The sequence below is a fragment of the Bos javanicus genome, chromosome 16 (assembly GCF_032452875.1).
Source record: "Bos javanicus breed banteng chromosome 16, ARS-OSU_banteng_1.0, whole genome shotgun sequence".
NCBI lineage: Eukaryota > Metazoa > Chordata > Mammalia > Artiodactyla > Bovidae > Bos > Bos javanicus.
This window is the reverse complement of record NC_083883.1, coordinates 41,752,933-41,821,787: the sequence shown is the minus strand read 5'-3', so window position 1 is coordinate 41,821,787 and position 68,855 is coordinate 41,752,933. Positions and strand designations below refer to the sequence as shown.

Below are 68,855 nucleotides of genomic sequence, written 5' to 3'. Positions count from 1 at the left end.
ACCTTTTTGGGTGTTTTTTTTTTTTTTTCCTAGAAGGTCTTATAGGTCTTCATAGAACTGTTCAACTTCAGCTTCTTCAGCATTACTGGTTGAGGCATAGACTTGGATTATTGTGATATTGAATGGTTTGCCTTGGAAATGAAGAAAGATCATTCTGTCGTTTTTGAGATCGCACCAAAGTAACGCATTTCAGACTCTTTTGTTGACTATGAGGGCTACTCCGTTTCTTCTAAGGGATTCTTGCCCACAATAGTAGATACAATGGTCATCTGAGTTAAATTCATCCATTCCAGTCCATTTTAGTTCACTGATCCCTAAAATGTCAATGTTCACTCTTGCCATCTCCTGTTTCACCACTTCCAATTTACCTTGATTCATAGACCTAACATTCCAGATTCCTATGCAATACTGTCTTTACGGCATTGGACTTTACTTCCATCACCTGTCACATCCACAGCTGGGCGTTGTTTTTGCTTTGACTTCATCTCTTCATTCTTTTTGGAGTTATTTCTCCACTGTTCTCCAATAGCATATTGGGCACCTATTGACCTGGGGAGTTCATCTTTCAGTGTCCTATATTTTTGCCTTTTCATACTGTTCATGGGGTTCTCAAGGCAAGAATAGTGAAGTGGTTTGACATTCCCTTCTCCAGTGGGCCACTTTTTGCAGAACTCTCTACTATGACCCATTCATCTTGGGTGGCCCTACATGGCATGGGTCATGGTTTCATTGAGTTAGACAAGGCTGTAGTCCATGTAATCAGTTTGATTAGCTTTCTGTGATTGTGGTTTTTATTCTGTCTGCCCTCTGATGGATAAGGATAACAGGCTTATGGAAGCTTCCTGATGGGAGAGACTGACTGAGGGGGAAACTGGGTCCTGTTCTGATGGGCAGGGCTATGCTCAGTAAATATTTAATCCAATTTTCTGTTGACAGACTGGGCTGTGTTCCCTCCCCGTTTTTTGACCTGAGGCCAAACTATGGTGGAGGTAATGAAGATAATGGTGACCTCCTTCCCCCGACCCTGCACCAGGCCACTGCCGACCTCTGCCTCCCCTGCAGACTCCTGGACACTCAAGGGCAAGTCTGGGTCAGTCTCTTGTGGGGTCACTGGTCCTTTCTCCTGGGTCCTGATGTGCACAAGGTTTTGTTTGTGCCTTCTAAGAGTCTGTTTCCCCAGTCCTGTGCAAGTTCTGGTGTCTCTACTGCTGCTGCTGCTAAGTCACTTCAGCCGTGTCCGACTCTGTGTGACTCCAGACAGCAGCCCATCAGGCTCCCCCGTCCCTGGGATTCTCCAGGCAAGAACACTGGAGTGGGTTGCCATTTCCTTCTCCATCTGGTGTCTCTATGGTGGGGTTAATGGAGACCTCCTCCAAGAGGGCTTATGCCACACCCAGGTCTGCTGCACCCAGAGCCCCTGCCCCTGCGGCAGGCCACTGCTGGCCCATACCTCCTCAGAAGACACTCAAACACTCAAGAGCAGGTCTAGCTCAGTCTCTTGGAGTCTCCTGGTGTGAACAAGGTTTTGTTTGAGCCCTCTGAGCACCTCTGGTGAGTATGGGGTTTGATTCTTAACAAGATTTCGTCCCTCCTACTGTCTTGCTGTGGGGCTTCCCAGGTGGCACTAGTAGTAAAGAACCTGGCTACCAATGAAGGAGAACTAAGAGACACTGGTTTGATCTCTGGGTTGGGAAGATCCCCTGGAGGAGGAAGTGGCTACCCACTCCAGTATTCTTGCCTGGAAAACCCATGGACAGAGAAGCCTGACCAGCTACAGTCCATGGGTTCACAAAGAGCTGGACACGACTAAAGTGACTTAGCACAGCACCATCTTGCTGGGGCTTCTCCTTTGCTCTTGGGCATGGGGTACCTTCTTTTGGTGGGATCCAACATTCTCCTGTCAATGGTTGTTCAGCAGCGAGTTGTAAGTTTGGACTTGTTGCAGGAGAAGATGAGTGCACACCCTTCTACTCTGCCATCTTAAATGTCCTTTACTTTGGAGCCAATTTCCATTCATGGAGCTGCGGGGAGTGCTTCACATGAGAAGTGCCCCTGCCACTGAAGGCCAGGAGGTGGTGCAGGGGGTGACACGGCGCGACAGGAACCCTGACTCGGCCCCGAGGCGGCATAGTGATGGCTTCTCCTCAGCCACCGCACTCCAAAAGCTCTGGTCAGGAGGAGTGCCTGAAGAGGGCCAGCCTCCTGGTGTGTCAAGCTTGGACCTGTGGATTATGTCTCTCAAATGTAAGAAACTTATAATATGTATTATCATTTTAACTTTTGCTGAACACTTAGTAGGCACCAGGTCTCCTGCCTCATGTAGATTCCTTGGTGTAGCTGTCACAGCCACCTGCTCTCTGTGTGTGTGTGTGATCATTGCATCCCCATTTAACATATGAGAAAACAGAGGCCCAGAGGAGTAATTTGTCCATATCATGTGGTTTTAAGTGTTGCTGGGACATAGACTAAATAATCTAATCTTCTGAATGTTGAGAATCTGTGGCCTCAGTCAGATGCTTGCTCAGCATGTGCTGAATGGTCAGTTAGAAGGAAAAGATAAAAAATAAAGCCCGCAAAGCAGGATTTCCCTGGTGGTCCAGTGGTTAAGACTGTATTTCCAAGGCAGGATTTGAGGGTGTGATCACTGGTCAGGGAACTACGATCCCGCATACCTTGGGTATTGCCAAAAGAAATTTTAAAATCCTCCAAAACATGTGCACAATATTGACTCTGTGTGTGTGTGTGTGCAAGCGCACATGTGCACACTAAGTCCCTCAGTTGTGTCCAACTCTTTGTGACCCTATGGGCTGTAGCCCACCAGGCTCCTCTGTCTGTGGGATTCTCCAGGCAAGAATACTGGAGTGGGTTGCCTGCCCAAGCCCTCCTCCAGGGGATTTCCCATCCCAGGGATCGAACTCACATCTCTTATGTCTCCTGCATCGGCAGGCTGATTCTTTACCACTAGTGCCACCTGGGAAGCCCAATATTGACAATATACCACATCATGAAAAATTTGGCCTAGGGACCTCCCTGGTGGTCCAACAGTTAAGAATCTGCCTGCCAACGCAGGAGACATGGGTTCGATCCCTGGTCAGGAAAGATCCCACATGCTGCGAAGCAACCAAGCCTGTGTCCCACAACTACTAAGCCTGAGTGCTGAGGCAAGAGAAGCCACTGTATGGGAAGCCTGTGCATCACAACTATAGAGTAGCTCCTGCTCAACACAATGAGAGACAGCTCGCACAGCAGTGAAGACCCAGGGCAGCCATAATACATAAATAAATAAAATTGTTAAAAAAAAAATTAGCCTGAAGAGCAGGGTGTGACTGGGGAGTTTATACTTTTTTGGTATTGGTTTTTTTTTTTTTGGCTCGATGGGAACAGAAGTCTGTTTTCCCACAGTTATATTTAAAAAAAAAAAAAAACTTAAAAGTGTTAGGATACAAATTTGTGTTGCCAGGATGATTCCACTTTTGGAAAGAAAAACCCTGAAGTCCATGTTCATATTTATTTAGTTACCATTCAGTCGGGATTTACTGTGTGTCAGGCAAAATATTAAATGCTTTGTATTCATTTAATTTAATCTCATTTAATCAAAACAGTTCCCTTGAGGTAGGATCTATATTCCCCATGTACATCTGTGGAATTGAACATCAAGCAGCTTGGCCAAGGTCAGGGGACCCGTGAGTGGCAGGTATGGAATTCAAATTTAGCTCAGTTTTACTTCAAAGCCATTCTCTTTGCTTATTTCTCTTTCTGCTCTGGACATTTGTCTTTCTTTCTCTAAACACACACAGACACACACAGACACGCACGCATGTGGACACACGTGCAAGTATGCACACACAGAAAGAAGGCAGAAAGGGAACACAGAAGAGTCACAGTGACTGTCTCTGACTCATAGCAGCACATGTCATTTTATCTTCTTTTATGTCTTTCTACATATTCTCAATGTTCTAGAATGAGTTTATATTAAGAAAACTCTATCCAGTGATCTTTTTTTGTACAAATACGCATGTTTTCGAGTCAGCAGGATATTCAAGTTCTGGTGTCAGGCTTCAGAGCCTCTGGCTGTGGGCCTCTTTTAAAAAATCTGTTAAAAAATAAGACAGAGGAGCCAGTACCTTTGCTTCTTGGAGCTCTCTAATCCGTCCTATAATACCGGGCTTTGTAGGAAAGTTCTGCACATAAATCCCATAAAATCCCATAATGTGGAGCTGACACTGAGCCTACCCAGAACAAAATCTGCTAATGATCACAGCTTGCCAGGAGCCTGCAGAAGGATCAGACCTGTCACAGCCCCCATGCCTGCCTCCCACCTAAGCCCTTTCTAATAAGGACTCTTTTCATGAGTTTATAAAAAACACTTTGTTTGGATCACGTTGGGCTTCTATTTCATCTTACTTGAATGGTGAATGGCTGGAGGCTGGAAGGGGCTGAGGCTGGTCCTGGAGTTTTGGGACCCAGAGAAAACCACAGGTTTGTAAATCCAGCAATGGTGACCTACCTCCCAGCTCCAGCCCTCTGCCTCCCTGAGAGACTGGACCTTTGCTGCAACTGCTCTGGGTGATGCGGGTGACAAGAGTGGGCTGGAGTGGAGTAAACATTGGCTGCCCCCTGGTAGTGGTACTGGAGAGAGGGTTCTCCCCTATAAAACTGACACAGCTTTGGGCCAGATAGATGAGCACTCTGTGCCTCCACTTCCTCAGATTGAAAGGGAGGGTTGTATAAACCACCTTTCTGGGCTGTTGTAAAACCACTGAGGCTGCCTGACACTTGATTGGTGACCTTCTTTCCCTCTCTTGTCCCCCCCACCCCTGCCAGACCATAAAGAAGGCTGAGCGCCAAAGAATTGACGCTTTTGAACTAGAGTTGAAGAAGACTCTTGAGAGTGCCTTGGACTGCAAGAAGTTCAAACCAGTCAATCCTAAAGGAATTCCACTCTGAGTATTCATTGGAAGGACTTATGCTGAAGCTGAAGCTCCAATACTTTGGCCACCTGATGCGAAGAGCTGACTCATTTGAAAAGCCCCTGATGCTGGGAAAGATTGAAGGCAGGAGGAGAAGGGGATGACAGAGGATGAGATGGTTGGATGGCATCGCTGACTCAATGGACATGAGGTTGAGGGAACTCCGGGAGATAGTGAAGGACAGGAGAGCCTGGCGTGCTGAATCCATGGGTTTGCAAAGTGTTGGACGTGACTTAGTGACTGAATAACAGCAACAGCAATGGTTGCTTTACAACCTTGTGTTAGTTTCTGCCGTATAGCGAAGTGAATCAGCTCTGTGCTTACGTTTATCCCCTCTTTTTTGGAGTTTCTTCCCATTTAGGTCACTAAAGAGCACTGAATAGAGTTCCCTGTGCTATACAGTAGGTTCTCATTAGTTATCTGTCTTATACATAGTATAAATAGTGTACACATGTCAATCCCAATCTCCCAGTTCAGCCCTCCGCCCCCTTGGTATCCTTAACGTTTGTTCTCTACATCTGTGTCTCTATTTCCGCTTTGCAAATAAGATAATCTTTACCATTTTTCTACATTTCACATATTAAAAGCTTTTAAACTGTAAGTCTGAAAAGACTTACAGGAAAGTTGCAAAAATGGAACCAAGAATCCCTGTGTAGCCTTTACTATATGTTAACATTGGAAAAGAGTCAGACACGGCTGAGCGACTGAACTGAACTGGACATTTTATATTTGCATTATCTGTAAGTCCATCTGTCCGTTCATCCATCTATCTATCCATTCTCTATACTTGTTTCAGGAGAATATGCTGTGAACCTGATTGCCTAAGAGTCTCAAATATTTTAGCATATACGTCTTAAAAACAAGACGTTGCTATTACATAACTACAGTTCTTTTAAATCAAAATCAGGAAGTGGACGTGGATACAATACGATTATGTAATCTACAAGACTTATTCAGATTTTGCCAGTTGTGTCACTAACATCCTTTATAACAAAAGAAAAACAATCTTTCTGGTCTGGGATCCAGTCCAGCGGCACACATGGTACTTCCTTGCCATGTCTATTTGGGCTCCTTCAGTTTCTGGTCTTCTGCTTCTCTTTGTCTGTCATGACCTTGACATTTTTGAAAAGTACAGGTTCTTCTGGACTGACTTGCGTCTTCCCTAAATAGATACATTGGAGCCCTAATAACCAGGAACTCAGGATGTGAACTGCGTTTGGAAGCAGAGCCTTTCATGAGGTGATTACGTTGCAATGAGGCCGTGAGGTGAGCTCTGATCCAGTCTGGCTGGTGTCTAGAAGAGGAAATCTGGACAGAAAAAGGGACTGTAGGGATGTATTTGCATGGGGGAAAGACCACACGAAGACCCAGGGAGTAGGTGGTCATCTGCAAGCCAGGGAGAGAGGTTTTGAGAGAAACCACACCTTGATCTAGGACTTCTAGACCCCAGAATTTTGAGAAAATACATTTCTGTTGTTTAAGCTGCCCAGTCTGTGGTGTTCTATTATGGCGGCCGGAGCAAAGTATTTTGTAAACATAAATACTTAATATGGCGGCCGGGTCAGTTATTTTGTAAACATCCCTCCACTTGGTTGTGCCTCATTCTTAGTCATTTCTTCTTGTCGTCAGGGATATCCCTAGATGGTTTTCACTCATTTTGACTCATTCTGCCATATTCAGGCAAATAAGGTAGAAACTGGGCTTCCCTGCTGGCTCAGTGGTAAGGAGCCTGCCTGCAAAGCAGGAGCTGCAGGTTCAATCCCTGATCAGGAGGATCCCCTGGAGGAGGGCATGGCAACCCACTCCAGTATTCTTGCCTGGAGAATCCCATGGACAGAGGAGCCTGGTGGGCTACAGTCCAAGGAGTTGCAAACAGTCAGACACTGAAGCGACTCAGCAGGCACACACGTGCAAAGTAGAAACTATGCCTGTATGTGCCATCTTCTTAAGGAGATACTTTTTTTTTTTGTAGAAAGTGCTGAAATACATGTTTCATATTTTTTGTATTAATAACTTTTCTTTCCTTTGTACATGAAGAAGTCCTACTTATTGGAGCTAAATCACCCAATGAAAGTACCAGCATTCACACAGAAGTAGCAGGCAAACAGTGTAAAGATGAATGGCCTCGTCTGATGGTACCAGCCTGATACCTCCTACTCACTCCAGGGACATACTTCATACAGCAATATGGGGACTTTGTATTTTAGCTATAAGCAAAACCCTGAAAATACTGCTATTTCATTAAATTTGGAGTGCTGTTAATAAATTATTTATATCTGGAAAAAGAAGCTCTTCCTATATGCCAGGCTGTGCTGAGGGCTTTACTTTCACGGCCCTCAGAACAACTCACTGAGGTGTGGGTTGTATTGTACCCACTTTACAGATAAGGAAAATTGAGCATGGAAGAGTTACAGCCACATGTTACAGCCACATAGCTAAGAGGTGGAGGAGCCAGGCAATTTGGCCCCAGAGCCTGTGGGTCAGAAAAAATGAGTCCAGGAAATGTAAGACTAATTCAACTACATGAAGCACAACCAAGAAGGTGAATTCACAACCACCAGAGTCCTGTAGGTCAAGGGCAGAAGCCATGGAGTCTGCCTCTGTTTGTAGGGAACTCATATTTAGGTGTGTGTATCTCAAGGCTCAATTGACCCAACATCACTTCCAATGAAGCTCTTATGGCAGTTTCGCCCCTTCCACCCACCAACTGACCCTTCTCCCCTTTTTGAACCTATAGGAACAATAATAGCTGTTATTTATTAGGTATATATCATACGCTGTTTTTTTCCCCCTAGTACATTTATCAATAGAACTCATTTGTCAAAGAGAAAACCACAGGCCTCAAGTTTCATCACTTGTGCTAAAACCTGTGATGCTAAACCTAGACTTAAAATCTGACTTAGTTGCAGTTCTGACCTTCTCCAGAGATGTAACCTTAATCGGTCAGCTTGAAATCCTCTGGACAGGGCCAATGAATCTGTCATGTGGGCCGTCTCTACTCCCCGCCCCCACCAAGATCAGACAATCAATATGATAAAAACCCTGCTTCCCCAAAAGAAGATGTCTTGACCCCAAATATAGCTTTTTTTCCTCTTTAAAAATATATTTTGAAAACATTCATTTATTTGTTTTTGGCTGTACTGGGTCTTTGTTGCTACGCGGGCTTTTCTCTAGTTGCAGAGAGCCTGGGCTCCGCTCTAGATTTGGTGTGCGGGCTTCTCATTATGGTGGCTTCTCTTGTTGCGGAGCCAGGCTCTAGGGCACATGGTCCAGGGATTGAACCCATGTCTTCTTCATTGAAAGGCAGATTTTTTACCACTGAGCATCCAGGGAAGCCCCTTTTTATTTCCTTTTGCTAATGACTTCCTTGCCCCAGCCTTCTCTCTATAAAAGCCTTCCACTTTGTACCACTCCTCAGGACCCCCTTATAATTTTTATTTTATATTTTAAAACACCTAGTCTTTTTCTTTTGGCTGCACAGTGTGGCATGTGGGATCTTAGTTCCCTGACCAGAGATCGAACCCATGCCACCTGCATTGGAAGTGTGGAGTCTTAACCACTGGACCACCAGGGAAGTCCCCCTTCTAGTTTTTAGATGCCTGAATCATGAATTGGTGAATTAAGTCAATTAGATCTTCAAATTTACCAGTTACAGTTTGTTTTCATAATAATTTAATGCTCACAGCAACCCAATGACAGAGGTGGGCACAAACCCAATTTACAGATATAGAAATGGATGACAGGTGAAATAACTTGTCTAAATCTTCTGTCAAATTGAGAGCTCTTTGAGGGTCTGGGTTGGGCTGGCTTTGTGGGCCTGTGACCTGTGCAAGTCACACGAGGTCCCACACTTGGTTGAATGCTTGACCCTGGTGGCTCAGAGGTTAAAGCGTCTGCCCGTGATGCGGGAGACCCGGGTTCAATCCCTGGGTCGGGAAGATCCCCTGCAGAAGGAAATGGCAACCCACTCCAGTATTCTTGCCTGGAGAATCCCATGGACAGAGGAGCCTGGTGGGCTACAGTCCACGGGGTCGCAAAGAGTCGGACACGACTGAGCGACTTCATCACTTTCATTACCATCTTTAAATTCTTAATAGTTTTTGAACAAGGAAAATAAACTTTACATTTTGCACTTAGCCCTCTAAATGATGCAGCCAGTCCTGTGTCTGGCTCTGGACACCTTGCACAGCTTCTCTGTGCCCATTGAAGACAGCTATCAGAATACCAGAGACAATTTCCTGCATGTGTTCACCTACACATTGGTCTCCATCCCCAGCCTGGGGACCACGAGGGGCCTGGGTGGTGTCTTAAGCACCCAGCACAGAACCTAGCACAGTGGATAAGTGAAGGAAATGTTTGTTGTGCAAACTGACTAATAGTCTAACAGGCTATAGATTCAGCTCTAGAAAAGGAATATACAGAAACTTCAGTTGCATAGAGCCAAGAGACCAGAAGGGGGAGCGCTCACGCCCTGTAAAGATAGCAGAACGCAATAGGAAGAAGACTCTTCTTTCCTGGGGCCAAATCAGCTGATGAAAAGCCATGACTCTTCATTTATAATGCATGTGTGTTAAGTCACTTCAGAGGCCTCTGACTCTTTGTGACCCCATGGACTGTCCGTGGGGATTCTCCAGGCAAGAATACTGGAGTGGGTTGCCATGCCCTCCTCCAGAGGATCTTCGCAACCCAGGGATCGAACCCATCTCTTACATCTCCTGAATTGGCAGGCAGGGTCTTTACCACCAGCGCCACCTGGAAAGCCCCCCTCCCAGCTTCCTCTTCCCTTCAATGAAAGCATCTCCTTCCCTTGAAGTGAGGGGACTTGTATGTCGCCCAGCGAGCTTGCAGACCTTGACTTGCTGTTCTCTGCTCATCCCGAATAAACCATCTTTGCTGGAGGAATAGCTGATAGTCTGTTTTGGGTCAACACAACTGAGATGAAAGAGGGCCAGGTGCCCAAGATGGAGGTTTCCCCCAGGGCGGTCCTGGCAGCTGAGCAGCAGCTCATCACGTTCTGCCTCCTTCCTGCCCCCAGATTCAGACTTTCAAATTAGCCCCTTGTCTGTGACTGTGGCAGGCTGGGGAGGAGGGGGAGGAGAACCAGCTGGAAAGAAAGACTTCACCCCTGAAGGAAACAAAGACCTCTGTTGTAGACAGGGGAAGGTGTGGGGTAGGGAAGTGCCTGTTGCTTTGCATAAAAACTCAGTTCACCTAAACCGCAGTCACTCTCCAAAGGCTGCCTGGATTCAGAAAGCCCAGTCATTCACCAAGGACTCACACAGATGGTCCTTTCAGAAGGTGCAGAAGCCACCTGGAGAGTTCCTGGAGAGCCGCCAGTCCCTCATTTCTACCCACCCCTCAAGCCCCAGTTGAATGCCACCTCTTCCCAAAGTCCCCCCTCCACACACCCCCCCCAACACCCCGCCGCCCCAGATTGTCCCTGGGCGGAGTAGTTCATCCCAAACTGTGTGTTCACACGTTGGGTTTCTAATGAATTTTAAATTATGGTTTGGGGTTCCCTTTATAGGAACTGATCCCCAAGACTGTGAGAACATAAGGATTATTAATCAACATACTCTATCTGTATCCTCCATCTTTGAAACCTCAGTCCCTCATTCCCTCTGGATTTTTACTCAATGTCACCTCCTCAGTGAGGCCTTCCTGGAAGCCCCTTGACCCTGTGACATCAACTCACTCTCATTTTACACCCCCCTTCACCCTCTATCTCCCTCTCTTCCTCGTTTTCCTCACTAACAATTCTCATCTGGCCTGTTTAGCATCTGTGTCCCTCCTTTGGGTATCAGCTCCCTGACCACAGGAATTTGTCTGCTCATCTCTGTTGTGTCCCAGGACCAGAACAGGGCCCAGCCCCTAGTAAGTTTCAATAAATGTTTATGGGGTGGGCTGATTCCCGTTTTACCAGTAAGAAAACTAAGGCTTGGGAAAGTCAAGTCACCAGGCCATGTGGCTGGTGAGGGGCAGTCAGTCTTTCATTAGAAACCCACAGGGCTTCAAAATGTTAAAAATGGCATTCCCTTATGACCAGCAATTCCACTCTGGGCATATACCCAAGATAAATGAAAACATACACACTAAGTCGCTTCAGTCCTGTCCGACTCTTTGGGACCCCATGGACCGTAGCCCACCAGACTCCTCTGTCCCTGGGATTCTCCAGGCAAGAATACTGGAGTGGGTTGCTGTGCCCTCCTCCAGGGGATCTTCCTGACCCAGGGATCAAACCCACATCGCTTATGTCTCCTGCACTGGCAGGTGGGTTCTTTACCACCAGTGCCACCTATGTTGGCACAAAAACTTTTATATGAATGTATGTAGCAGCACTATTGACAATAGCCAAAAACTAGTGTCTATCAACTAACTGATAAGTGGATAACACAAATGTGGGGTGTCCATACAATATAATGGTATGCAGCTATAAAAAGAAATCAAGTACTGATACATAACGCTACAACATCAGTTCAGTTCAGTTCAGTCGCTCAGTCGTGTCCGACTCTTTGCGACCCCATGAATCGCAGCAAGCCAGGCCGAGATGCTTTGCGACCCCATGAATCGCAGCAAGCCAGGCCGAGATGAATCTTAAAAACATTATGCCAGAGTGAAAGAATCCAGACACTCTTCAAAAGTGACAGTTGGGTTTTTTGGTCTCTTTGTATCTTTTTGTCCAGAATTTGCCCCAGCCACACCTGTTGGAAGTTATTTTCAGTCCTATACAGTTTCTTTGTATTTTGTTGCTCAAGGAGAGGTGTGTCCAAGTGCAAGCACTGCAGCAAAGGGTCCCAGGGTCCCAGGTTCCCAACCTGTCTCATTCCCTGCTGAGAGACTCTACATCCTTATTCTTAGGGGATAAGGCGCTGAAGGTCTCTTCTTCTGAGACTTCTTCCTGCTGATCAGGGGCCACAGACTTAGCCTACCCTAGATGTGTAGAAGTCCCTTGCTGACTCTTCCAAGGACCTATAGTGACCAGGGTCACTTTCTGCTGGGATGCTCTGAATTCCTTGAGCCACTGTGAGCCTTACTTCAAACTGTTGAAACTGGCCTGATCCCTGGACATACCCTTACTCTCACCTGATATAAAGAACAAACTTGCCCCCTGACCACAGGAAGTGAGCAAGCAAGGGCACCTGTTGTTTACTCTCATTGCCACCTCCCCCAGTAAAGGCTTGTCTGGAAAAAAAAAAGAAGAAGTCAGACACTAAAGACCACATATTATACGATTTCATTTGTATGAAGTGTCCCAAGTAGGCAAAACCATACTGATAGAAAGTAGATTAGTGGTTGCTGGAGATGGGGAGGAGATTGAGTGAAGTGGCTGCTACTGGCACAGGATTTTTGGCAGCGGTGGGTGATGAAAATATTCTATGAAGTTGAGTGTGTTGATGGTCGCACAACTCTGTGAATATGCTAAACACCACTGAATCTTATATTCTAGGTCACGTATGGATGTGAGAGTTAGACCATGAAGAAAGCTGAGCACTGAAGAATTGATGCTCTCGAACTGTGGTGCTGGAGAATACTCTTGAGAGTCCCTTGGACTGCAAGGAGATCAAACCAGACAATCCTAAAGGAAATCAACCCTGACCATTTGTTGGAAGGACTGATGCCTTCAGCATGTACTTTGGCCATCTGATGTGATGAGCCAACTCACTGGAAAAGACCCCGATGCTGGGAAAGATTGTGGGTAGGAGGAGAACAGGGAGACAGAGGATGAGATGGTTGGATGGCATCACTGACTCAGTGAACATAATTCTGAGCAAACTCTGGGAGACAGTGAAGGACAGAGGAGCCTGACGTCCTGCAGTCTATGGGGTCACAAAGAGTTGGACATGACTTAGCAGCTCAACAACAACAACAACAAAATGAATTGTACGGCATGTGAATTATATCTCAGTAAGTGAAAGTTGCTCAGTCGTGTCCAAGTCTGTGTGACCCCATGAACTATACATTCCATTGAATTTTCCAGGCCAGAATACTGGAGTGGGTAGCCTTTCCCTTCTCCAGGGGATCTTCCTAATCCAGGGATAGAACCCAGGTCTCCTGCATTGCAGACAGATTCTTTACCAGCTGAGCCACCAGGAAAGCCCAAGAATACTGGAATGGGTAGCCTATCCCTTCTCCAGCAGATCTTTCCAATCCAGGAATTGAACTGGGGTCTCCTGCATTGAAGGTGGATTCTTTACCAACTGAGTTATCCGGGAAGCCCATGTCTCAATAAAGCTGTTATTTAAAAAAGAAAAACCCCATGGGGGCTCCATACCGGGTGTTGGAGGGATAAGATGTCCAGTGAAAGTAGGCATGGATCCTGCCTCTCTCATCATTAGCAATGGGGAGGCAGAAAGAAGTCATTGGTCACAGAAACAAATTCACATTTGTGGAGATGTCCCAAAGGAGGAGGAGATGCAGGGTGCAGAGTGCAGGGCAGGTAAGTGGGAATTTGCCCAGGGCAAAGTCAGAGCTCCTATACCTTGGCCACCTGATGCAAAGAGCCGACCATTGGAAAAGCCCTTGATGCTGGGAAAGATTGAGGGCATGAAGAGAACGGGGGAACAGAGGAGGAGATGGCTGGATGGCATCACTGACTCAATGGACATGAGTTTGAGCAAACTCTGGGAGACAGTGAAGGACAGGGAAGCCTGGTGTGCTACAGCCCATGGGGTCACAGAGTCAGACACGACTGAACAACTGATCAACAACAAAGTAGATGAGGTTGGGGAAAGTTTACTGGAGGAGAGAAGACCACCCAGGCTCCCTGTCCCAAACACTTGGAAGGCCTAGGCCGTACTGTTGCCAGGCATACTGTGTACTTGAAGCTCCACCTGGGGCAGGCAGGAGCCCCTCCATAGGGGATGGCACTTGTGAGGATGTTTTATTGTATTGTATTGCCTTGTCACTAAGTCGTGTCTGACTCTTTGCGACACTATGGACTGTAGTCTTCCAGCCTTCTCTGTCTGCGGGATTTTCCAGGAATAATACTGGAATGAGCTGCCATTTCCTTCTCCAGGGGGTCTTCCTGACCCAGGGATGGAACCTGGGTCTCCTGTATTGGCAGGAGGATTCTTTACCACAGGGCCACCTGAGGATGCCTTATGCTTTTTAAAACCCTGGGTGGTAGCCAGACTGGTTCAAATTCTGCTGTAGTGAGTTGATAGGTGGCTCCCTCAAAAGACACGCTGGACTTCCATGGTGGTCCAGGAGATAAGGCTCTGCCTGCCAATGCAGGGCACACGGGTTTGATCTCTGGTCCAGGAAGATTCCACACGCCATGGAGCAACTAAGCCCATATGTCACAACCCCTCAACCCACGAGCCTATTGAGCCATTTGCTGCAACTACTGAAGCTCAAGTGCCTAGAGCCTGTGCTCCACAACAAGAGAAGCCATCACAACGAGAAGCCCCCGGACCGTGACTAGAGAGTATCCCCGCTTTCCACATCATGCTACTGAAGTGAAGTCGCTCAGTCATGTCCGGCTTTTTGTGACCCATGGACTGTAGCCTACCAGGCTCCTCAGTCCATGGAATTTTCCAGGCAAGAGTACTGGAGTGGGTTGGCATTTCCTTCTTCAGGGCATCTTCCCAAACCAGGGATTGAACCCGGGTCTCCTGCACTGTAGGCAGACGCTTTACCATCTCAGCCACCCTTCAGAATTTGTAAATGCATAGACTGGTGCTAGAAGATGTTGAGTGCTGGTTAACTAAAGGACAGACTCAATTAGGAGGACATTCCTTTGGATCTGAAAACTAACCAAGTTTCTACTTGAGGCAAAACTGCCTCTTTGCTGCTTGCCCCGACCCTGCCTCCAAGTGGAGGCTCGCCCCCAGGAGAGCTCTCAGGCAGCACGTTACTCAGGATTTTCCCAGGTAACACTTCTGAAGGCTGGGAGGGTGGATGCGTGCCTTGGCTCTTGGCCCTGTGTGTCTGGGTTTCTCTCTGGAAGACGTATCCAGCTTCGCACTGTGAGCCCTCTCAGGCCACGAAAGAAATGCTGCTGCAGCTGCTGCTAAGTTGCTTCAGTCGTGTCCGACTCTGTGCAACCGAAATGCCGCATCAACCCAAATAACACATCACAGGGCCTGTTTCCTCAAGGGCCCTGCCCTCCGAATTCTTGGAATTCTTGGCTAATGGGAGTATCTTCCAAGGGCTCTGGGTCAGCTGGGCTGATTCACCCAGCAGGGAGCTCGGGCTGCAGTCTGATGGGATGTGGACTTTCCCACTGTCCCGTGAGGCTAGGTGCATCCTGGTGAGGCTCAGGCCCCACCTCACCTTCCCCAGCCAGCTAGCATCCCAGAATTTTGTCCTTTGCAGAGGGTGGAGGGGCTGGCAGTACCGCATTGCATGCCCCAGAAAATGTAGCATCCCTCTCCAGGTACTCAGCCTGAGATGGGAGGGACCCTGAGCCCTTCAGGGGGGCACCTAATGCCTCTCACACGATCTGGGTAGGTTTCAGTCTCCCTGAACTCATTTTCTCACTGGTAAAATGGGGTTCCTAGCATTTACCTAACAGCGTGGGGTAGAATTCGGGGCTACCGCCTTGCCGTGCTTGGTGTCCCCAAGAGACGGAGGGTGATCCGAGCCCAGTCTGGATGCCATGTCCTCACGGCTCATGGGAACCTCAGGTGGCTGAATACAGGAGCCACTAGTTTGCCACCCAGAGTGCCCTCAGTTGTTTTTCCTCACTGGAGTCCTGTTTCAGAAACTTGGTTCAAAACTCTGCTGTGACCAGTGATGCTCCACATGCCTCCAGATTTCAAATTCCAGAAAGGCACCCATCCATCAGTTCAGGTGTGTTGAGCAAACCTCTGAGCACACACTGGCCTTGGGAGGCACGAGGGCCCTGGAGGGTGAGCCTTCTTCTACATGTCTGTCCATCAGTCCATTTGTCTGCCAGTCTGTCTATCCATGGTGGATTAGATGGGCTGAGTCCTCCTGCTTCCTGGCTCTGTAAACACAGGCAAGTTAGGTAATCTTGTGCTCATCTATATGGGGATGATCCCAGTACCTATCTCTTAGGTGGTGACTGGCATTAATAAAATTTGCACAGGTAAGGGACTTAACAGGCTTCTCTGGTGGCTCAGATGATAAAGAATCCTCCTGCAATGTGGAAGACCTGGCTTCGATCCCTGGGTTGGGAAGATCCCCTGGAGAAGGGAATGGCAACCCACTCCAGTATGCTTGCCTGGAGAATCCCATGGACAGAGGAGCTTGATGGGGTACAGTCCATGGGGTTGCAAAGAGTCAGACACGACTGAGCAACTAAGCACAGCACAGCAAGGGACTTAACAGCTGTGCCAGCTCACGGTAGGCACTAAACCAGTGTTGCTGCTGTTGCTGCTAAGTCGCTTCAGTCGTGTCCGACTCTGCGCGACCCCATAGACAGCAGCCCACCAGGCTCCCCCATCCCTGGGATGCTCCAGGCAAGAACACTGGAGTGGGTTGCCATTTCCTTTTCCAGTGCATGAGAGTGAAAAGCGAAAGTGAAGTTGCTCAGTTGTGTCTGACTCTTAGCGACCCCACGGGGCTCCTCCGTCCATGGGATTTTCCAGGCAAGAGTACTGGAGTGGGGTGCCATTGCTTTCTCCAAAACCAGGGTTGGACCATATTTGGACCATATTTATTACTGTTTTTGGTATCGCTGTTCTTATTAGGACGTTATTGGAATTTGCATGAAATTAACACCCAGCCTCACACGATTGGCAGAAACTCCTTCACCTTTGGCAGTGATCTTGGGAAGATGTTGAAGTCTTGCACCAGAGTCTGTTTCATGTTTGTGCACTTATTTCAGTTGGCTTTTCGTAGGGCACCGGTTTGGCAGGTCTCAGTAAGTGGCAACTATTTCACAGCTGCATTATTGCCTTGAGCACCTAGAGTTTCAGCCACAAGCAGCTCCACGGAATATGCCCAACAGCATTTGCTTTTTAATCTCCTCTGCCTTTGGAATTTCAGGATGACTTCAAATACTCACAACATTGTCCTCACAGCTCCCCAGGGTCTGCAGCCCCATTTCTGCCAAGATAAATCCATAGTCTCATTGAAGTCACCTGGGGGTGAAGGGCTTGGGAACAGAATGGTCTGGGAGTTAAAACCCCAAAGCTCTGAGCTCTTCTTGTCCTGTTTGTGCCCCAGAGATCCTCCATCAGGAAGAAGGAATGATACTGGTTAAGATTGTGGACTCAGGATTAAACTGCTTAAATCAAACCCCTGCTCCAGTGCTTGTTAGTCTAGGGCTTCCCCTTTATGAGTCTCAGTTTCCTGGTCTGTGAAATGGGGATAATGATACTACATTACTTATGGGCTTCGGTTAAAGAGTGAATGTGACAATATTCCTAAAGCACCTGGTGTCTGGCACATAGTAGGGGTGCAGCAAATATGATTATTCTCCAGTAAGTTTGACCCCTCCCCTTTCCCCTCTGGGGGGATGACCTGGCTGAGGTTTTGCAGTCTGCTGGTCCCTCCGGATCTAGTTTCTTGCCTTTTCTACTTCCTGACTTCTCTTCTCTGCCAGATGAGAATTAATACCTGTGCCAGTGTTGCCAAGAGTGGACTCCAGTACCATGCCCCTCCCGGGCCTTTCACCACCCACAACTGCTAAATCCCTCTGCTTGCATGTTGGAGGTTATTTGTTCATCTAGTTAACTACATGCAAACTCAAGTGGTTGGTACAGGAGCTCAGAGAAGTAGGAGTGTAAGTACAGTGTTTCCCATTGTCTTTTGCCTTATTTGATACAAGGCACCTTTATCCCCACTTAACAGATGAAGAAATTAGGCACAGAGGGATCCAGCAGCTTGCTCAAAGGCTCAAATAGGGTCAGAGGAGGAGTCTGACACAAACCCCATGCTCTATCCCCAGACCTCTCCTTCTTCATAAACACCAGGTTACGCTGAGTGGCCTCTGCTCTCTGACAGCAGAACTGTGGGCCGTTGTGAGGATTTGCTGGGAGAACCCATGTCCACTTGTGCTTCAGTTCTCGTCACATGAATACATGCTCAGTAGAACTTAACCCTATAATGACAATAATACTGCTTTTGTCTCTTTCCTCACCCACCAACTTGCAATAATGTAGGAGCATCAGTCACAGGACCTGTATATTTTAGATGTTTACTCTTCCTCTCCAACCCACTGCAGCTGATAGTAAAACCCAAGAGAAATGGGCAGGTGTTGGAAGCCTGATTGTAATGCAGAGCTGGAGAGTCCCACTGAGTATAAGAAAATCATAAAATTCTTCTCTTTTTTAAAAAATTATTTACTTATTTGTTTTTGGCCGTGCTGGGCCTTTGTTGCTGTGTGGACTTTCTCTAGTTGCGGTGCATGGGCTTCTCTTTGTGGCGGCTACTCTCTAGGTGTGAAGCACGTGCTCTAGGGTGAGAGGCCTTCAGTAACTGCAGCACATGGCTCAGTAGTCAGCAGCTCCTGGGCTCTAGAGCACAGACCCAATAGTTGTGGCACATGGGCTTAGTTGCTCTATAGCATGTGGAATTCTCCTGGACCAGAGATCGAACCCGTGTCTTCTGCACTGACAGGTAGAATCTTTACCACTGAGCCACCCGGGAAGCCCCATAAAATTCTTTCATGATGATAAGTTATAATCCTGTGGTTATTGTAGTACAGTCAGAAAAACAAAAACATGCCATCAGATGGAGTCAGTTTAGGTCCCAGGGTTTCAGGGTGGGACTGAGAGGTCAGGTCCACCTGGTCATTCAGGTCAGAGTGAGGGTTGGAGGCTGGGCATGGGGAGGGTGCATATAGGGGAATGGAAGGGGCCACAGACTGTGGGAGGCCACAGATGGGGTGGGAGCGGCAGGACCCTCCTTCTCATCTGCTGTACTCCATGAAGTTTCTGAACTCAAAAGATGCTGATAGTGACTGGGTTTCATGTGGCAGAAATCACTGGAGGCTGAGGCAGAGCTAAGTCTGGACAACATGATCCAACACATGCAGGAGGACTAGAAAGAAGAAGAAGGAAAAGTCAAGGTTTTAGGAAGTAGGGGTTTTACCCTGAATTGGGTGCTGGCTCTCAGGAAGCTGGGCGATTCTTAATAAACCTTATTAAGAGGCAGAGAGGCTAGACAGAAACTGAAGCTATACTTGCCTAAGCAGCAGCAGTCACTCATGTGAGCCATTATTGGTCATTACTGTGCCTTGGACACTCCTCTAGGCCCAGCTCCTGAGGAGTGCTTGGCTTCCCCAGAGCTCAGATCATGCTACATGTGTGGCTTTATCAGCTCCAACTCCTGCTGTTCAGATGGCTTCTCCTGCAGTAGCTTTGCCTTTCAGGCCCTTGGGTGGTTTCATTGCAGAGTGCCTTCTGCCAGACACCTCCCTGTGAACAAAGGCCTTTCCCTGGCACCCAGGAGGATAGATTTCCAGCAAGATTTTTGGGTGAGGGTTGGGGTAGACGCCAGCCAGTCCTGCTGGTATAGCAGCAGAGCAACTATTAGCCAATTCAACAAGGCCCTCTTGCTAGCAATTTCTGGACCTCAAGCCAAAGCGGTGAGAGGTGGGTTTTTCATTGGGTGTGCTATCTCAGCCCTTGGGTAAGAGCTGATCCTTATATCTGCAACTGTTTTGAGCTTTATTTCTTGCCCGTCAATCTCGTATGACTCCTATATCCTGTTATGGTTAACGTACCTACGTGCTAATTCGCTTCAGTCCTGTCTGACTCTTTGTGACCTGTTGGACTGCAGGACCCTGGGCTCCTCTGTACATAGGATTCTTCAGGCAAGTATACTGAAGTGGGTTGCCATTTCCTTCTCCAGGGGAATCTTCCCAACCCAGGGATTGAACCGCCAGGCAGTCTGCAGGATACTGCAGTGTGAGTACCTAGAACTAGGAAGCAGAGTCCTTCTTATCTGAGATGTCTCACAGTACTCTTTCTTGACAGTGCTTTGCTGCCAGTGGACAAAGGAAAGATGTTGAAAGGTTCCATCCCATTTTCAAAGAGCAGGCGAAAATTGTGAGTTTGGAGTTATGAGGCAATGCACCGACAACTGGCAAAAATCCAAATGTCATTTAGCAGCAGAAAAGGTAAACAATTGTGGTATATTCATACAATGGAATGCTATACCAGAATGAGAATGAATGAACTGATACATACAACACAAAGATTACATACAACATGGTGTTCAAAGAAAGAAGCTGCATATAAAGGAACACTCATGATTCCATGTATACAAAATTCAGAAACCAGACAAATGAGTCTTGGCTGTTAAAGAAGGATCGTAGTTACCTCTATTGGGTGTAGTAACTGGGGGAGGGGGCATGGTGATGGGGAGAAGAGGCTCTTTATCCCCGTTTGGGTGCTGGTTACCTGGGTGTGTTAAGTCTTGTGAGAATTCCTCAAACTGATCCTTATGAATGAAGCACATTTTTGTATGCCTATGTATGCATATATTTATTCATTATAGCTCAGCAAAATTGACTTGACAAATGAGAGGATGTTTACACACCCATGTTCACTGCAGCACTACTCACAGTTCCTCAGTTAGGTTCTCTAATTACCCCTCCTTACAGGAGAAGAAGGGTTTCCCTGATAGCTCAGATGGTAAAACATCTGCCTGTAATGCAGGAGACCAGGGTTCAATATCTGGGTCAGGAAGTTCCTCTGGAGGACGGCATGGCAACCCACTCCAGTATTCTTGCCCGGAGAATCCCCATGGACGGAGGAGCCTGGAGGGCTACAGTCTATAGGGTCACACAGAATCAGGCATGACTGAAGTGACTTAGCATGCATGCATGAGCAGGAAAGGAAATGGACATGCAGAGAACAGACTTAAGTGACCTAAGACAGAACCAGTAAGTGGAAAAGTCAGGATTCAACCCAGGAGGGCTGGCCTCTGAGTGGGTCTTTTTAATTTTGGGCTGTGCTGCTTCTCCTAAGGTAAACTGGAACATCCAAGTGGGGTCAGGGCAACCACCTGGTGTACGATGCATTTTGCCCACCCTGACCAGATGCCCATGAGGAAGATTGGCCACATGTGTCCTGTTTGACAGTGAAAAGTTCAGGCCACAGACTCCTATGCAGCCTGTAGGCAACCCCTCCCTTGGGGCCCAGATGCAGGTGCTGTTTGAGCCTGATCTTTACTGAGCATTTGGGAAGCCCCTCTCCTGAGACTCCCCGCTGCCCCGACAAGCGGAATTAGTTTTCCTGGTCCCTGTATTCCCTGAGGAGGTGGGTCACTCTTGCTCCCATTGGTCATGCCGTGAGTGTCTCAAGTCACAAGTGAAAGTTAATCCAAGAGTGGGAGGAAGGACAGAGCCCGTGTGACTGGCTCAGGTCCTGCTGAGCGCCAGACCCAAGCTCCTCACAACCTTGGGAACATGGTTGTCCTGTGGCTGGTGCTTCCAGCTGCGCTAGGCACCTTTTTCCTGGGGGTCTTTGTCTGGGCTGTCTTTGAGCACTTCCTCACCACTGATGTCCCCTCTGCTTTACGACATCCTGCCAAGTTCCGATTTCTGCACTGCATATTCGTCTACGTGGTCACTTTGGTGAGTTGGCACTCAGTACCCTCACGAGTTGGAGTGAGCTTTCTCTCTCTCTCTCTGTTCCTCTCTCTAGGTCCCTTGGAGGGACAGGAGGGCCTGTTCTTCTTTCATTTGCTTTCTCTCTCTGTCTTCAGACCCTCCCAAGAAAGACAGACTTTGCTACGCAGTGGGCTCTCCCTGTCTGCAAGTCCTGCATCCGTGGAGGAGGGGGGTCGACTACAAGAGATTGAGCATCTAAAGATGTTGGTATCGTGGGGGTCCTGGAACCAAGCCTTCGTGGACATTGAAGGACAGATGGGAGACAGCCCTCTCTTTTGTGTCTGCTATTCTGTTTCTCTCCCTCCTCCCTTCCCATCCTTCCTCTCACCACCCCCCCCCCACCTCTTTTTCCTTCCTTCAACAGCATTTACTGAATGCCAATCAGCGGGCTCATTTCTGAGGCTTCCCAAACTATCCCAGTCCCAGCCCCTCCCCTGAAATGGCTCGGAGCCCGACAGAACGAACCTGCTTCACCTACAGCATCTTCCACTTCATAGCACACAGGTGTCCCCCACCCCCAGCAAAGATTGCAAGCACCTGGAAGGCATGGCCCACCTTATCTATCCCAGGACCTGGCACCTAGCACATGCTTACTTACCATGTGCTGATCAATCCAGGGAATTCACCCAACATTTAAGAGTGGCCACCCCAGCTGGGCTCACTCTGAGCAGGGGTTTGAGATTTGGGATGAAATGGCACATGCCTAGAGCAGCAGATTTGGGAATAATTTGGCATCTAGTAAGAGGCAGGAAACTTGATTTAATTACAATGTCCCAACCATGGGTGGAGATCAACCAGTTCACACTGATGACCTGCGGGGAGAACAACTGTTGAAGGAAGTGAGAGCTACTCCCTGGCTGTGTGATTTTGGGCAATTAACTTCACCCCTCTGTGCCTTAGTTTCATTATCTCTGAAGCGGGAATAATTGTGTTTCTTCCATCAGGTTGGTAAGAAGATTAAGGTACCAGGTGACAAGGGTTTGGTGATATTTGGCAAATAATGGGCTTCCCAAGTGGCCCAATGGTAAAGAATATGCCTGCCAACCAGGAGACGTGGGTTTGATCCCTGGGTTGGGAAGATCCTCTGGAGTAGGAAATGGCAACCCACTCTGGTATTCTTGCCTGGGAAATTCCCTGGACAGAGGATCCTAGTGGGCTCTAGTCCATGGGGTTGTAAGAAGTCAGACGTGACTGAGCACTGAGCGCATTTGGTAAATAAGTCAAATGTGTTTCTTGGGCTGTTGGGCTGTTTCACCAAGGATACAGATGACTTTCAGAGAAATGAACAAGTCTAGTTTATAATTAGGTGAATGCTACTGCCCCAAGGAGACAGGCTGAGGAAGTGGTATGCACATCTCTCGTATTAATCTTGGCCATGCACTTTGCTGGAGGTCAGGTTGTCTCAAGCCAGCAGCTGCAATCTGCATGAAATTCCAGGCTAGTCTGAGGCCCTTGGACTGAAAACGATGTCCAAGTGGCCCAGAAAACCTGCGATCTTTCCAGCCTTTGGTGATTCTCCTCAGGCGTAGTCCACAAGCCAAACATCTCCTGATGACATCTGCTCCTGGGAGGTTCTGAGATGGGTCTGAGCTTGGCTGTGGAGGCTGAATCCAGCTTGTGAAGTTCCATCCTGGTCCCCCCAGCCCTGAGCCCTCCTAGAACAGACTGCTCACCGCAGGTGACAGGGATAAGCATGGTGATATCCAAGTGGTTCATTTTGTTCCAGAAGACAGATAGATACAGAAGGCAAACAAATTTTAAGGAGAAGGAGGCAAAAACCTAAAAGACTCTACAGCCCAGAAATCAGGTGCATAGTTTTGTAGTCAGACAACTTTGGGTCTGAGCACTGAATCTCCACTTGCTAGTTTTGTGGACTGATGTCTTTGAGACTCTATTTTCTCCTCTAAAATGGTGAGGGTAGCTGGAGATGCTTTTTATAGGGGTGAGGTGGGGAGTGAGTGAGAAATGCATTTAAGGTGCAGGGTATAGTGCTGGGTGCTTAGAAAGGACTCCATAAAAATAGATTATTAGCATATATATATATATAAAATCTTTGAAGGCAAAGACACAGCAATTGCTAAAATCATTATCGATTTGAAGGCTATAATGATGACTTCATAATATGAATGGAGAAGGAAATGGCAGCCCACTCCAGTATTCTTGCCTGGAAAATCCATGGATGAATTTTCCATGGTTGGAGGAGCCTGGTGGGCTACAGTCCATGGGGTTGCAAAGAGTCGGACCCAACCCAGTGACTAAACCGCCACCATGAGTGACTTCGGGCTTCCCTGGAGGCTCAGGCAGAAAAGAACCCACCTGCAGTGCGGGAGACCTGGGTTCGATCCCTGGGTCAGGAAGATCCCTGGAGAAGAGAATGGCAAACTGCTCCGATATTCTTGCCTGGAGAATTCCATGGTCAGAGGAAACCAGTGGGCTACGGTCTATGCAGTTGCAAAGAGTTGGACACAACTGAGCGACTAACACACACACACACACACACACAAATGACTTCGGCCTTCCTATAAGATATGAGGATTAATATAGAAAATGCTATAGGGTTCATTTTAAAAGTTAAGCTCTGCTAGAATATTTTGTAAAAGAATCTTAATATTCATCTGAAGTTCTAGACCTCAGGTGTTCCTAAACTGCTGATGGTCCCATTTGCAATACTACTAACACATTCCATTTATTTACTTATTTATTTGTGGCTGCACTGGGTTTTCGCTGCTATGTGTGGGCTTTCTCTAGCTTCAGGGAGTGGGAACTACTCTCTGGTTTGTGATGCTCGGGCTTCTCATTGTGGTGCCTTTTCTTGCTGGGGAGCATGGGCTCTGCAGGGCTCTCGGGCTTCATGGTTGCAGTGTGCAGGCTTAGCTGCCCCGAGGCATGTGGAATCTTCCTGGACCAGGGATTGATCCCGTGTCTCCTGCATTGGCAGGTGGATTTCTATCCACCACACTACCAGGGAAGTTCTGATACATTCTTATAAATAGTATTAGATGGGCCAAAAAGTTTGTTTGTGTTTTTCCAGACAATGTTACAGAAATAATATATTATACTTATAGTATTTATATATACATATAACATTTATGCAAACAATATAATATAGATATATAATATTTGTGTACTTATGTTTATATTATATGTATTATATACTTATATAAATATAAAGCCTATTATAAATATTATATATTTATAATGTTATAAATAATAATAGACAGTAATCAATCTTCCTAAATTGCCTCTGTCCTAAATGACTAGCTCTGGCAAATGTGAACTCATTTCTGGGAAAAACAAACCAAACCAGACTTCCCTGGTGGTCCAGTGGGTTAAGTGTCCACCTTGCAATGCAGGGGACCTGGTTTTGTCCCTGGTGCGGGAAGATCCCACATGCCACAGAGCATCGAAGCCCATGTGCCACAACTACTGAGCCCGTGCCCCACCACAGGAGAAGCCACCACAATGAGAAGCCCTCACCGCAACTAGAAAATAGCCACTGCTCTCTGCAGCTAGAGAAAGTTCATGCACAGCAATGAAGACCCAGCACAGCCAAATAAATATTAAACAAAAACAAAAACAAATCTAACTTCCTGGCCGTATCTAGTGACCTTTCAGAATGTGGTGCTAAGAAATGTTTATCACCACTTTGCATTGTTCAAAATCCCTGAACCATTTACGCTTCAAGATGCTGGGATGGGCTCCTTGGATGTGGGCCAAGTGGTGGGAAAGGAGGTCATCTTCATGGCCCTGGGAACCTTGCTCTCCTCCAACTTAAGCAGAAAAGTAGTGGTTTTGTTGGGAGTTCCCTTTTGAGAAACCTTAGCCTTGGCAGTGGGGCAGCTGGCGTAGGGGTGGGGTTGTCTCCATGGAGGGAATGCACTGGGGCATCCCACAGACCTTGGGCAAGGTCACACCAATGGGTGTGAGCTCACACTTGCCAGAACCCACCAGTGACACACTCCCCATGGGTGGTCACATCTGATTCCCAAGCTTCATCCTCTGGGACTGTAGACCCAATTCTTTTATTTTACAAACGAGGAACACTGAAGCTCAGAGAAGGGAACGCTTGAGGTCTTTCAGTGAGATAGCGGTAGGTACAGCTAAGTCTCAGAGAAAGCAATGGCACCCCACTCCAGTACTCTTGCCTGGAAAATCCCATAAATGGAGGAGCCTGGTAGGCTGTGGTCCATGGGGTTGCTAAGAGTCAGACATGACTGAGCAACTTCACTTTCACTTTTCACTTTCATGCATTGGAGAAGGAAATGGCAATCCACTCCAGTGTTCTTGCCTGGAGAATTCCAGGGATGGGGGAGCCTGGTGGGCTGCCATCTATGGGGTTGCACAGAGTTGGACATGACTGAAGCGACTTAGCAGCAGCAGCAGCAGAGCTAAGTCTTGAATTCGAATCTGCTTGATTCCAGAACCCAAGCTGTTTCTAGTTTAGTGATTGAGAACATAAATTCTGTATCTTACTCATTGATGGGCAAGGCACTTGACCTTGGTATGCCTCACTTGCCCCATCTGCAAAATGGAACTGATAATTGTGCTTGACTTAGAAGGGTTGCTGAACAGTTTGAGCCAGTTAATAACCTAAAGCCCTTGGACCAGGATTGGCATGTCGCAGGTGACAGGTGAGTGTCAGCTGTTCTTACTGTGTTCAGTGTTATCATCCCTTGCTATTTTCTTTCTGACACAGACACATACATATTCCATGTGAGGTCCATAGAAGAGATGATCTGACATGGTTGAAATGCATTTATTACATGTGATACAATACCATGTAACTACATCTCATGAAATATTTCACTATTTGTTTGCTTATAACCAGAGTGACCATAAGTTTAAAAACAATGGACTTCTTTTCACATTTGGCAGATAGATGGCCCTGGTACCATTGATCCCTCCTCCTGAGCCCATGGACTTCTCTGATAGGTCAGTTGGTAAAGAATCCACCTGCAATGCAGGGGACCCCAGTTTGATTCCTGGGTTGAGAAGATCTGCTGGAGAAGGAATAGGCTACCCGCTTCAGTATTCTTGGGCTTTCCTTGTGGTTCAGCTGGTAAAGAATCTGTCTGCAATGTGGGAGACCTGGGTTTGATCCCTAGGTTGGGAAGATCCCCTGGAGAAGGGAAAGGCTACCCACTCCAGTATTCTGGCCTGGAGAATTCAATGGAGTGTATAGTCCATGGGGTTGCAGAGAGTCGGAAACAACTGAATGACTTTCACTTTCTTTCCTGAACCCATGGCTGCTGCTGCTGCTGCTGCTAAGTCACTTCAGTCGTGTCCGACTCTGTGTGACCCCATAGACGGCAGCCCACCAGGCTCCCTCGTCCCTGGGAGTCTCCAGGCAAGAACACTGGAGTGGGTTGCCATTTCCTTCTCCAATGCATGAAAGTGAAAAGTGAAAGGGAATTTGCTCAGCCGTGTCCGACTCTTCGTGACCCCATGGACCACAGCCTACCAGGCTGTTCCGTCCATGGGATTTCCCAGGCAAGAGCACTGGAGTGGGCTGCCATCGCCTTCTCCGCAGACATCCCTAATTGGTCCCATTACTTTTTTCTGTTGAACACAAATGTGGCTTAAGCATCTGTCCTAATCCACGGGGGCAATGATGGTGTTAACCCAGGTGTTAACCTGTCTCTGCCATCTCAAGCTGGGGGCCAAAGAGAGCAAGGTTGCCAGTCATCTTGCCTTGGACATTGGCTTTGATGAGCTCAGTGCCCAACCACTCAGCCCAAACGTGGGCTAGCTCTTTGGCAAATTCTTACCACTGTTCAACCAAGAGCTTTTGGGAGGAAATTCTGCAAACCCGACCCTTTATCTGGACACGCTCTGCAGAGCCTGTCGCTTGCTGATGAGCCCTGGGGCCATGCTTTGAGGCACACGAGAAACTGCAAGAACATCCTAGCAGTTACAAGGAGCAGGAGTCATCTACCATTCAGATAGACCCTAACCTCCCTAATCTCTCCCTCTCTTTCTCTTACCTCTAACAGGGGAATATATTTAAGAAGATAGGGGTTTGCTCCCTGCTCAGATTTCTCCAGTTTTTGCAGAAGAGTGTGAGAATCAAGGAGGATCCTGCGCTCGTGGTAACCAACCTGCGTTTTGGGACCATACCAGTCAGGCTGTTCCAGCCCAAGACACCCTCCCGCAGCCCCCAGCGAGGCATCATCTTCTTCCATGGAGGAGCCGCCTTAGCGGGGAGCCTGGGTAAGATCCTCTGCTGTGGCTTCACCAAGGAAGAGCCTCATCCACACACACAGCTTTGCCCCCTACCCCTCCTATGGGAACCTTGTTGGAGTTTCTCCAAGAAATCAGAAATGGATTGCCATTTCCTTCTCCAGAAAAAAAAATCAGCAGTTGGAGATTTTTATTGGGAGTCCAGACTATGGGCTTTGGGCTCAAGTCAGCAGATGGTGTGGAAATGTTCTTTTTTATACTGTGATAGTCTAGGTCAAGGAGAGGGTGGTGAAGTGGCTGGGGAGGTGAGGGGGGTGGAGATGGCATTTATGGCCCTGCAGTATTGACTCTGCTCCCCTCGCCCTGCTCACCACTCACAGCTATTGCTAGTCCTATCTGTTCTTCCCCCACAATATTTCTCAAATGCACACGTTTCTTGCAGGCTCTGCAAGATCACTGTGATCTTTCTCTTGCCACATCCCTTTACTCCCACATCTCAGCAACTGCTCTCCCCCGTCACTCCTGGCCCTTCATGGTCTCATCCTCACCCAGTAGCCAGAAGGAGCTCATTAAAGTATAAGTTGGAACTTGTCTGTCTTGCACTGAAACCCTTCCTGTGGCTTTCCAGCTGTTTTGTTTTGTTTTTAATACTTTTATTTATTTTTGGCTGTGCTGAGTCTTCTTTGCTGCTCGGGCTTTTCTCTAGTTTTGGTGAGTGGGGGCTACTCTCTAGCTGTGGTGCATTGGCTTCTTACTTCAGTGCCTTCTTCTTCTGGCTCACTGGCTCTAGAGAGCAGGCTCAATGACTACGGCACACAGAATTAGTTGCTCAACGACATGCAGGATCTTCCCGGACCAGGGATCGAACCCATATCTCCTGCACTGGCAGGTGAATTCTTTACCACTAAGCCACCAGGGAAGCCCTAGGGTCTTTTTTCAAAAGATAAGTTTATTTGTCATTTTTGTCTGCGCTAGGTCTTCATGGCTATGTGCGGGCTTTCTCTAGTTGCAGCAAGCGCGGGCCACTGTGCTGCAGTGTGCAGGCTTCTTTCTGAGGCGGCTTCTCTTGTTGCAGAGCACAGACTCTAGGGCACTTGGGCTTCAGTAGTTGTGGCACATGGGGTTAGTTGCCCTGTGGCATGTGGGATGTTGGTTCCCAGACCCGGGAACGAAGCCACATCCCTGCATTGGAAGGCAGATTCTTAACCACTGGCCCACCAGGCAAGACCCCTCCAGAGTCTTTAGATGAAACCTGAACTCCCCCAGTAGCTGGTGCTGGCCCTTCAGACCTCTCCTGCCTGCTCACCTGGGCCTCCCAGCGGCTTGGAGCGATCACTCTGTGGCAACCACACTGCTTGTGCAGCAGACAGTCCAGGCTCCTTCTCTCGGAATCTCTCTCTCTTGCTGTTTCCCGACCTCCAGAGTTGTCTCCCTGCACTCCCTCACTTTGCAGGACTGGTGACCCCTTCTTTATTCTTCCAGTTCGATCTCAAAAGTCCCTCCCCAGAGTGGCCTCCTGGACATCTTCTCTAAAGAACTCTCCCTACCCACTCTAGTGCCCTGCACTATGCCCAGGGTCCATCCATCCTTGACATCATCCTTTAACATTTTCTTCATGGCAGTTGTCACAATCTGAATGTATCTCCTTCCTCCAGGTGTTTCCTTATTTACTGTCTGCATCCCCCAACTGAGAATGGAAAGTCTGAGAGTGCAAGAAAGACTTCTGTTTTGCTTGTTGCAGGACTCCAGGGCCAGACCCATGGTTTTATTTTTTGAATGAATGTATAAGCATAAGATCTCTTCAAGAAAATTGGATATAGCAAGGGAACATTTCACGCAAGGATGGGCACAATAAAGGACAGAAATGATAAGGACCTAACAGAAGCAGAAGAGATTAAGAAGTGGTAAGAATACACAGAATTATATAGAAAAGGTCTTAATGACCTGGATAACCATGGTGGTATGGTCACTCACCTGGAGCCAGACATCCTGGAGTATGAAGTCAAGTGGGCCTTACAAAGTATTACTACAAACAAAACCAGAGGAAGTGATGGGGAATTCTAGCTGAGTTATTTAAAATTCTAAAAGATGCTGCTGCTAAAGTGTTGCACACAAATTTGGATAATTCAGCAGTGGCCACAGGACTGGAAAATGTCAGTTTTCATTCCAATCCCAAAGAAGGGCAATGCCAAAGAATGTTCAAACTACTGGACAATTGTGCTCATTTCACATGCTAGCAAGATAATGCTCAAAATCCTCCAAGCTAGTCTTCAATAGTATGTGAACCAAGAACTTCCAGATGTACAAGCTGTGTTTAAAAAAGGCAGAGTAACTAGAGATCAAACTGCCAACATCCCTTGGATCATATAAAAAGCAAGAGAATTCCAGAAAAACATCTGCTTCTTTGACTATGCTAAAGCCTTTGACTGTGTGGATCACAACAAACTGTGGAAAATTCTTAAAGAGACGGGAATACCAGACCACCTTACCTGTCTCTTGAGAAACCTATATGTGGGTCAAGAAGAAACAGTTAGAATTGGACATGGAACAATGGACTGGTTCAAAATTAGGAAAGGAGTATGTCAAGGCTATATATTGTCACCCTGCTTATTTTACTTATATGCAGAGTATATCTTGGAAAATGTCAGGCTGGATGAATCACAAGCTGGAATCAAGATTGCTGGTAGAAATATCAACAATCTCAGATATGCAGATGATACCACTCTAATGGCAGAAAGTGAAGAGGAACTAAAGGATTTCTTGATGGTAGTGAAAGAAAAGAATGAAAAAGCTGGCTTAAAACTCAATGTTCAAAAAACTAAGATCATGGCATCTGGTCCCATCATTTCATGGCAAAAAGAAGGGGAAAAATTGGAAGCAGTGACAGGTTTTATTTTCCTGGGCTCCAAAATCACTGAAGATGGTGACTGCAGCCATGAAATTAAAAGATGTTTGCTCCTTGGAAGGAAAGTTATGACAAACCTAGACAGTGTATTAAAAAGTAGTGACATCACTTTTCTGACAGGGGTCCATATAGTCAAAGCTATGGCTTTTCCAGTCGTCATGTACTGGATGTGAGAGGTGGACCATAAAGAAGGCTGAGTTCTGAAGAATTGATGCTTTCAAATTCTCCAGGTGCTGGAGAAGAGTCTTGAGAATCCTTTGGCCTGCAAGGAGATCAAATCAGTTAATCCTAGAGGAAATCAGCCTTGAATATTCACTGGAAAGACTGATGCTGAAGCTGAAGCTCCAATACTTTGACCAGCTGATGCGAACTGACTCACTGGAAAAGACCCTGATGCTGGGAGATTAAAAGCAAAAGAAGGGGGTGGCAGAGGATGAGATGGTTTATAGCATCACCAACTCAATGGACATGAATTTGAGCAAACTCTGGGAGATAGTGGAGGACAGAGGGCCTGGTGTGCGACAGTCCTTGGGGGTCCCAAAATGTCAAACACAATTTAGGACCTGAACAAAAACAATGAACACATGGATACATAGATGGATGGATGGGTGAATAACTGGGTAAAGGGATATAAACCAACCAACAAACGGGAGGATGGAGAGATGGCCACACAGGGGAAAATTTGCCCATGTGAAGAGATTAGCTGTCCCATTACATGTTCCCTGAGATTAGGCTGTACCGCCACCTGGTGGTAGAATATAATATCTGAACTTGCTGCCTGGATGCCGAGTATCTGCTTTGTGGGACTTCACTGGTGGCTCAGTGGTAAAGAATCTGCCTGCAATGCAGGAGACACTGGAGATGACGGTTCATTCCCTGGGTCAGGAAGATCCCCTGAAGGAAATGGCAACCTGGCAACCAACACCAGTGTTCTTGCCAGGAGAATTCCCTGGACAGAGAAGCCTGGTGGGCTGTAGTCTGTGGCGAGCACACATGCACACATCTCCTTTGCACTGGCCCCCTTGTCCAAGATCACTCTTCCCTTTCAGAGGCCTCTGGGAGCACTCCATTTTTTGTCTGTGACTGTTCCTCTTCCTCTGCAGAGGAATGACATTACTGCCAAAAGTAACAGCAGGACTCACTCAGCAAATATTTTTTAAGGACCTACTATGTGTCAGACCCTCTTTGAGGCCCAGGGGACATTGTGGAGAACAAGAAAGGTCCTCATGGAGCTTACCCAAACAATGGGGCCGAGCAGTGAAAGAAAAACAAGTGTGTGTGTGCTCAGTCGCTTCAGCCGTGTCCGCCTCTTTGTGACCCCGTGGACTGTAGCCCGCCAGGCTCCTCTATCCATGGGATTCTCCAGGCAAGAATACTGGTGTGGGTTGCCATGCCCTCCTCCAGGGATCTTCCCGACCCAGGGATCGAACCTCATCTCCTGCATTGACAGGTGGATTCCTTACCACTGAGCCACCTGGGAAGCCCACATATATATATGTATATGTATATGTATATATATATAATTATTATTCACATTCCAGGGCAGACATGCCTGCCTTCCCTCATCTTGGCTTTGTCTGTTTCAAAGCACCAAGCCTTCTAACTCCAAGGTTTCCCCTCCCGTCAAAGAAAACATTGTGGCTGGTGAGCCCCAAGGCATATCTGCTCCCCGACATTCAGGAGACTTGGGTGGATTCAGGTGTCTGATTTTAAGCTTTTTCTGTTGTCCAGGCAGAGGTGGCCAGAGTCACTTCAAGGGAAGCAAGAACGGGAAGAGAGGGGAGCTGTCACACCTAGTGCCAGCATTGCTGGTAGCTCTTCCTGTGAGCTGGGGGGCAGTGCTGGGCCCCGTGGGCACCAATCCTGGGACAGGCTACTCACAGGCAGCTGCTGCTGTGTTGGTTTTGTCTTGCAGACATATACCACAGCCTGTGTGGTTCTCTAGCCCGGGAGACCGACTCTGTGCTGCTGGCAGTTGGGTGAGTTGCTGGAGAAAGTTAATGGGTGTTACCTGGTGGCAGAAGGTAGGGTGAGGCCCCAGATGATTTGCAGAACAGAGGTCCTAATCCTGGAGAGACATTCTTGCACATGCGTCCATGGAGACAGGCACGGTAGCATTCAAAACAGCCTAAACCAGAAACAGCCCAAAAGCCCATCAGCAGGGAGTACATGAATCAACGGTGGCGCTGTCAGCATCACGTTACACTCACTGAGGCATTATGGGATATGGTGGAGCTGTTCAAATAAGTGAACCAGAAGGCACACCCATAATGTGGATGAATCTTGGAAGTATAAAATTTAGTGAGAAAATTTTCAAAAAATTACGTAAAGCGAGATACTCTGTCTACAGAATGAAAAACAATTAAAATCAGAGCAACACTTTTAAGGAATATGCATAGGCACAATGAAATTATGTAAAAAGGGAAGAAAAAGAATGATGGTTATGTGATTCAGGGTAACCATTCCCTCAAATGGGGCAGGCAGTGAGATGGGATGGTGCTGGGGGTATTAGAGGGTTGGCTGAAGATTCTGAAGGTTCTGGTTAATATCCTAGCTGTTCTCTGGGGCAATGATGCTTTTCACATTGTTAAAATGAATAACTAATGAACTTATGAACTAACTAGCTAGCTAATTAACTCCCGACCATGAAGGGACTAATGTTGGAAGCATCTCAAGGAAGCCATAACTCTGGGCACCTGGAGTTCTTTGAAAATAGGAGAGGGCTTTTGAGTGAATGGAAGGGGCTGTGGGGACCACTCACCAGAATTCTGGTTCTTAATCCAACAGATCACAAGTCATAGGGAAACTATTTAGAGAACACAAGTGAGAGAAGCTAAAAATGCCCCCTTTAGATTCAACCTCTAAAACAAGCCCCCTCAAACAAAGCAACTTCCTCAGTATCTCTGGTTTCCTTGATGAGATGGAGGAAGATAGCATCTTTCCGGTCCTCATCATCGTACCTCCCGGCCAGATGAGCCTCATGTCTGACATTCCACAGTTAGAGTGTCCACCAGACTCTACATCTCTGAGGGCTTAGTGATAATAAAAACATGCCTTGAACACATAAAGGTGTTAATAAGCACCTCCGCTAATACCTTGTAGGAAATTGCTGAGGATGTTATTCTTGGGCTTCCCAGGTGGCACTAATGCTAAAGAATCTGCCTGCCTATGCAGTTCAGTTCAGTTGAGTCGCTCAGTTGTGTCGGACCCTTTGTGCACACTAGGCCTCTCTGGCCGTCACCAACTCTCGGAGTTTACTCAAACTCATGTCCATAGCGTTGGTGATGCCATCCAACCATCTCATCCTCTGTTGTCCCCTTCTCCTCCCACCTTCAGTCTTTCCCAGCAACAGGGTCTTTTCAAATGAGTCAGTTCTTCACATCAGGTGGACAAAGTGTTGGAGTTTGAGCTTCAGCATCAGTCCTTCCAGTGAGTATTCAGGACTGATTTCCTTTAGGATGGACTGGTTGGATCCCCTTGCTGTCCAAGGGACTCTCAAGAGTCTTCTCCAATACCACAGTTCAAAAGCATCAATTCTTCGGCACTCAGCTTTCTTTATCGTCCAACTCTCACATCCACACATGTCTACTTGAAAAACCATAGCTTCAACTAGACAGATCTTTGTTGGCAAAGTAATGTCTCTGCTTTTGAATATGCTGTCTAGGTTGGCCATAACTTTTCTTCCAAGGAGCAAGCGTCTTTTAATTTCATGGCTGCAATCACCATCTGCAGTGATTTTGGAGCCCAAGAAAATAAAGTCTGTCACTATTTCCATTGTTTCCCCGTCTATTTTCCATGAAGTGATGGGACCAGATGCCACGATCTTAGTTTTCTGAATGTTGAGTTTTAAGTCAACTTTTTCACTCTCCTCTTTCACTTTCATCAAGGGGCTCTTTAGTTCTTCTTCACTTTCTGCCATAAGGGTGGTGTCATCTGCATATCTGAGGTTATTGATATAATCTCTAGATTGGGAAGATCCCCTGGAGGAGGAAATGGCAACCCACTCCAAAATTCTTGCCTGGAAAATCCCACGGACAGAGGAGCCTGGTGGACTACAGTCCATGGGTTGCAGAATCGGACATGACGGAGCACACTGTTGTACTGTATATTGTACTGTTATTCTAGACAGCTGAAAAGGCTTGGCATACAGGTTTTGATAAGCTAGGCTGGGGGAGGAAGAAAGGCAGGTAAGGTTCTTCAGGTTGCCAGGGGCTGCAGGTGGATGGTGCCTGGGGGGAAATGCCCCGAGAACCCTAAGGGAGACATGATCATGGTCTGGGTGCTCCCTGATTTTTTGTCAAGACATAATGGAGTGTCTTAAGTAAGATCCTGGAGAATATGTGTTTGAAAGAGTTGTCTTTTAGCCATCTGGCTCTGCAGAGCCTTCATCCCTGAAGGTGGGCGGGCAAGACAGAGTCCAAGGAGGTGTAGGCATTTCTGTTTCCTACTCTAGCAGGCCTGGGGTTCTGCAATAGAAAGCACATGCTATTTCATGACGTCAGGTTTGTATGTTTGACATTTGATGAGTCACATTCACTTCTGGGGCTTCCCTCGTGGCTCAGTGGTAAAGGATCTGCCTGCAATGCAGGAGACCTGTTTGATCCCTGGGTCGGGAAGATCCCCTGGAGGATAGCATTGCAATCCACCTCAGTACTCTTGCCTAGAGAATCCCATGGACAGAGGAGCCTGGCGGGCTGCAGTCCATGGGGTCACATAGAGTTAGACACGACTGAAATGACTAAGCAGCAGCATTCACTTCTAGGCGTGGCAAAGTGCAAGCTGAAGCTTGTGCTTGCTGCTTACAGGTGCTGGGGCCATCTCACCGTGAGGACTCCACAGAGGTGCATGTGCCTTGCCTGCGTTTAAGTGGGAACCCATACTGATAACACTGAATTATTCATCACTATATAGCTTATTGCGGAAATGTGGCGAAGTTATAAGCAATCAACCCACCCTACTCTTTATTTTTTTTTAATATATTTATCTATTTGGCTGCTCCAGGTCCTAATTGTGGCATGTGGGGTCTATTTCCCTGACCAGGGATGGAACCTAGGCCCCCTGAACTGGGAGTATGGAATCTTAACCACTGGACCACGAGGGAAGTCCCAAAATTGTATTCTTAAAAATGATGCTTTAGGAAACCTTTCATACGAAATAAAATCCAAGGTCAAATAGAAGGTAGTGGTTTTCAAACTGGGTTCCGTGGAGCACTAGGGCTTCCCTCACTGTCTCAGAGGTGGGTCCGGAGGTCAAAGAAGAAGAAGTAGTGGGGGATTCAGGTGTCTTATCTTTGGGCAAAACCAGAACAACTGCATCTACCTTTTTTATTTGGTGGAGCTCCAGGTATCATTTTAATAAAAAAATAATTTTTTTTGTTCTAAATAAGTTTGAAAGTCACTAGCCTAAGGTGTCATTTTTCCTTATGGAATTCTCAATTTAATCTTACAAGTAGAATGAGGTTTTTTTTTTTTTTTTAATGCTTTTAAGTGATCGGTTGCAAGAACTGAAAAGACAACTAGCAACAGCCTCAAATAAAAATTTAAGATAACAACCATATTTTAAATAAGTTCTCTAATCCTAGTTTAGCTAAGCTGTTAACTGGTTTAGCCAAGCTGTTTCTATTTTTTAAATGTATTCCTTTCCGTTATTCCAGTCTTGATTCATGTGTTAGTTAGCTTGTGTTAGGCCGGGGTTCGATCTCTGGGTAAGGAAGATCCCCTGGAGAAGGAAATGGCACCCCGCTCCAGTACTCTTGCCTGGAAAATTCCATGGATGAAGGAGCCTTGTAGGCTACAGTCCATGGGGTTGCAAAGAGTCGGACATGACTGAGCAACTTCACTTTCACTTTACTATTTTTAGAAGTTCACCTGCTCTCCCAGCCTTATTGAACTATAATGATATGTGCATGATGTCAATTTAAGGTGTTCAACATGTTGGTTTTGATATACTTACATACTGCAGTATGACTGCTACCATCATATCACAGAATTGGCATTTCTTTTCATGGTGAGAACCTTTAAGATCTACTCTCTTAGCAACTTTCAAGTATATAAAATATTATTGTTAACTATAGTCACTATCCTGTACTATAGATCCCCAGGACTTGTTGACCTTCTAACTGGAAGTTTGTATCATTTGACCACCACCTCCTCATTTCCCTCACCAGCCCAGAGCCCCTGGTAACCACCACTCAACTCTCTGTCTCTCTGAGTTTTGGCTCCTTTAGATCCTATGTATAAGTGATGTCATACAGTGTTCGTCTTTCTCTTCTGACTTATTTCACTCAGTATAACATCCTGGTTTCATCCAAGTTGTTGCAAATGGCAGAATTTCCTTCTTTCTTATGGCTAAACAATGTTTCAATTTATATGGAACATCTAGATCAGATCAGATCAGATCAGTGGCTCAGTTGTGTCCGACTCTTTGCAACCCCATGAATCGCAGCACGCCAGGCCTCCCTGTCCATCACCAACTCCCGGAGTTCACCGAGACTCACGTCCATTGAGTCAGTCATGCCATCCAGCCATCTCATCCTCTGTCGTCTCCTTCTCCTCTTGCCCTCAATCCCTCCCAGCATCGGAGTCTTTTCTAATGAGTCAACTCTTCACATGAGGTGGCCAAAGTACTGGAGTTTCAGCTTTAGCATCATTCCTTCCAAAGAAATCCCAGGGCTGATCTCCTTCAGAATGGACTGGTTGGATCTCCTTGCAGTCCAAGGGACTCTCAAGAGTCTTCTCCAACACCACAGTTCAAAAGCATCAATTCTTCGGCGCTCAGCCTTCTTCACAGTCCAACTCTCACATCCATACATGACCACAGGAAAAACCATAGCCTTGACTAAATGAACCTTTGTTGGCAAAGTAATGTCTCTGCTTTTGAATATGCTATGTAAGTTGGTCATAACTTTCCTTCCAAGGAGTAAGCGTCTTTTAATTTCATGGCTGCAGTCACCATCTGCAGTGATTCTGGAGCCCCAAGAAATAAAGTCTGACACTGTTTCCACTGTTTCCCCATCTATTTCCCATGAAGTGATGGGACCGTATGCCATGATCTTCGTTTTCTGAATGTTGAGCTTTAAGCCAACTTTTTCACTCTCCACTTTCACTTTCACCAAGGGGCTTTTTAGTTCCTCTTCACTTTCTGCCATAAGGGTGGTGTCATCGGCATATCTCAGGTTATTGGTATTTCTCCCGGCAATCTTGATTCCAGCTTGTGTTTCTTCCAGTTCAGCGTTTCTCATGATGTACTCTGCATATAAGTTAAATAAACAGGGTGACAATATACAGCCTTGACGTACTCCTTTTCCTATTTGGAACCAGTCTGTTGTTCCATGTCCAGTTCTAACTGTTGCTTCCTGACCTGCATACAGGTTTCTCAAGAGGCAGGTCAGGTGGTCTGGTATTCCCATCTCTTTCAGAATGTCCCACAGTTTATTGTGATCCACACAGTCAAAGGCTTTGGCATAGTCAATCAAGCAGAAATAGATGTTTTTCTGGAACTCTCTTGCTTTTTCCATGATCCAGCGGATGTTGGCAATTTGATCTCTGATTCCTCTGCCTTTTCTAAAACCAGCTTGAACATCAGGAAGTTCAGAGTTCACATATTGCTGAAGCCTGGCTTGGAGAATTTTGAGCATTACTTTACTAGCGTGTGAGATGAGTGCAATTGTTCGATAGTTTGAGCATTCTTTGGCATTGCTTTTCTTTGAGATTGGAATGAAAACTGACCTTTTCCAGTCCTGTGGCCACTGCTGAGTTTTCCAAATTTGCTGGCATATTGAGTGCAGCACTTTCACAGCATCATCTTTCAGGATTTGAAATAGCTCAACTGGAATTCCATGACCTCCACTAGCTTTGTTCATAGTGATGCTTTCTAAGACCCACTTGACTTCACATTCCAGGATGTCTGGCTCTAGGTCAGTGATCATACCATCGGAACATCTAGAAGTCCATATTAAAGCTCCTTCTCTGTGCCCTTGAATTCCTGTGAGGAGACACATTTGGGGGCTTAGACAGACATCCAGGACGCTGACCATCAGTCTCTGGCACTGGGTCTGCCACAGCCCCAGTTGTGTCTGTTTTCTGACTGCCTACCTTCGCTATACCTTCAGTGTCAGAACAGTTCCCAAACCCCTTCTTCCCTTCCTGCAGCCCCATAAAAGAAGGCAACTCTGAGTCATTGGTGGGAACAAACCTTGGTCCATTACATTTTTCTTTTAAAAAAAATTCTACCTGAAAGAAATTTGCCCTTGACTTTCATTTTGGTTTCTCCTATCCTTTTCTTTCATGAGTGGCAGCAGCTTCATCGGCCTTTCTCGACACTGCTGGTCGTTTTACTTATGATGTGAACAGCTTTCTAAGTTGCACGTTTTTTTCTTGTTGTTCAAATCTCTTATTTTTTTAAATGGAGGAAAATTGCTTTATAGTATTGTGTTGGTTTCTGCCATACAACAACCTGAATCAGTCATAATTATATATATCCCCTCCCTCTGGAGCCTCCCCCCCTGACCCCCCTACCCCCATCCCACTCCTCTAGGTCATCATAGAGTGCCAGGCGGGGCTCCCTGTGCTGCATAGCACAAGCTGCACATTCTTGTATGGAGCGTTTCCATCTATGGAAAGTAGACAGAGCATAGTTTTGGAATCAAGGATCCCTGCCCACAAGTTAAGGAAAGGTTCTTCACATCCTCATATGCAAAAAGTAGGGGTAAGCACCCTTACCTCAGAGGGTCATTCTGAAGGTGTAATTAGAAACACCATTGCAAGAGGGAGTGGAAAGTAACATGGCTTCCCAGCGACCCCTGTTCACACAGATGTGCTTCTGTCCCCTGCTTACTCAGGTACCGCAAGCTTCCTGATCACCATTACCATACCATTTCCAATGATTGCCTGAATGCCTCCATTCACTTCCTGAAGACCCTGGGAACATATGGGGTGGATTCCTCCTGGGTTGTGCTCTGTGGAGACAGTGTTGGGGCAGGAGTAGCGGCCTTGATCTCCCAGATCTTGGTGGGCAGGTTGGATCTTCCTCAAATCCGGGCCCAGGTCCTGATTTATCCTCTCCTCCAAATCATCAATTTTCAACTGCCATCCTTTCACCAGAACTCATACATTCCATTCCTCACCCAGAAGTTCATGATAACTTGCATGTTTAGATACCTGCTTATCGACTCCTGGTGGGATGCCATCGTGACCGGGGCTTTTATTCCCCCCAAAGTCTGGAAGAAGTACCGAAAGTGGCTCAGCACTGACAACCTACCCAACAGGTTCAAGAAGACAGGCTGCCAACCTGTGTTTCCTGCCCCTTTTAATGAGGCTGCCTATCTAGAAAACAAACACTTGTTAGATGTGGAAAATTCACCCCTTGTAAGGGATGATGAGATCATAGCCCAGCTTCCGGAGGTCTTCCTGGTGAGCTGTGAGAATGATATGCTCCGTGATGACGCCTTGCTCTATAAGAAGCGTTTGGAGGATCAGGGGGTCCCTGTGAAGTGGTGCCATGTGGAGGATGGCTTTCATGGATCACTGATGTTGTTTGATAAGAAGTCGTTCTCTTTCCCATGCTCCCTGAAAATTATGAATGCTATAGTCAGTTATATAAAGAGCATAATGTAAGGTTGCGGCTCTGAGTAGGGCATAGCCATTATGGATTCTGCTACAAGCTGAGTCCTTTGACGAACTGTATATTAATTGATTAAGGAGATTCTCAGTCAGTGCTTACTCTGCAAGGGAAGGGTGAGAAGGAAGCTAAGAACAGTCATGCTTAGTATTTGAGAAAATCCAAATTGGTTCCTTTCAGTGCCAACAGTGTTCAATTCTGGATCTAGCAACATTCTCTAACCTTCTCATTCAAGTGAAATAAATACTCAATGGAGAAAAAAAAAATGCCTTTAAAGTTTCTCAACACTCTGACACACAAGACCTCTGCTGAATGAATGTTGACAACTGTCCGTGATGGGTATATACCCATAAAGCTGAAGTATTGCTTGGGGCTAACATCTCCTTTGGAGGAGGGGGCAACTAATTGTTCCTGGGGCCAAAGGCTCATCAGCCAAATTCAAACATTTTGTTTACAGATTGATTCCAGTTGGCCTGAGAGATGCTGTTGCAACAAAACTCTGCCCTCATCGTAACCACATTTGATCTGGACTAATCCCAGGGACGGAGGAGCCTGGTGGGCTGCCATCTATGGGGTCGCACAGAGTCGGACACGAATGAAGTGGCTTAGCAGCAGCAGCAGCAGCAAAGGGACATTTTAGAGGAGCTTATGAGAAAGGGAGAGGTGAGAAGAGGCAAGAGGAAGGCAGTGAGGAAAAGGGTGGGCTCTGGGGGCGGGGGGCTTCTCCTGGGCTTAAGTCTTTGATCTGAATTCCAAAATTAGGTCACTAGCTATCAAAAGGCAGGGTCTTAGAGCCAGGGCTATCTTGGGAATCTCTGTATGCCATCTGAGATATGGAAACTGCATTTCCTAAAGCAGTAAGATGTCAGCCTTCTTTCTCTACTGAACTTATATCTTGGTCTCACTTTTACAAAGAATCTTGCCTTCACTTAGCCCACACCACTTTCTCTGCTTGCAGGGAAAAGAGGAAGAGAATAGGAAGAGAATATTTGTATTGCATGTTGGGGGCAGTCCACATTAGTTTGGGTTCGTGTTTCCTAGCCATATCTGTAATAGCACTGGGCCTCCCTGCTGTCTGGTCCCATCCAAGTGCTAAAGTTGAAGAATCCTCTTCTCTGCAGCCATAGCATCTCTTGGTGTCAAGGACCTCAGCTATGACTGATGGAGGTAGGAGTCTTATTGGTGCCTTGGATCCTTGCAAAAGGTGCAGATATCTACACAGGCAGTTTTGGACTGGGCTCCTGGGAGCATGGACAGGTATCATGATCTATGTGCTATATGTAAGTAGCTTTGATGGAAAGGTGTGTTAATTACCTACTGCTGTGTAACAGCACTGTCATGAACTTAAACAACACAGATTTATTATCTTCCAGTTTCTGTGGGTCAGGACACTGAGAATGGACACTTAGCTGCAACTGAGGTGTTGGGGCTGTCATTTCATCTGAGGCTCAAGTTTAGTCCACTTGTTAGCAGAATTCAGTTCCTTGAAGTTGAAGACAGAGAGCTTCGGTTTCCTGCTAGCTGTTGGCTAGAGGCCACTATTGGCTTCTAGAAGCCACTCACAGTTTCTTTTGCACGTGAATTTTCCCCAAATGGCTGCTTTCTACCTCTTTTTTAAAAAAAATTGATTTCTATATTATATTTTTTGGCTCTGATGGGTCTTCGTTGCTGCATGCAGGCTTTTTCTAGTTGTGGCAAGCAGGGGCTACTCTTCACTGTTGTGCGCAGGCTTCTCACTGTGGTGGCCTCTCCTGTTGCACAGCATAGGCTCTAGGTGCGTGGGCTCAGCAGTTGCTGCTCTCGGGCTCTAGAGCACAGGCTCAGTATTTGTGGCACACGGGCTTAGTTGCTCCAAGCATGTGGGATCTTCCCAGAGCAGGGAAGGTACTCGTGTCCCTTGCACTGCAGATTCTTAACCACTGGACCACCAGGTGGTCCAGAAAGGTCTGCTTTCTTCCTTAAAGTGAGCAAAGGAGAAAGACTTAAGCAAGATAGCCATTAAATTCTAAAGTAATGTAATCACAAAAGCTATCACATATATGCTGTGACCTTTGCCTTATTCCGTTGTGTGCATGTGCTCAGTCAGTCATGTCTGATTCTTTGTGGCCCCATGGACTGTAGCCCGCCAGGCTCCTCTGTCCATGGAATCTTTCAGGCAAGAATATTGGAGCAGGTTGACATTTCCTACTCCAGATGATCTTCCTGACCCAGGGATCGAAACCTGCGTCTCCTAAGTCTCCTTGCACTGGCAGGTAGATCTGCAGTGCTTGGGAACCCCACCCCCCCCCCCACCTTATTCTGTTGCTCAATCATGTCTTGCTCTTTCATCCCATGGACTGTAGCCCGCCAGGCTCCTCTGTCCATGGGAATTCTCCAGGCAAGAATACTGGAGTGGGTTGCCATGCCCTCCTCCAGGGGATCTTCTCAACCTAGGGATTGAACCCAGGTCTCCCACCTTGTAGGCAGATTCTTTGCTGTCTGAGCCAGCAGGGAAGCCCAAGAATACTCAAGCGGGTAACCTATCCATTCTCCAGGGGAACTTCCTAACCCAGGAATTGAACAGAGTCTCCTGTATTACAGGCAGATTCTTCACCAGCTGAGCTACCAGAGAAACCCTCTTATTCTGTTAGTTAGAAGCAAATCATAGGTCTTGCCTGTACAAGGGGATCACACAAGCATGTGAACACCAGTGGGTGGAGAGCTTGGGGGCCCCTATAGAGTCTGTCTACCACAAAAGGTATATCCAGAAGGGGATGGAAAGAACAGTCAACACAATTTCTCTGCCTAAGAAATACAGGATGCTCTGCAGCCATTGGCTTGAATTTCTGGTGCTAGTGATGACAGTTCTGGACTGTATCTTGAGACTCTTCCCCATAGGGTTCCCGAGGAAAGGTCCTCATTTCTCCCTGGTCCTAATTCCCACCACGTAACTATCATTTGGTTCCCTAGAGGGCAGTAATTTGGACCTGTCTTTAGTCTATTCTTAGTCTATTTTTATGGTGAACTCTATGCTCTTGTATTAATCATGGTCCAATAAGGAGAAGGAAATCATACCACCAGACTTTTTTTGCAAGTATTTATTAACTTCAAGAACAATAAAATCTTCTGAAGACATTTTGTGCCTTTAAGGATCTACCGAAAAATTACATCCAGGAGCACTTACAGGATATTGTGGGCATACAAAGGATCCAGAGAGCTAAACACATAACAACAGAACATTTGATAAGTAAAAAGTCAAAATTATTGATTCTGTCATGCCAGTTTATTTCTCTTCCTTGGTTCTTGTCTCATTGCAACAAAAATCTAGAGCAGTGGGTTGAAAGGTTTAAAATAACAGACAAGGTACAGCTCAGTTCAGCTCAAGCAGACAGATCTTTTATTAGACAGACAGTCCTGCGACATGGGAGCAGGCTGACCCCAAACAAGTCCTACTCCTCCCTGTTGGCTTCCCCCTTTTTGTAAGTTTCTTCCTCTTGGTTATGCCCTGTGCATAATAGGATTTGTACCCACTACCAGTCAATGAAAGGGAATGCAAATGGACATACGCTCAAGGCCAATCGACAACTGCAAATTATATAACAGCAGGCAGTGTTGTATATGTCTTCCCATAATTCAGTCTGTTATAATCAGAGGTAGAATCTTTATGAAGGCTTCCCCGATACCTAAGTTGGTAAAGAATATGCCTGCAATGCAGGAGACCTCAGTTCAATTCCTGGGTCAGAAAGACCTGCTGGAGAAGGGATAGGCTACCCACTCCAGTATTCTTGGGTTTCCCTTATGGCTCAGGTGGTAAAGAATCTGCCTGCAGTGCAGGAGTCCTGGATTCAATCCCTGGGTTGGAAAGATTCCCTGGAGAAGAGAAAGGCTACCCACTCCAGAGAATTCCATGGACTATACAGTCCATGGGGTCATAAAGAGTTTGGACACAACTGGGCTCCTAGATGCGTAAGGTTACTTAAGAAGCTCCTTGGTTATTTTGTGCCTACGGGGCATGTACAGGAGTTGGAAAAGCCTCTGTGGTTATTTTGTAGCTTATCTGTGAGCTCTCCTGGATGTGTCTGGGATGGGTTTTAGAGATCATCCCTTTCATCCAGGCCACCCCTCATTGTTCTACCCAACAATTTGTTTAAAGGCTGGGCAAAGACACTGCTCTTCTAGTCTAGTGTGAGTGATAGTCTCTCAGTCATGTTTGACTCTTTATGACCCCATGGACTGGAGTCCACCAGGCTCCTCTTCTTCTTTGAAGAAGGTATAGGGCGAAAATTCCTTACCTATAGAGGAGCAAAGATAGGAAGTACATCTGATTTCTCTTAAGAAATCATGTAAACAAAGGGAGAATGCATTAAAATATTTAAAGAATTAAGAGAAAAAAAAAACTCCATCTACCTAGAATTCCATACTCTGAAATTACCTTTCAAAGGTGAAGGAGAAGTAAAGACTTTCTCAGACAAAAAAAAAAAAAAGATGGGATTTGTTGCCAGTAGACCTGCCTTATAAGAAATATTAAAAGAAGTTTTTTGTTTGTTTTTGTTTTTTAATTTTGAGAGAAGAAAAATTATACCTGTAAGAAACTCAGATCTACATATAGAAAGGAAGAGACTTGCAGAATGAATAAGTGAGGGTAAAATGCCTATTTTTCTTAATCATAGTTGATCTAACTGATAACAATTTGTTCAAAATTTAAAAAGCGATAATATATTTAATTACATATGCTTATATGCTATGCTATGCTATGCTAAGTCGCTTCAGTCGTGTCCGACTCTGTGCGACCCCATAGACGGCAGCCCACCAGGCTCCCCTGTCCCTGGGATTCTCCAGGCAAGAATACTGGAGTGGGTTGCCATTTCCTTCTCCAATGCATGAAAGAGAAAAGTGAAAGTGAAGTTGCTCAGCCGTGTCAGACTCTTTGCGACCCCATGGACTGCAGCCCACCAGGCTCCTCTGTCCATGGATTTTCCAGGCAAGAGTACTGGAGTGCGGTGCCATTGCCTTCTCCGACATATGCTTATATGTAAGTGAAATGAATGACAGCAATGATACAAGGGACAATAGAGCATAATTAGAAACATTTGTAAGGCACTTGCCCATGGAACATTCACCAAGATGGTCCACATCCTGGGCCATAAAACACACCTTAACAAGTTTAAAAGAATAGAAATCATACACTGACTGCTCTCAGACCACAATGGAATTAAACTATCAATCAGTGACAGAAAGACAGCTGGGAAGTCCCCAAATACTTGAAGATTGAAGACATGTTTATAAAGAATATCTGAGAACAGTGGGACAACGGCAATGAATATATGTGTGATGGGAAGGCCAGAAGGAAAAAGAGAGGGAAGGAAGCAAAATTTGAAGCTATAATGACTAAAAAATTCTCCAAAATCCTTTGACATGGATCAAAGGATCAATCTCAAGACAGATTTTTAAAGTACTTTGAAATAAATGAAAATAGCAATACAATTTATCAAATATGTGTGATGCAGTGAAAACGGTGTTTAGAGGGGAATTTATACAATCGAATATGCATATTAGAAAAGAAGACCTAAAATCAATAATCTAAGATTCTGCCTTAGGATATTAGGAAAGGAAGAGGGAATTAAATCCGAGGTAAGAAGAAGAAAAGAAATAATAAAAACTAGAGCAAAATAAATGAAATTGAAAGTAGGCAATCAACAGAGAAAACAAAAACTAGTTCTTTGAAAAGATAAATAAAATAAATAAGCCCCCAGCCACACTAAGAAAAAAAGAGGTAGGACACAAGTTCCTAACATTAGAAAAGAAAGGGGATATTACTACAGATTCCACTGATACTAAAAGGATGAACAACTATGGCTTCCCTTGTGGCTCAGTGGTAAAGAATCTGCTTGCAATGCAGGAGATGCAGAAGTTGCTGGTTGGATCCCTGGGTCAGGAAGATCCCTTAAAGGATGAAATGGCAACCCACTCCAATATTCTTGTCTAGGAAATCCCATGGACAGAGGAGCCTGTTCCTGGGGTTGCAAAGAGTAGGACATGACTTAGCAACTAAACAACAACAACAAATAAACAACTATATGCTGACAAATTTGATAACCTGATGAAATGAATTGAATTCCTTTAAAGACGTAAGCTGCCAAAACTCACACAAAGAGAAATAGAGAAATAGGCTATCTGAATAGGCTAATATCAATTAAAGAAATTGAATTAAATTAATAACCTTTCAAATAGAAAGCACCAAGCTGAGATGGCTTTACTGGTGAATTTTATACAACATTTAAGTAACAAGTTATACAGTTCACTACAATTCCTTCCAGAAGATAGAAGAACAAGAAATGCTTCCTGTTATTCTGTGAAGGCAACATTACACAAGAAATACTTCCTAAGTTATTCTGTGAAGCCAGCATTACCCTAATACCAAAACCAGATAAAGACATTACAAAATTCCCCCTAATTCCCCCCAAACAACTACTATCTCTTATGAACTCAGATGAAAAAATCCTCTACAAAATATTATAAAATTGAATCAAAAAATGGGTAAAAAGAATTATACACCAGAATTGAGAAGCATTTTTCCTAGATAGAGGCTAGTTCAACATCCAAAAGTAAATTATTATAATCCATCACATTAGCAGGATAAATAAGAGAAATCACATGATCATATCAATAGGTGCATAAAAAGCATTTGACAAAATCTAACACTCATTCATGAAAAAAGACTCAGCAAACTAGGAGTGGAGAGTAACATCTTGTAGATCTTGATGAAAATCTTCAAAATATCTACATCTAACATCACACTTAATGGTGAGAAACTTGAAGCTTTCTTCATAAGATCTAAAAAGCCAAGAACATCTCACCATGGCTACTTGACATTGTATGGGAAGTCCTAAAGCAAATGCATTATGATAATAAGAAGGAGATAAAAGGGGCATAAATTGGGAAAGAAGAGACAGAACTGTCTCTGTACACAGATGCCATGATTCTCTATGTAGAAAATCTGAAAAAACTAACTGAAAAAACCTGGAACTAATAAGCAATTACAGCAAAATTTCAGGGTAAACATTAATATATAAACGTCAATTGCTTTCCTATACATCACCATGAACAAAGAGGAATTTGAAATAAAAAGCATACTACACTTTAAATTACTCCCCCCAGATGAGATACATAAATATGAAAATAACAAAATATGGACCAAATCTATCTGAGGAAAATTTCAAAACTCTGGTGAAAGATGTCAAAGAGCTAAATAAATGGAGAGAGATATTCCATGTTCATGAATAAATAGAAAGACTAAATATTTTCAAGATACCGGTTATTTCTAACTTGATCTATAGGTTCAAGGACAACTCCAAAAACGTATGAGCAAGTTACTCTGTGTATGTCAACAAATTGATTCTGAATTTTATATGAAGAGGCAAAAGTCAAAGAATAGCCAGCTCAATGGGCTTCCCCAGTGGTTCAGCGGTAAAGAATCTGCCTGCAATGTCGGGGCCGCAGGAGACGCGAGTTCGATCCCTGGGCTGGGAAGATCCCCTGGAGGAGGTCATGGCAATCCACTTCAGTATTCTTGTCAGGATAATCCCATGGACAGAGGAACCTCCTCCGCTGCAGTGCATGGGGTCGCAAAAGAGTTGGACACGACTGAGAGCGCGCGCACGCGCGCGCGCACACACACACACACACACAGACTCACATACACCCCCACACAGGAAACTAAGATCCCATATGCCCTGTGGTGTGGCAAAAAAAAAAAAAAAAAAAAAAAGAAGGGTACAGTAAAAGTCTTTGAATTGAGCAAGGTATCCTAGGTTTTCTGACAGCGTCCATGAAATGGGGGCAGGCTAATTTGTTGATTTGAGAGTAGGATAAAACCTCAAATAGGATAAAACCTATTTCACACTTCTTAACATGCCCTCTACCTGTTTCTCCTTTGCCGTCTCTAACAATGTTAATATTTGTCAGTAGAGGGCGCTGGAGGAATAGTGAAAAAGAATGAGTCCTTTCCTGGTTTCAGTGTGCTCTTGTTAGCCAGACTTCCGCGGTTTCTGGCTTCTCTAGCACTGGGCTCCTGCAGCAGTTTCTCCAGCAAAGGGGTTCTGCAGTGAACGGCTTTTCCAGTGCCTGGCTCCCACAGAACATAGCAGCCATCACACCCAACAAAGGACAGCAGATCCTTTGTTACAATTCAGGCAGTTTACAGCAGGATGCTACTAACAAGGCACTTTCCCATGGTTGTCTTCCATGGCACCCCTTCCAGTTAGCTAAAGCTATGGCTCTAAAGCAAAGTCTGGATCTTGCCTTAGGGGTGATGGTGGTGGTTTAGTTGCTAAGTCATGTCCGACTCTTGCTACTGCACGGACTGTAGCCTGCCAGGCTCCTCTGTCCATGGAATTCTCAAGACAAGAATAGTTGCCTTAGCAGTAGCAGTTGTTCATTACATCTGTGATTCCTTGTCTCTGTCTCCTGGTTGGACCCTGACTATGTGTGGGTTCTCATGTATGCTCAGCTGTATCTGACTCTTTGTGACTCCATGGACTGTAGCCTGCCAGGCTCCTCTGGGTATCATTGATGGGATTATCCTGGCAAGAATACTGGAGTGGGTTGCCATTTCCTCCTCCAGGGGATCTTCCTGACCCAGGGATCAAACCTGTGTCTTCTATGGCTCCTTCATTGACAGGCGGATTCTTTACCACTGAGCCACCTGGGAAGCCCTGACTAACCCTTACTAACACAGCATATAAAGTCTTACGTGCTGCTTTCTGCCCAGATGGTCAAATCAGTACAATGTCGTCAATGTAGTGGATCATGATCATAACTGTCATGATCGTGATCTCTGCACACTGTATACCTTTGCAATATATATCTACCCGCATGCCATGTGCTTTCCTGCAAAAGTAGATTCGACAAAGCCCTGAAGGGAGACCATGAAAGTATACTGTTGACACTACCGGATAAAGGTAAATGGCTCTGGTATCCCTTACAGACCACTATGGAGAAAAAGGTTGCATCCACACGAGGGGCTGCATTGATGTGCTCCAGTACAGAAGAACAGCTGGGAGAGCAGCTGCAACTGGAGTCACCGCATGAGGAAGTTTAGGATCATCCACTCCCCAAATCTTTCTGGGTTTGTGAATTTAACTGGGGTGTGATAGTGCTTCTTTCATGTCTTTTATGGATCCAGTTCCCTGTGGGATGTGGTTTATTATCTTGATAGGGAGATGAAGACCCAAGACCTTCCAACGAGCCTTTCCTATCCCTTGACCCCCTCTTTTTGGTCAGAGAGCCGACATGGGGACTCTGTCAGTTTCCTAGGGAGTTCATTCCAATCAAACATTCAGGAATCAGGGATACAAGTGCCGGAGTCTGTGGACAAATGGGGCTCCCTGAGAGCTGGACTTAAGGCAAGGCTTTATTTGTCAACTGGTCACAGTGGGCCCCACTCTGTGTGGGGGACAAAGTAGTGTTTTTGGTCCACATGAGGAAGCATTGGTATTGGTGCTTAAGGTGGGAAGATAGTGGCCCCTGGAGTGTGACAGCTGGATCCGGGTTTGAGGGGGTGGGTGTTGATCAGGAGGCAGAAGGAGATGGAGGAATGATGAGCCAGAGCCTTTATTGTGGTTTTCATGGGAAGGAACAGGTCAGGCCAGGTGAGCAGGTTTAGAATTGGCTATTTTGAATAATTTCAGTGGCCTCTGGGGCATAGGGGCTTCCCCTAGTTGTTTGGTACCCAGCACTGGGTGGGGGCAGGAGGACAGTGGTCCAGACCCTGAAGCTGTTTTGAGGAGGTGGTTGGTGGGTGTGGGCTCTGGATGGGCTGGTTTGCATCTGAAAAGCTTGCTCACAGGGGAGTGTTTACCATCTTTTGCAACTGGCTAACTTGGGGGCTGGGCTCCCTGTTGGGTCATCAGGTCCCATTTGGGGACCTGTTGGGTCAGAGGTCAAAGCATCAGCATACAGAAAATAAAATACCTGGTTAATATAGAAATAAGTGGGAAGCAATTCCTTAACCCAAGAAGATCAAGTCAGTGGGACAGGAAAGGTGAGAATGGGGAAGTGGAATGCATCACCAGGGTTTGCTCCTTCTTATTCAGGCTGAACTTGGCTCTCCCATCTCTGATTTGACAACTGAGTAAAGAGTCACAGACCATCTGATGTAACTTTTACAAGGTTTCCCAATCTTCCAGGCTTTTCACCCCCTGTAGCCATCTCCTGACCAGGATGGTGTGATTTAGCACGCCTCCCCTGGGGACAAGGTGACAGGACTCCACTCCTGCGGGGACGGGATCTCCTCAGGTATGAATCTGACACTTAACATGGGGACACTTTGAATTTGCCAAAGCCTCTGCCTGTAAGGCAGAGACAAGCCTTGGAGACACCCTACAAATTATAAGGTCAGGGATCTGCAGGGGAGAGAGTTATACCAAGGCTGCTCCTTTCTCCAGGTGACAGTTTTTCCTTGGTCATCATCAAGGAACAAGACAACAATATCTTTTATCATAAACAGATCAGGCTTCCCAAGTGGAGCTAGTGGTAAAGAAAGTGGAAGTGAGAATCGCTCAGTTGTGTCCGACTCTTTGCATCCCCATCTTATACAGTCCACGGAATTCTCCAGGCCAGAATACTGGAGTGAGTAGCCTTTCTCTTCTCCAGGGGATCTTCCTAACCCAGGAATCAAACTGGGGTCTCCCGCATTGCAGGCAGATTCTTTACCAGCTGAGCCACAAGGGAAGCCCAAGAATACTGGAGTGGGTAGCCTATCCCTTCTCCAGGGGATCTTCCTGACCCAGGAATTGAACGGGGGTCTCCTGAATTGCAGGTGGATTCTTTACCAACTGTGCTAGAACCCGCCAGCAAATGCAGGAGACGTAAGAGACACGGGTTCAATCACTGAATTTGGAAGATCCCCTGGAGGAGGGCACGGTAACCCACTCTAGTATTCTTGCCTGGAGAATCCCATGCACAGAGGGGCCTGGTGAGCTACAGTCCATGGGTTTGCAAAGGGTCAGACACAACTGAAGCGACTTAGCACGCATGTATGGATCAGGCACCTGTTCTTTGCAGGGGCACTCTGCTGAATGTAGGGCACAGTGAAGGGTAATCTGGAAATAAGTGGCAGGAAGGCTGAGGCCTCAGTAGCCCAATCCTGGGACTAGGTGTAGGAAATCCTCTGTCCTCAGGACAACCTGAGAAAGAAAGTGAAAACACGGACCATTTTCCTATTTTTTTTTTTTTTTAGTGAAAATGAAGTTGCATATTTCCTGAGCCAAGGTCAGTGCTAAATGCAATCCTCACAAAGTTTCCAGGATATGAATGTAGAGCAGTTGAGTTGTATATCATTTGACAAATATGTATAGAGCCCATACTCTGGGCCAGACCCTGCTCAAGGTGTTAGGGACACAATGGTGAATGAAAAGGATACAAGTCTCACGGAGCTTACCTGCTTGTGATAGATGGACAACTAATGGGTGCTCTCCGAAGCCAGCTAAGGGAGACCATGGCCCATGTGCTGGGTGGGGCCAGGTGCCGTGGAAGAGAAAAGGCAGGCGGGGGACTGCAAATATGTGGCCTGTGACAGCCTTGATGAGGAGTGGCACTTTGAGGGATTGCCAGAGGAGGTGGAGGAGTGAGGCTCATGAGCATCTTGGGGGAAGAGTGGTCCAGAAGGCACATGTGTGTTTGGGGAACAGCAAAGAGGCCAGCTTGGCTAGGACAGAATCGGTCCCAGAGTAGGGGGCAGGGAGGGAATGATGAGAGGGTGGGGAATTGTGTAGGGCCCTAAGGCTATACTAGGCTTCCATGGTAGGTCAGTTGGTAAAGAATCTGCTGCAGTGCAGGAGACCTGGGTTTGATCCCTGTGTTGGAAAGATCCCCTGGAGAAGGAAATGGCAGCCCACTCCAGTATGCTTGTCTGGAGAATTCCATGGACAGAGGAGCCTGGTGGGCTACAGTCTGTGGGGTTGTAAGAGTCAGATATGACTTCGTGACTAAACCACTACCACCTGAGTATATCTAAGGCATTTGGTGTTTCCTTGAGTGAGATGGGAAACCACGTGAAAAGTTCATGCTCATACACAGTGGCTCAACTTGTCTGACTCTTTGCGACCCCATGAACTGTAGTCCACCAGGCTCCTCTGTTCATGGGATTATCCTGGCAAGAATACTGGAGTGGGTTGCCATGCCCTCCTCCAGGGGATCTTCCAGACCCAGGGATTGAACCCCTGTCTCTTAGTCTCCTGCATTGGCATGCGGATTCTTTACTTCTAGTGCCACCTGGGAAGCCCAGGAATACTGGAGTGAGTTGCATTTCCTCCTCCAGGGGATCTTCCCGACCCAAAGACTGAACCCGTGTCTCCTCAATCTGCCTCAATCTGAACTAGGCAGTACAAGCTGAGTGAAGAGAATCCTTCATCCTGCAACTAATTGACAGTCTGTCTCTGTCCTGCTTTCAAACAGGGACATATTTTATTTATTTTTTAAATTTGTTTTTAACAGAGTATAGTTGGTTTTTACAATGTTGTGTTAGCTTCTACTGCGCAGCAAAATGGATCAGCCATATACGTATATCTCTTCCCTTTTGAACTTCCCTCCCATTTAGTACACCACAGAGCATTAACTAGAGTTCCCCTGCTATACAGTATCTTCCCCTCAGTTGTCTATTTTATTCTGTTGTTATTGTTGTTTAGTTGTTTAGTGTCTGACTCTTTTGCGACCTCATGGACTGTAACCCACCAGGCTTCTCTGTCCATGAGATTTCCCAGGCAAGAATACTGGAATGAATTACCAATTCTTTCTCCAGGGGATCTTCCCAACCCAGGGATCATTGGCAGGTGGATTTTTTACCACTGAACCACCAGGGAAGGCCTCTGTCTATTTTACACAAAGTATCAATAGTGTATATGCGTCAATCCCAAGCTCCTCCCACACCACCCATTCTCCCTTTGGTGTCCATATGTCTGTGTCTCTGTTTCTGTTTTGCAAATAAGATGATCTATACCATTTTTCTAGATTTCAAATAGGGGTATATTTTAGAGAAGTTGGGAATTCATTTCATGCCCAGATTTGTCCATTTTGTACATGACAGTGTGAGAATAAAAAGGACCCTGTACTATACCCATGAGGCTGTTCCCACCCAAGGTCATGTCTCCCAGACCCAGAGAAGCAACTTCTTCTATTTCAGAGGGGAGGGGGCATCCTAGAGCCTGGATAGGGTGCTTCCCTTTCTCAGCTTCTTATAGAAAGAGGCTCCCTTGCTGGCATATAGTAGGTACTCAATAAGCATTTTTCCAACAGATGGAAAAGAGAATGAATGAACAGCGTCTTCTCCAAGTTTATCTTCTTTACTGTCTATTGATTCAATTCCAGTGATGCCTTAATGGAATTAGGCCATTTAGGATTATTTATTAACAGGTCCAAAATTCCTTATTTGCAACTCCAATATCCAGACAGTTGGGAAAACAGAATTTTTTCACAACTTGTTTGGTATTTATTTGACCTCAGCTTATTTATTGCAGAGAAGAGCCAATTCTGACTCCAGTTAGTTGTTTCTTTTACTTTAACCTTTGCTTCTGGTTGCTTTTGTTCACTAAAAGGATACTGTTTATATATAATGGCCTGCCTCAGGGAACCCTGCCCCTCTGCCTGAATATCAAATCAAAGTGGTTTGTTTGGGACCCTGTCCACCTGTGGGTAGCTATAGGAAGGAAGACATTAACATATCCCTCCCTAGGACTTTCCATTTGAAGAGACATTTCCAAGATTAACAACCTTTTCACTTTATTTTCTCACCTCCCCTATCTCTGTTCTATAAAAGAACCTAGCATCCAGACTCCCATAGGGTGGTTATTTTGAGCCATTAGTCTGCCATCTTGGTCAGCTGACTTTAAAGTTGTATATCTGTTGCTGGCCAAAATCTTGGCTTTCTCTGCCCACCAAAGCCAAATAAAAATTATAGAGACAGAGTTTGGAGGAAATAGAAAGGTGGCCTTAATTCTCAGCTGGTGAAGCAGGGAACACAATAAGCTTATGCCTCAAGAATTGTGCTCCTCTTCATGAGAGATCTAGGGGCTTATGTAAGCAGGGGGCTCACAGTCAGGAGTTGGTGATGAGGAACCAAGGATCTTGTCAAAAACAGTCATAGGTTGGCATCAGTAACCCATTAATTCAGTCTGGCAGTTCAGTGGCTCTTGACCTTCTTTCTAATATGTAACTACAAGTGGAAGGGTGTTGTAAGGGAACACATCAGATACAGGATATATTTTGCATAGAGTCAAAGGAAAATAGGTGCAAAGTGTAGCTCCTGCAGAGTTAGGGGGCAGAAAAGCATACTTAGTTGCAGACATTCAGAGTTAGGAGCAGTTAAAGTGAAAAAAAAAAAACCAAGAAAGTTTCTTGCTCACTGTTCTCTTTATCTTCTTTGTTCTCAGGAAAGGGAAAAAAAAACCTCATTTCTCTTTTTTTCTTTTCACTGCAACACTTCTTGCCTCAACACCTTGTTTCTCAGTTAATTAACTTGTTGTGCAACGAGCAGAACAAACTTGTACTAGGTAAACATTCATTTGCATATTCAGATTGAAATTAGGATGAGAATCCTTATTACATTGTTTACTGTCTTATGTGAATGTTCTTAGGTTTGCTGCAGAAGTATTAATATGTGTAATGGTGGTGGTTAGGTCACTAATTTGTGTCTGACTCTTGTGACCCTATGGATTGTAGCCTGGCAAGCTCCTCTGTCTATGGGATTTCCCAGGAAAGAATACTGAAGTGAGTTGCCATTTCCTTTTCCAGGGGATCTTCCCGATGCAGGGATTGAACCTGAGTCTCTTGCATCGCAGGCAGATTCTTTATTGACTGAGCCACTAGGGAAGCCCAATATGTATAACAGTGGAATTATTTGCCTGTGTCCTCCTGGGATGATGTACTATATATACTATATACGCACCTCTTATTATGTCATGGCTGTTAAATGAGCAGAAACACCTACAAAATCACAATGAGCTATTACTATACTTCCATCATGTTAGTTAAAATAAAAAATGGTGATAAAATCAAATGTTGCCAAGGATGCAGAGGAACTGGATTACTCATTCATTGCTGGTGGAAATGTAAAGTGTAGCCACTCTGGTATATCTAATAACAGAGGTCTTCAAAAACAGATAGCTTCAAACATACAGCTCTAAAAACCTGGACTTGCTGACAGAATCAGCTTTTGATGATTTTGGCTTTTGGATCTTTCTTTCCCCTGTCCCCACCAGCAATTAGCAAAGTTACTTTGAAATTCTCATCAGCTTTTAAACCTTTATTTTAACAATCAAGCTCTAAGCAGCTCTAGAAAGGGCTGTGTCCTACGAATACAGAAAGTCCCGTACAAACGAACCTTCAAGCTGAGAACTTTCAAAGATGGAAACATGCATCTGGTTCCAACAAGGACATTGTGTCATCATCAAGCATGCATGAAATTGCAACATGCCCTCTGTCTCCTATTGCTGATGATCCTTCAACTCCATCATCTCCCTCATCTCCCTCCTCCAGTCAGTAACTCGATGCCAGCCTGTATATGCCAGCTGTGGTACTGTACTATTATACTTCTCAAGGTATTGCACTATAAGATTAAAACTGTTGATTTTTGTGCTTGTTTTTATGTATTATTTGCGTGAAAAGTATTATGAGTCTATTATAGTACAGTGCTATGTAAATCGACTCTGTTAGTTGGGTACCTAGGCTAACTTTGTTGGATTTACAAACTGGACTACCGAACACACTCTCAGAGTGGAACTCTTGCGTATGTTGGGAACTTACTTTAGACCTTTTTCCTTTACCTAGCGCTGGTTCCTCCATCAGTTTGTATTATAACCATCATAGGTCTGATGTTAATTCTACACTCTCATTAATGAATGCAATGGAGCCCATTGAAGTTGTAAAACATCTTCTGGAAGAGGAAGCCTAGATGTGGTTCTGCTCAGATACTTATGCAAAAAGCTCAAAGGCAGAAAATAAATAGAAGCTTTGACAGAAGAAAGAAGCTATTTATTTTTGCCCTCTTTTCAACCATACAAATATTTATGGACTGCATGTGGTATGTCAGGTACTGTCCTGGTTCTAGGATATAGGGCTGAGTCTACCGATTGTTGTTGTTCAGTCTCTCAGTCATATCCGACTCTTTGTGATCCCATGGACTGCAGCATGCCAGGCTTCCCTGTTCTTCACTGTCTCCCTGAGTTTGATCAGATTCATGTCCATTGAGTCAGTGATGCTATCTAACATCTCATCCTCTGTCACCCCCTTCTCTTCCTGCCTTCAATCTTCCAGGTCTTTTCCAATAATTCAGCTCTTTGCATCAGGTGGCCAAAATATTGGAGATTCAGTTTCAGCATCAGTCTTTCCAATGAATATTCAAGGTTGCTTTCCTTTAGGATTGACTAGTTTGATCTCCTTGTTGTCCAAGAGACTCTCAAGAGTCTTCTCCAGCACCACAATTTGAAAGCATCAAATTTGTTGCTCAACCTTCTTTGTGGTCCAACTCTCATATCCATACATGGCTGATGGAAAAACCACAGCTTTGACTGTATGGACATTTGATGGCAAAGTGATATTTCTGCTTTTTAACACACTGTCTAGGTTTATCATAACTTTCCTTCTAAAGAGCAAGTGTCTTTTTGATTTCATGACTACAGTCACCATCTACAGTGGTTTTGAAGCCCAAGAAAAGAAACTGTGTCACTGTTTCCACTTTTTCCCCTTTTATTTGCCATGAAGTGATGGGACCGGATACCAAGATCTTAGTTTTTTTTTTTTTTCTTTTGATGTTGAATCTATTGATTATTCTTTGTTTTCCAGAGTCTACCATGAGCTAAGTGGTTATTAAGGAGTGTGACTCCCTACTTCTATTTATTGAATAAGAGAGGGAGTGCGTTGGGTGAGATGCTGATGAGCTAGGAATGCGTGGGAGGGAAGAAAGGGCTCAGGTCTTCCTATTTGAGTTTCATGCTAAGTTGAACTGACCTCCATACCTTGGAGTCAACAGCAGCAGACCAAATCATCAAGAAAGGGAAATTAGGAAGGAATAGTTAGCTCAATTCAGAGCAAGAAGAGTAAAGAGGAGGGATTTTTCCTACCTGACCATAACAACCTACTACAAAGGAAGGACATAGTCATACAACCAGCGTGACACCAGTGTAGGAATTAATAGACCCATGGGGCAGAGTAAAGGGCTTAGAGAAAGACTCAATAGGTGACTGTGTGTGCATGTGCTAAGTCATTTCAGTTTGTCCAATGCTAAGTCATTTCAGTTTGTCCAACTCTATGTGATCCTATGGACTGTAGCTCACCAGGTTCCTCTGTCCATGGGATTTTCCAGGCAGGAATACTGGAATGGGTTGCCATGCCCTTCTCCAGGGAATCATCCTGACCCAGGGATCAAACCCATGTCTCATATATCTCCTGCATTGATCGGCAGATCCTTTACCATTGGGGGCACCTGGGAAGCCCCAGTAGATGATTGGTGGTTGTGGTGGTTTAGTCGCTCAGTTGTGTCCAAGTCATGCGACCCCATGGACTATAGCCTGCTAGACTTAAAGGACAAACATGGTTGCTGGAGGGAAAGGATGGAGGAGGCGACAGTTAGGGAGTTTGGAATGGACACATATACATTGCTATATTTAAAGTGGATAACCAACAAGGACTTATAGCACATGGAACTCTGCTAAACATTATGTGGCAGCCTGGATGGAAGGAGAGTTTTCAGGGGAATGGATACATATGTATGGTTGAGTACCTTTCTGTTCACCTGAAATGATTACAACATTATTAATTGGCTATACCTCAGTACAAAATTAAAAGGTTTAAAACATTTAAAAAAAATATTTAAAAGGTATACAGTAAGATAGTAACTGTATACCATATTAAAAAAAAGAGTAGGCAAATAAAACATTTGATGAAACAAATGTGGTATTAAGGAGTACTTTAAGAGTACCTCTTAAAGAAAGAAAGTGATGCAAAGACTAAGTCAGAAGGCATGAGCACGCTATGTGTACACAGCAGCCATGTCATTCTAAACTGATCACCCATTGGTAACACCTAGTATGGCCCCATTCTGGCCCTACGTGTCATTTCCCAAAATATGCAGATAAAATTTAGATATCTAGCAGGCTAATAGGTGAGCTACTGCTGTGGCCAGGTATACATGTTCCTCTGTCTCTCTGATGAAGCAAGTATGTGAGTTGGTTCCAGATACCCTCTATCTGTTGGAACCTCTCTGGTCTTCTTGGCCACATTACAGAGGGGAAGGTGCATGCAACAGAGAGAAGACATGCCAATATTGCATAATCCAGTATGGAGCAAGTATGAACTTTCCATCCTCTGGCACCTTTGTGTGTGTGCTAACTCACTTCAGTCGTGTCTGACTCTTCACGACCCTATGGACTGTGGGCAGCCAGGCTCCTCTGTCCATGGGATTCTCCAGGCAAGAATACTGGAGCAGGTTGCCATGCCCTCCTCCAGGGGATCTTCCCGGCCCAGGGATTGAACTCGCGTCTCTTATGTCTCCTGCACTGGCAGATGGGTTCTTTACCACTAGCACCACCTGGGAAGCCTGGGAACTTTAATTTACATGGGCTAATTTACTCCCCATGCTTCTTGCTGCTTTTTTAAATGGACTTAAGCCTTGGAATTAGACCATCTTAATTTGGTCTGTGACCCCTTCTGTTCAGTGTCCTTCAGAATTCCTTACCTGGTAATATTTGGGCCTACTTTTGCCTCAGGATAATAACCCACTGTACTCGTGGCTGATATTAAGACTGTGATTTACAAACTTGTCTATGAACTTTTTCACTTGCCTTCTTTCTTATGCTTATATGCTGCCCCTTAGTCAGCTGGGTTCCCTCCATCAAAGTTGGCCCTTTCCTCAGGTGATGAAATTTTCTTTCTTCTATACACTGTCTCCTTTGCCAAAACTTATCTGTTTGTGTCTCATTCTATCTATCATCTTGATGCTGTTATCTCTAGTTTAAGGTTGTAGACTCAACCTTCAAAAATGTGCTGCTTAGCTATTTAACGGAGAAGGCAATGGCACCCCACTCCAGTACTCTTGCCTGGAAAATCCCATGGGCAGAGGAGCCTGGTAGGCTGCAGTCCATGGGGTCTCTAAGAGTCGGACATGACTGAGCGACTTCACTTTCACTTTTCACTTTCATGCATTGGAGAAGGAAATGGCAACCCACTCCAGTGTTCTTTCCTGGAAAATCCCAGGTTCGGGGGAGCCTGGTGGGCTGCCGTCTATGGGGTCACACAGAGTCGGACACGACTAAAGTGACTTAGCTTAGCTTAGCTTAGCTATTTAAACCTGTTGTTTGGAGTACACTGCCACCAAGTGGCAGTGGAACCTCAAGTGTGACTGTCTATCCATCCATGAAGGAGTGAAGAAAGGGAGATGACGGGGGATCTAATGGTAGAGCCAGAAACTCTTGGCCAGTAACTGATTAGATAGCTACAGAGAAAGCTGGTGGCAACGAAAGCTCAAAGGCAAGGACCCAAGACTTAAACAGAAAAGAACTTTGGTCTTCTATAAGTAGACATGGAAATAAATGCCACCAGCTTCACCTTGTCCTTGACAGCTGTTTTTGATGATTATAGACCATGGGTTCAAGGCAGATGCTAAGTAGATAGACCTTCTCTCTTTACTTCAACCAGACAACTGTGCTTTTCTGTTTTATACATTAAGATGCCATATACATTTTCATTTATTTAAAAGATTCTATAATTTTTAAAGGGACTGTTCTGTTCAGTTCAGTCACTCAGTCATGTCCAACTCTTTGTGATCCCATGGAATTCAGCACTCCAGGCTTTCCTGTCCTTCACCAACTCCTGGAACTTGCTCAGACTCATGTCCATCGAGTCAGTGATGCCAGCCAACCATCTCATCGTCTGTTGTCCCCTTCTCCTCCTGCCTTCAATCTTTCCCAGCATCAGAGTCTTTTCCAGTGAGCCAGTTCTTCCCATCAGGTGGCCAAAGTATTGGAGTTTCAGGTTCAGTGTCAGTCCTTCCAATGAATATTCAGGACTGATTTCCTTTAGGATGGACTGGTTTGATCTCCTTTTAGTCTAAGGGACTTGTGAGAGTCTTCTCCAACACCACAGTTCAAAAACATCAATTCTTCAGTGCTCAGTTTTCTTCATGGTCCAACTCTTACATCCATACATGACTACTGGAAAAACTATAGCTTTGACTAGATGGACTTTGTTGGCAAAATGATGTCTCTGCTTTCTAATACACTGTCTAGATTTGTCATAACTTTCCTTCCAAGGAGTATGTGTCTTTTAATTTCATGGCTGCAATCACCATCTGTAGTGATTTTGGAGCCCAAGAAAATAAAGTCTGTCACTATTTCTACTGTTTCCCCATCTATTTGCCATGAAGTGATGGGACCAGATGCCATGATCTTAGTTTTTTGAATGTTGAGTTTTAAGCCAGCTTTTTCACTCTCTCTTTTCACTTTCATCAAGAAGGTCCTTAGTTGATCTTCACTTTCTGCCGTATCCCCAGGTGGCTCAGTGGTAAAGAATCCACCTGCCAATGCAGGAGAGAAAAGAGACTCAAGTTCAATCCCTGGGTTGGGAAGATCTCCTGGAGAAGGAAATGGCAATCCACTCCAGTATTCTTGCCTGGGGAATTCCATGGAGAGAGAAGCCTGGAGGGCTATAGTCCATGGAGTCTCAAAGAGTTGGATTCGACTGATCTACAGAGCACAACTTCTTCTGCCATAATGGTGATGTCATCCTTAAGGGACTGTTACTATGTTTCAAATGCTTCTCAGAAGTTGTCTCTTCCATACTTGAGATATTACTATTAAAATTATAAATACTAGCTTATCCCTATTGACTCAACTCTGTGGAGGGTGGCCTACTGGACAGGGAGAAGGAGAGGCAAAGAGTTTGGAGACTGAAAATGAAGGAGAGGACATGGAAGACCCCCAGGAGCAACAAGAAAGTGCTAGAAGGAGGAGCTGAGAGTAAGGACAAGCACCACGGGAGGCCCTGCACTCTTCCATTTGAATGAACATAGAGTTTTAGGCACACCTAAAACTCCCTGGAATTTGTTTGGCTTCACCCGTATAACACAATAAAGATCCTAATGAATTCAAGGGAAAGTCCAAGTTAAATGATGATGTCAATGATGACGAAGCTACTATATTGATGACTCTGACACTTAACTGAACGTGTACAATGAATTAGGCATTGCTTTCTCATCCTAAGTTAGATCCCCAGAACCAACCATCTACCTCCCATGGTGGAGGCCTAGTGATCAGGGCCAACAAACTACACGCTTCTGGTTCAAAGAATGACTTAACAATGGTGTCTTTCTTCAAAGAAAATATGCAAGGATAAATGTCAGAAGAACTGTTTGGCTTGAGCAAATGAAGAAGACCAACTGCTCCCAAGTCAGAGGGCCAGGGATGGCTCTAACAGATATCCCAAATGGCTAGGTGAGCCCCAGGAAAGCTGGCCAAAACCTAGGAGGAAATAGTGCTGTCCAAGTTAACAAAGAGGTAGGTTTGGGGCAGCAAATGTCTTCAGGAAACTAGGTGTTGTCAAGTTAACGGGAAAATGTCAACTCATGGGACCACATCTGTAAAGGATTTGTAATTAAGATCAAAAGCCACCAGTGACTAATTCAAAGTCATTGCCACATATTCCTTGGCAGGTAAGTGTCTAGTCCAGGAGACACCTCCAGGCACTCAGTGTCCAACTCCAGAACTTGAAAAGGTATCCCCGACTTGGGATAGTTCCATGTGAACCAACTGTTCAGGAACCTGCTAGAATGGGAGCTTTCACAGGGCAAAGGAGTTTTTGTTGTTGTTAGTGTTGGCTTCATTCACAGATGCATGCCATGTGATAGGATAATTCCTTGTGGGTGACAGGTGTTCAATACGCATTATCGAGCCAGGTAGATCATTGCCCAAGGCCACCTGTGTTTTACAGTAAAACTAGTACTTAACCACTGCCCTGCATAGATAGTGCCGCCATCATATTTTTTTACTGTGTCACATCTCAGTACAGATTTGCCAGCAAAGATGTTCTACTGCTGTGTGCCTATTACTTCAATCGATATTATTGGTTGCTTTGCTTATTTATTAATATAGTCCTTGGTGGATTATTAGCCCATCTCACCATTGCCAGTTACTCTTTTAAGCAGCCATGGGGCTGTCTATGTGGTTAATACATCCACCATCCTTAAAAGTAGGGAGACAGAGAATTGCCTCCAGCATCCTTCTGCCTCCATCCTTATGAAAGCATTCCCCTGTGGCTGAAGAGATGAAGTGCAGAAGCAGTGGGAAGCAGAAGCTGGCTTCAGGTCCTACCTTTGCCACTCATGGGACCCTTAAGTCCCCAGATCACAGACACCTTCTGGGAAAAAAAGGCGGTTAGACCAAGCAGTTTCTGAGAGTCCATGATTCATCGCCCCCCATCCTGATGTGCCCCAGCTTCACGTGCCCCAGGTTCCCATCCAAGGCTGGCCATCCTGCTCAGAGCCTCCTGACCCTCACGAAACTCAGCTTCCTGCTTGCTACATCTAAAGAATGTTTTCAGTTGGAGACCATGCTCACAGCTGGAGAAGGAAATGGCAACCCATTCCAGTATTCTTGCCTGGAGGATCCCAGGGACAGAGGAGCCTGGTGGGCTTCCGTCTATGGGGTCACACAGAGTCGGACACGACTGAAGCAACTTAGCATGCATGCATGCATTGGAGAAGGAAATGGCAACCCACTCCAGTATTCTTGCCTGGAGGATCCCAGGGACAGAGGAGCCTGGTGGGCTTCCAGAGTCTATGGGATCTCACAGAGTCGGACACGACTGAAGCGACTTAGCATGCATGCATGCATGCTCACAGCAAACCATCATCCATCCTTACATGGTCTCCTGCTTGTTTTATCTATTTGTTCCCTTTTACTTCTACTATTCCCCGTTTCTATTTCCTCTCCCATAGGCACTCACCCAAGTATTTTGAAATATGTCCATGAATACATATTTTTATGCCTTATAAAACACATTGTATTGTTTGTGTATTTTTATTTATTCATGGCTGTGCAAGGTTTTCATTGCTGCACACAGGCTTTCTCTAGCTGCAGCAAGGGGACTTCTCATTGCACTGGCTTCTCTTGTTGCAGAACACAGGCTCTAGAGTACATGGGCTCAGTAGTTGTGGCACATGGCCTAAGTTGCTTGGGCATGTGGGATCTTCCCAGACCAAGGATCGAATCCATGACCCTGAATTGGCAGGTGGAGTCCTAACCACTGGACCACCAGGGAAGCCCCATTTTTAAATTAGCATTAATTTTATGTTTTTGTTTTCACTTTGTTATATTTTTAAACTCTCACTGAGTTTTTTTTTTTTTTTTTTAACCTCTTTGGCTGTGTCTTGTCTTCGTTGCAGCAGGTAGGACCTTTACTGCATCATTCAGAATCTTTTCAAATTGGTGCATGGACTCCCTAGTTGTGGAGTGCAGGCTCAGTAGTCATGGCTCGAAGGCTTAATTAGCCCATGGCCTGTGGGATCTCTGTTCCCCAACCACGGATCAAGCCCTCATTCATTGCACCGAAAGGCAGATTCTTAGCCATTGGGCCACAAGGGAAGTCCCTGACTATTGTTTTAATTTACATTTTTTATTTATGGATTTGAATATTTTTTCATATACACATAGCATTTATATTTTCCATTCTGTGAGTCACCCATGACATCTTTTACCCATTTTTAGGCAGGTGTGTTCTGTTTTTTCTGATGAGTTTCAGGAATCCCTTATGTATCCTGGACAACTCCTGTTATTTTCAGACATCAATGTTTTTTTCTCTGAGACTATTATCTTTCTGATGATTTTTCTATGGTGTCTCTTTTGAGCAGAAATTCTCCATTTCTATGTAACCAGTACGTACCATTTTTAACCCTGTGGCTTATCCTTTTCTATGTTTTATTCAAGTTGTTTGCCAATTCTATACCATACAAATATCCTTCTACATTTTCTTCTAGTAAGTTTATGGTTTCACCTCTCCTATTTGCATTCTTAGGCCATCTGGATTCCACCTCTATCAGTTCAGTTCAGTTCAGTCACTCAGTCGTGTCCGACTCTTCGAGACCCCACGAATCGCAGCACGCCAGGCCTCCCTGTCCATCACCAGCTTCCGGAGTTCACTCAGACTCACATCCATCGAGTCAGTGATGCCATCCAGCCATCTCATCCTCTGTTGTCCCCTTTTCCTCCTGCCCTCAATCCCTCCCAGCATCAGAGTCTTTTCCAAGGAGTCAACTCTTCGCAAGAGGTGGCCAAAGTACTGGAGTTTCAGCTTTAGCATCATTCCTTCCAAAGAGATCTCAGGGCTGATCTCCTTCAGAATGGACTGGTTGGATCTCCTTGCAGTCCAAGGGACTCTCAAGAGTCTTCTCCAACACCACAGTTCAAAAGCATCAATTCTTCAGTGAAAGTGTTTATAGTGTAAAGTGCTAGCCAATCTTTATTTCTACCCATGACTTGAATGAGATGTCCCAACACAATATCCGAAACAATCCATCTTTTCCTCATTGATTTAGGGTATCACCAATCACCTATCACCTGGAGAAGGAAATGGCAGGTGAGTCTGTGAGTCTCTTTCTGTTTTGTAAGTTCATTTGTATCATTTCTTTTCAGATTCCACAATAAGGATTGTCATACAGTATTTCTCCTTCTCTGTCTGACTTACTTCACTCAGCATGACAATCTCTAGGTCCACCCCTGTTGCTGCAAATGGCATTAGTTCATTCTTTTCTAATGGCCGAGTGATATTCTATCGTATATATGTATCACACCATCTTTATCCATTTCTCTGTCGGTGCTTCCATGTCCTGGCTTTGTAAACTTACTGTATAACTTAATGCATAATATAATCTGTTTCTCTGTCTCCAAACTCCCTGTTTACCCATGATCCATATTTGATACTTCCTATGTGTTTTGTCTACATCTTGAGCTACCAGCTTATTTTACTTCTATGCTTAACACTTCTTATGGGTTCATTCATCCTGCTTTTCTTTTTTTTTTAGGATTAGACTTTATTCTTAAATAATTAAGCAAGCACCCATTACCACAGACGTCTGCTTTCCCATCTTTACAATGAGTAAGAAGTTTTGCCACACTTGTCACTCAGGAATTCAGCTTCAGGTATTTTCAAGAACCACAGGATTGGAAATCATTGAGATGTGAGTGGGTTAAGAGAAGCAAAGGGAGAGATATTCAGTGGTTGCTATAAGCTTTGTAATACGTGGACTGTGGCAGTTTGTTTAAAGAGGGATGAATTTGGCCTTGGAGTCAGATTCAAACTCACTTGGATTCAACTTGAATTAGAACCTTGACTCTATCTGCCACTAAATGTGGGCAGACTGTTTAATTAAATGCAGCTTCTTTTCTTCATCCGTTAAAAATAGCACCAATAGTGTTTTTGTTTCTGGAACTTTCTTGGAACATGGGGTAACATAGCAGAGACAGAGGCAATAGAACCCAAAAAGATTGGAGTCTGAATGTTTCAAAGAAAAGAACTTCACACAGATGTCGTGTTTAATGGTTCCAAAGCTTTTGAAACTCCATCCCCTCTCATTTCCACCAGCACCTGTATCCTACAATTGTTGACATTCGGCTGCTAAGTCCTGTCTGATTCTTTGCGACCCCATGGACTGCAGTATGCCAGGCTCCCCTGTCCTTTACTATCTCCCAGAGTTTGCTCAGATTCATGTCCATTGAGTCAGTGATGCTAGCTAAACATCTCATTCTCTGCATCCCTCTTCTCCCTTTGCCTTCAGTCTTTCCTAGCACCAGGGTCTTTTCCAATGAGTCAGCTCTTTGCATCAGATGGCCCAAGTATTGGAGCTTCAGCTTCAGCATCAGTCCTTCCAATGCATATTCAGAGTGGATTTCCTTTAGGATTGAGTGGTTTGATTTCCTTGCAGTCCAAGAGACTCTCAAGAGTCTTCTCCAGCACCACAGTTTGAAAGCATCAATTCTTTGGCACCCAACCTTCTTTATAGTTCAAAGAGATCAAATTGCCAACATCTGCTGGATCATTGAAAAAGCAGGAGAGTTCCAGAAAAACATCTACTTCTGCTTTATCGACTATGCCAAAGCCTTTGACTATGTGGATTGCAATAAACTGTGGAAAATTCTGAAAGAGATGGGAATACCAGACCACCTGACCTGCCTCTTGAGAAACCTGTATGCAGGTCAGGAAGCAACAGTTAGAACTGGACATGGAACAACAGACTGGTTCCAAATAGGAAGATGAGTACGTCAAGGCTGTATATTGTCACCCTGTTTATTTAACTTATATGCAGAGTACATCATGAGAAACACTGGGATGGAGGAAGCACAAGCTGGAATCAAGATTGCCAGGAGAAATATCAATAATCTCAGATATGCAGATGACACCACCCTTATGGCAGAAAGTGAAGAGGAACTCAAAAGCCTCTTGATGAAAGTGAAAGAGGAGAGTGAAAAAGTTGGCTTAAAGCTCAACATTCAGAAAACTAAGATCATGGCATCTGGTCCCATCACTTAATGGGAAATAGATGGGGAAACAGTGGACACAGTGTCAAACTTTATTTTTCTGGGCTCCAAAATCACTGCAGATGGTGACTGCAGCCATGAAATTAAAAGATGCTTACTCCTTGGAAGGAAAGTTATGACCAACCTAGATAGCATATTCAAAAGCAGAGACATTACTTTGCCAACAAAGGTCCGTCTAGTCAAGGCTATGGTTTTTCCAGTGGTCATGTATGGATGTGAGAGTTGGACTGTGAAGAAAGCTGAGGGCCGAAGAATTGATGCTTTTGAACTGTGGTGTTGGAGAAGACTCTTGAGAGTGCCTTGGACTGCAAGGAGATCCAACCAGTCCATCCTCAAGGAGATCAGTCCTGGGTGTTCATTGGAAGGACTGATGTTGAAGCTGAAACTCCAATACTTTGTCCACCTGATGCGAAGAGCTGACTCATTTGAAAAGACCCTGATGCTGGGAAAGATTGAGGGCAGGAGGAGAAGGCGATGACAGAAGATGAGATGGTTGGATGGTATCACCGGCTTGATGGACAAGGGTTTGGGTAGACTCCAGGAGTTGGTGATGGACAGCGAGGCCTGGTGTGCTGCAGTTCATGGTGACGCAAAGAGTCGAACATGACTGAGCGACTGAACTGAACTGAACTTCTTTATGGTCCAATTATAACATCCATACATAACTACTGGAAAAACCATAGCTTTGATTATATGGACCTTTGTTAGTGAAGCAATGTCTCTACTTTTTAATACACCATCTAGATTTATCATAGCTTTCCTTCCAAGGAGCAAGCATCTTTTCATTTCATGGCTGCAGTTACTGTCTGAAATGATTTTGGAGCCCAAGAATATAAAATCTGTCACTGCTTCCACTTTTCCCCCTTCTATTTACCATGAAGTATCCTGCAATACACACAACTAAAGCAGCAAGAGAATGAGTTTTCCATATAACCTTTTTAAAAGAAATGAATAAAGAGATATCTCAAGTAAATAGAGTCAGGAGACCCTGTGATGATAGCAGAAACCATTAGGAAGAAGAAAGAAAGACTCCTTTGCTCTTCTGGTAAGAAGCCATGAACTGCCTGCTTACTGTAGCCCTCTCAACTTTCCTTTCCCCACTATAAAAGTGCTCTCCTTCCCTGGCTGTGTGGAGACTTGCTCATGGCTCACTGTGGTTGCAGACACTGAGTTGCAATTCCTTGCTAATCTTCAATAAACCCACTTTTCCTGCAAGAAAAAACTGGCAGTCTATTTATTTTAGGTCAACATTTTGATGGCCAGTATGGGGATCCAGAGAAGAGCCAATGATTCTGTGACTGGTGAGTAAACTTGTGCAGTATTCACCCTGAGCTCATTTTGCTCCTGCTTTCCACACTAACTCTGGAGTTGAAAGGTTCATCTTTTTCCTGAAGCTGAGCATCTGGCCTCTTTGTGTTTTGAATTCTCCAGGTTTAGATTTCATCTTCTGGTTAAGGCTAGGTTCTGTATGTGAGTACATGTTTGGCAATTTGGTCTGATTTTGAAATCAGACTGTTTCACTGGAACTGGCTAGCCTTTGACCCATTCCTTCAGGAACAGAGGCTATTTCATTGGAACTATGCAACTTCAGTCTCGGGCCTATTCATTTGTAATAGGGGCTGGTCTATGGGAACCAGGCTTAGAAAACGTCAGTCTGGCTCTGGGACCAAGCTGTTCCCTTATAACCGGCTGGTATTAAGCCTGAAGTGTGTTTGAACTATTGGAGTTGCACAGTATTTTCCCTATTTGAATTGTTTAAACTGAGATTAAGCTATTTAATCTGTTTGAAAATTATTCTTTTACTGAAGAGAAAATCTGCTGAAAATGGGATCCTAATTATCTAAACATTTTGAGGGCACCCCCTTCCACAGTTACCCTTGTCATTGTTCAGTCGCTAAGTCATGGACTGCAACATGCCAGGCTTCCTTGTCCTTCACTATCTCCTGGAGTTTGCTCAAACTCGTGTCCATTGAATTGGTTATGCCATCCAACCATCTCATCCTCTGTTGTCCCCTTCTTCTCCTGCCCTCAATTTTTTCCAGCATCAGGGTCTTTTCCATGAGTCTGCTCTTTGTATCAGGTGACCAAAGCATTAG

The 68,855-nt window shown here is 45.3% G+C and overlaps 1 protein-coding gene across 1 annotated transcript; it reads left to right on the top strand.

Moving 5' to 3' along the window:
• Nucleotides 1–21,297: 21,297 nt before the first annotated feature.
• Nucleotides 21,298–40,200, top strand: AADACL4 (arylacetamide deacetylase like 4). The gene is made up of 4 exons (XM_061381795.1): nucleotides 21,298–21,465; nucleotides 27,495–27,711; nucleotides 32,502–32,565; nucleotides 39,426–40,200. The coding sequence occupies exons 1-4, from the start codon at nucleotides 21,298–21,300 to the stop codon at nucleotides 40,198–40,200; spliced, it is 1,224 nt and encodes a 407-aa protein (XP_061237779.1).
• The last annotated feature ends 28,655 nt before the right edge of the window (nucleotides 40,201–68,855 follow it).

Coding starts and splice junctions, on each gene's coding strand:
- AADACL4 (XM_061381795.1), top strand. CDS start 21,298: ATGGTTGTCCTGTGGCTGGTGCTTCCAGCTGCGCTAGGCACCTTTTTC. Junction 27,712..32,501: donor CGCCTTAGCGGGGAGCCTGG/GTAAGATCCTCT, acceptor TTTGTCTTGCAG/ACATATACCACAGCCTGTGT. Junction 32,566..39,425: donor TCTGTGCTGCTGGCAGTTGG/GTGAGTTGCTGG, acceptor CTGCTTACTCAG/GTACCGCAAGCTTCCTGATC.